The sequence below is a fragment of the Stenella coeruleoalba genome (assembly GCF_951394435.1).
Source record: "Stenella coeruleoalba genome assembly, contig: scaffold_156, whole genome shotgun sequence".
NCBI classification, from domain to species: Eukaryota; Metazoa; Chordata; class Mammalia; order Artiodactyla; family Delphinidae; genus Stenella; species Stenella coeruleoalba.
The window spans coordinates 372,125-444,213 of NW_027646422.1; the positions used below are offsets into that span (position 1 = coordinate 372,125).

Genomic DNA, 72,089 nt, shown 5'->3' on the forward strand with positions numbered 1-72,089 from the left:
AGAAGTTGTGGTATTTACTTACAAAGCAATATCACTCAGCAATGAAATCTGTGTCATCAGGCCCTTAGCAGCACAATGAGTGGATTCAGGTATGATGATTCTAACTGAAGTAAGTCACACAGAAAAAGAAACATCATAAGATATCAGTAATACACGGAATGTAAACTTGGCTACACAGGAACTGAATTACAGAACAGAACAGGGATTCAAATTTAGAAAACCAACTTATGCTTGCTTAAGGGTAAAGGTGAGTTGGGGTGCTGCATAAAACCAGAGATTGAAATGAGCACAGATAAAGTTCCTTAAGCCAAATATGGAATAGACAAGAGCTACTCCTTGCTCAACGAAATGGACTCAACACCGCATATTAAACGCCTAAGAATGTACCTGACTAGTAAGTATCTTAAAACCTATGGATTGCTATGTCTCCGAAAGAGAATCAAGCATGTGTACAGGGGCATAAACGCAGCAGTGATAGGATTGGAGAGGTTCGGTGAGCAAATGAAGACCCTTTGAAGTCATATTGCATGGTACCCATTCCACGGGTTTCAACTACCCAGGTTTTAGGTATTCTTCCTTCAGCTAAAACATGCATGTGGAACCCAGAGTATGATCAACCATGTGATCGGGAGACGTGTTCAAATATGTCTCAGTTTTCGTACCCTGGTACTCGGGTGCAACATTCCAGACGCTTTACTAACACTCTCCCGAGTTGGAGAGTCAGCGCCTTTAACCTCCTGTTTGGCCCAGTTTGCAATTTCTGCGGAAGATGAACAGGAATAGCGAGAACCAATGAGAGACTAGCTGGAGGTGTCTGGACGGGCAAATTTAACTCTCATTTCCCACCAGGAAGAGGAATTAACCAAAGGCTCAGCGTGCCGTGCCGGAACCAGATTAGGGCCTGAAGCCATCCTGCGGTGTTGCGGCCAGCTCACAAGAAAGCGAGTTGAAGAAAGGAGCTCAGGGGCACTGTAATTCACAAACCTGCAGAGTTATAAATGACAGCTATCGTCCAAAAATATACTGAAGTAAGCCTGCCAAGAGGACTTAAAAGCGGGGCAGCATTGCAGGAAACCGATTTCAGGAGGTAGACTGGAATTGCATTGAAAGCATAGGAAAAGAGGCAGAACGTCCACAATGATGCACTTGGCCAAAAAGGGCGTATGCGTTTTTTCCTGAATATATTCAGGAAAAACGCATACGCCCTTTTTGGCCAACCAAGCAAGCTTGCAAAGGAAATCTGCACTACAATGAAGTCTCACTTCCCCCCAGTCAAAAGGGCCATCTGAAAAAAGTGTAAACTCCAGAAAGGCAGGACAGGCCATGGAGAACTGGGAGCCTTGTTATGCTGATGGGCGGGATGTAAATTGCCAACAACCACTAGGGAGAAGTGTATGGTGTTTCCTGAAACATCTAAAAAACAAAGCAACAGAGCCTAGGGCACTTCCACTTATGGTCCTATAGCTTAGGGAAATTAAAATCAAAAAGACACAGCCACCCCAAAGTTTGGAACGGCTCTGTTTACAAGAACCTCGTTTACAGTACAAGTTCAACATCGCAGAAAGTGAAAAATGGATAAAGAAGTTGTGGTATTTACTTACAAAGCAATATCACTCAGCAATGAAATCTGTGTCATCAGGCCCTTAGCAGCACAATGAGTGGATTCAGGTATGATGATTCTAACTGAAATAAGTCACACAGAAAAAGAAACATCATAAGATATCAGTAATACACGGAATGTAAACTTGGCTACACAGGAACTGAATTACAGAACAGAACAGGGTCTCAAATTTAGAAAACCAACTTATGCTTGCTTAAGGGTAAAGGTGAGTTGGGGTGCTGCATAAAACCAGAGATTTAAATGAGCACAGATAAAGTTCCTTAAGCCAAATATGGAATAGACAAGAGCTACTCCTTGCTCAACGAAATGGACTCAACACCCCATATTAAACGCCTAAGAATGTTCCTGACTATTAAGTATCTTAAAACCTATGGATTGCTATGTCTCCGAAAGAGAATCAAGCATGTGTACAGGGGCATAAACGCAGCAGTGATAGGATTGGAGAGGTTCGTGAGCAAATGAAGACCCTTTGAAGTCATATTGCATGGTACCCATTCCACGGGTTTCAACTACCCAGGTTTAAGGTATTCTTCCTTCAGCTAAAACATGCATGTGGAACCAAGAGTATGATCATCCGTGTGAACGGGAGACGTGTTCAAATATGTCTCAGTTTTCGTACCCTGGTACTCGGGTGCAACATTCCAGACGCTTTACTAACACTCTCCCGACTTGGAGAGTCAGCGCCTTTAACCTCTTGTTTGGCCCAGTTTGCAATTTCTGCGGAAGATGAACAGGAATAGCGAGAACCAATGAGAGACTAGCTGGAGGTGTCTGGACGGGCAAATTTAACTCTCATTTCCCACCAGGAAGAGGAAATAACCAAACGCTCAGCGTGCCGTGCCGGAACCAGATAAGGGCCTGAAGCCATCCTGCGGTGTTGCGGCCAGCTCACAAGAAAGCGAGTTGAAGAAAGGAGCTCAGGGGCACTGTAATTCACAAACCTGCAGAGTTAGAAATGACAGCTATCGTCCAAAAATATACTGAAGTAAGGCTGCCAAGAGGACTTGAAAGCGGGGCATAATTGCAGGAAACCGATTTCAGGAGGTAGACTGGAATTGCATTGAAAGCATAGGAAAAGAGGCAGAACGTCCACAATGATGCACTTGGCCAAAAAGGGCGTATGCGTTTTTTTCCTGAATATATTCAGGAAAAAACGCATACGCCCTTTTTGGCCAACCAAGCAAACTTGCAAAGGAAATCTGCACTACAATGAAGTCTCACTTCCCTCTGGTCAAAAGGGCCATCTGAAAAAAGTGTAAAATCCAGAAAGGCAGGACAGGCCATGGAGAAACTGGGAGCCTTGTTATGCTGATGGGCGGGATGTAAATTGCCAACAGACACTCGGGAGAAGTGTATGGTGTTTCCTGAAACATCTAAAAAACAAAGCAACAGAGCCTAGGGCACTTCCACTTATTGTCCTATAGCTTAGGGAAATTAAAATCAAAAAGACACAGCCACCCCAAAATTTGGAACGGCTCTGTTTACAACAACCTCGTTTACAGTACAAGTTCAACATCGCAGAAAGTGAAAAATGGATAAAGAAGTTGTGGTATTTACTTACAAAGCAATATCACTCAGCAATGAAATCTGTGTCATCAGGCCCTTAGCAGCACAATGAGTGGATTCAGGTATGATGATTCTAACTGAAGTAAGTCACACAGAAAAAGAAACATCATAAGATATCAGTAATACACGGAATGTAAACTTGGCTACACAGGAACTGAATTACAGAACAGAACAGGGTCTCAAATTTAGAAAACCAACTTATGCTTGCTTAAGGGTAAAGGTGAGTTGGGGTGCTGCATAAAACAGAGATTGAAATGAGCACAGATAAAGTTCCTTAAGCCAAATATGGATAGACAAGAGCTACTCCTTGCTCAACGAAATGGACTCAACACCGCATATTAAACGCCTAAGAATGTACCTGACTAGTAAGTATCTTAAAACCTATGGATTGCTATGTCTCCGAAAGAGAATCAAGCATGTGTACAGGGGCATAAACGCAGCAGTGATAGGATTGGAGAGGTTCGGTGAGCAAATGAAGACCCTTTGAAGTCATATTGCATGGTACCCATTCCACGGGTTTCAACTACCCAGGTTTTAGGTATTCTTCCTTCAGCTAAAACATGCATGTGGAACCCAGAGTATGATCAACCATGTGATCGGGAGACGTGTTCAAATATGTCTCAGTTTTCGTACCCTGGTACTCGGGTGCAACATTCCAGACGCTTTACTAACACTCTCCCGAGTTGGAGAGTCAGCGCCTTTAACCTCCTGTTTGGCCCAGTTTGCAATTTCTGCGGAAGATGAACAGGAATAGCGAGAACCAATGAGAGACTAGCTGGAGGTGTCTGGACGGGCAAATTTAACTCTCATTTCCCACCAGGAAGAGGAATTAACCAAAGGCTCAGCATGCCGTGCCGGAACCAGATTAGGGCCTGAAGCCATCCTGCGGTGTTGCGGCCAGCTCACAAGAAAGCGAGTTGAGGAAAGGAGCTCAGGGGCACTGTAATTCACAAACCTGCAGAGTTATAAATGACAGCTATCGTCCAAAAATATACTGAAGTAAGCCTGCCAAGAGGACTTAAAAGCGGGGCAGCATTGCAGGAAACCGATTTCAGGAGGTAGACTGGAATTGCATTGAAAGCATAGGAAAAGAGGCAGAACGTCCACAATGATGCACTTGGCCAAAAAGGGCGTATGCGTTTTTTCCTGAATATATTCAGGAAAAAACGCATACGCCCTTTTTGGCCAACCAAGCAAGCTTGCAAAGGAAATCTGCACTACAATGAAGTCTCACTTCCCCCCAGTCAAAAGGGCCATCTGAAAAAAGTGTAAACTCCAGAAAGGCAGGACAGGCCATGGAGAACTGGGAGCCTTGTTATGCTGATGGGCGGGATGTAAATTGCCAACAACCACTAGGGAGAAGTGTATGGTGTTTCCTGAAACATCTAAAAAACAAAGCAACAGAGCCTAGGGCACTTCCACTTATGGTCCTATAGCTTAGGGAAATTAAAATCAAAAAGACACAGCCACCCCAAAGTTTGGAAAGGCTCTGTTTACAAGAACCTCGTTTACAGTACAAGTTCAACATCGCAGAAAGTGAAAAATGGAGAAAGAAGTTGTGGTATTTACTTACAAAGCAATATCACTCAGCAATGAAATCTGTGTCATCAGGCCCTTAGCAGCACAATGAGTGGATTCAGGTATGATGATTCTAACTGAAATAAGTCACACAGAAAAAGAAACATCATAAGATATCAGTAATACACGGAATGTAAACTTGGCTACACAGGAACTGAATTACAGAACAGAACAGGGTCTCAAATTTAGAAAACCAACTTATGCTTGCTTAAGGGTAAAGGTGAGTTGGGGTGCTGCATAAAACCAGAGATTGAAATGAGCACAGATAAAGTTCCTTAAGCCAAATATGGAATAGACAAGAGCTACTCCTTGCTCAATGAAATGGACTCAACACCCCATATTATACGCCTAAGAATGTATCTGACTAGTAAGTATCTTAAAACCTATGGATTGCTATGTCTCCGAAAGAGAATCAAGCATGTGTACAGGGGCATAAACGCAGCAGTGATAGGATTGGAGAGGTTCGGTGAGCAAATGAAGACCCTTTGAAGTCATATTGCATGGTACCCATTCCACGGGTTTCAACTACCCAGGTTTAAGGTATTCTTCCTTCAGCTAAAATATGCATGTGGAACCCAGAGTATGATCAACCATGTGATCGGGAGACGTGTTCAAATATGTCTCAGTTTTCGTACCCTGGTACTCGGGTGCAACATTCCAGACGCTTTACTAACACTCTCCCGACTTGGAGAGTCAGCGCCTTTAACCTCCTGTTTGGCCCAGTTTGCAATTTCTGCGGAAGATGAACAGGAATAGCGAGAACCAATGAGAGACTAGCTGGAGGTGTCTGGACGGGCAAATTTAACTCTCATTTCCCACCAGGAAGAGGAATTAACCAAAGGCTCAGCGTGCCGTACCGGAACCAGATTAGGGCCTGAAGCCATCCTGCGGTGTTGCGGCCAGCTCACAAGAAAGCGAGTTGAAGAAAGGAGCTCAGGGGCACTGTAATTCACAAACCTGCAGAGTTATAAATGACAGCTATCGTCCAAAAATAGACTGAAGTAAGGCTGCCAAGAGGACTTGAAAGCGGGGCAGCATTGCAGGAAACCGATTTCAGGAGGTAGACTGGAATTGCATTGAAAGCATAGGAAAAGAGGCAGAACGTCCACAATGATGCACTTGGCCAAAAAGGGCGTATGCGTTTTTTCCTGAATATATTCAGGAAAAACGCATACGCCCTTTTTGGCCAACCAAGCAAGCTTGCAAAGGAAATCTGCACTACAATGAAGTCTCACTTCCCCCCGGTCAAAAGGGCCATCTGAAAAAAGTGTAAACTCCAGAAAGGCAGGACAGGCCATGGAGAACTGGGAGCCTTGTTATGCTGATGGGTGGGATGTAAATTGCCAACAACCACTCGGGAGAAGTGTATGGTGTTTCCTGAAACATCTAAAAAACAAAGCAACAGAGCCTAGGGCACTTCCACTTATGGTCCTATAGCTTAGGGAAATTAAAATCAAAAAGACACAGCCACCCCAAAGTTTGGAAAGGCTCTGTTTACAAGAACCTCGTTTACAGTACAAGTTCAACATCGCAGAAAGTGAAAAATGGAGAAAGAAGTTGTGGTATTTACTTACAAAGCAATATCACTCAGCAATGAAATCTGTGTCATCAGGCCCTTAGCAGCACAATGAATGGATTCAGGTATGATGATTCTAACTGAAATAAGTCACACAGAAAAAGAAACATCATAAGATATCAGTAATACACGGAATGTAAACTTGGCTACACAGGAACTGAATTACAGAACAGAACAGGGTCTCAAATTTAGAAAACCAACTTATGCCTGCTTAAGGGTAAAGGTGAGTTGGGGTGCTGCATAAAACCAGAGATTGAAATGAGCACAGATAAAGTTCCTTAAGCCAAATATGGAATAGACAAGAGCTACTCCTTGCTCAACGAAATGGACTCAACACCGCATATTAAACGCCTAAGAATGTACCTGACTAGTAAGTATCTTAAAACCTATGGATTGCTATGTCTCCGAAAGAGAATCAAGCATGTGTACAGGGGCATAAACGCAGCAGTGATAGGATTGGAGAGGTTCGGTGAGCAAATGAAGACCCTTTGAAGTCATATTGCATGGTACCCATTCCACGGGTTTCAACTACCCAGGTTTTAGGTATTCTTCCTTCAGCTAAAACATGCATGTGGAACCCAGAGTATGATCAACCATGTGATCGGGAGACGTGTTCAAATATGTCTCAGTTTTCGTACCCTGGTACTCGGGTGCAACATTCCAGACGCTTTACTAACACTCTCCCGAGTTGGAGAGTCAGCGCCTTTAACCTCCTGTTTGGCCCAGTTTGCAATTTCTGCGGAAGATGAACAGGAATAGCGAGAACCAATGAGAGACTAGCTGGAGGTGTCTGGACGGGCAAATTTAACTCTCATTTCCCACCAGGAAGAGGAATTAACCAAAGGCTCAGCGTGCCGTGCCGGAACCAGATTAGGGCCTGAAGCCATCCTGCGGTGTTGCGGCCAGCTCACAAGAAAGCGAGTTGAAGAAAGGAGCTCAGGGGCACTGTAATTCACAAACCTGCAGAGTTATAAATGACAGCTATCGTCCAAAAATATACTGAAGTAAGCCTGCCAAGAGGACTTAAAAGCGGGGCAGCATTGCAGGAAACCGATTTCAGGAGGTAGACTGGAATTGCATTGAAAGCATAGGAAAAGAGGCAGAACGTCCACAATGATGCACTTGGCCAAAAAGGGCGTATGCGTTTTTTCCTGAATATATTCAGGAAAAAACGCATACGCCCTTTTTGGCCAACCAAGCAAGCTTGCAAAGGAAATCTGCACTACAATGAAGTCTCACTTCCCCCCAGTCAAAAGGGCCATCTGAAAAAAGTGTAAACTCCAGAAAGGCAGGACAGGCCATGGAGAACTGGGAGCCTTGTTATGCTGATGGGCGGGATGTAAATTGCCAACAACCACTAGGGAGAAGTGTATGGTGTTTCCTGAAACATCTAAAAAACAAAGCAACAGAGCCTAGGGCACTTCCACTTATGGTCCTATAGCTTAGGGAAATTAAAATCAAAAAGACACAGCCACCCCAAAGTTTGGAAAGGCTCTGTTTACAAGAACCTCGTTTACAGTACAAGTTCAACATCGCAGAAAGTGAAAAATGGAGAAAGAAGTTGTGGTATTTACTTACAAAGCAATATCACTCAGCAATGAAATCTGTGTCATCAGGCCCTTAGCAGCACAATGAGTGGATTCAGGTATGATGATTCTAACTGAAATAAGTCACACAGAAAAAGAAACATCATAAGATATCAGTAATACACGGAATGTAAACTTGGCTACACAGGAACTGAATTACAGAACAGAACAGGGTCTCAAATTTAGAAAACCAACTTATGCTTGCTTAAGGGTAAAGGTGAGTTGGGGTGCTGCATAAAACCAGAGATTGAAATGAGCACAGATAAAGTTCCTTAAGCCAAATATGGAATAGACAAGAGCTACTCCTTGCTCAATGAAATGGACTCAACACCCCATATTAAACGCCTAAGAATGTACCTGACTAGTAAGTATCTTAAAACCTATGGATTGCTATGTCTCCGAAAGAGAATCAAGCATGTGTACAGGGGCATAAACGCAGCAGTGATAGGATTGGAGAGGTTCGGTGAGCAAATGAAGACCCTTTGAAGTCATATTGCATGGTACCCATTCCACGGGTTTCAACTACCCAGGTTTAAGGTATTCTTCCTTCAGCTAAAATATGCATGTGGAACCCAGAGTATGATCAACCATGTGATCGGGAGACGTGTTCAAATATGTCTCAGTTTTCGTACCCTGGTACTCGGGTGCAACATTCCAGACGCTTTACTAACACTCTCCCGACTTGGAGAGTCAGCGCCTTTAACCTCCTGTTTGGCCCAGTTTGCAATTTCTGCGGAAGATGAACAGGAATAGCGAGAACCAATGAGAGACTAGCTGGAGGTGTCTGGACGGGCAAATTTAACTCTCATTTCCCACCAGGAAGAGGAATTAACCAAAGGCTCACCATGCCGGGCCGGAACCAGATTAGGGCCTGAAGCCATCCTGCGGTGTTGCGGCCAGCTCACAAGAAAGCGAGTTGAAGAAAGGAGCTCAGGGGCACTGTAATTCACAAACCTGCAGAGTTATAAATGACAGCTATCGTCCAAAAATAGACTGAAGTAAGGCTGCCAAGAGGACTTGAAAGCGGGGCAGCATTGCAGGAAACCGATTTCAGGAGGTAGACTGGAATTGCATTGAAAGCATAGGAAAAGAGGCAGAACGTCCACAATGATGCACTTGGCCAAAAAGGGCGTATGCGTTTTTTCCTGAATATATTCAGGAAAAACGCATACGCCCTTTTTGGCCAACCAAGCAAGCTTGCAAAGGAAATCTGCACTACAATGAAGTCTCACTTCCCCCCGGTCAAAAGGGCCATCTGAAAAAAGTGTAAACTCCAGAAAGGCAGGACAGGCCATGGAGAACTGGGAGCCTTGTTATGCTGATGGGCGGGATGTAAATTGCCAACAACCACTCAGGAGAAGTGTATGGTGTTTCCTGAAACATCTAAAAAACAAAGCAACAGAGCCTAGGGCACTTCCACTTATGGTCCTATAGCTTAGGGAAATTAAAATCAAAAAGACACAGCCACCCCAAAGTTTGGAAAGGCTCTGTTTACAAGAACCTCGTTTACAGTACAAGTTCAACATTGCAGAAAGTGAAAAATGGAGAAAGAAGTTGTGGTATTTACTTACAAAGCAATATCACTCAGCAATGAAATCTGTGTCATCAGGCCCTTAGCAGCACAATGAATGGATTCAGGTATGATGATCCTAACTGAAATAAGTCACACAGAAAAAGAAACATCATAAGATATCAGTAATACACGGAATGTAAACTTGGCTACACAGGAACTGAATTACAGAACAGAACAGGGTCTCAAATTTAGAAAACCAACTTATGCCTGCTTAAGGGTAAAGGTGAGTTGGGGTGCTGCATAAAACCAGAGATTGAAATGAGCACAGATAAAGTTCCTTAAGCCAAATATGGAATAGACAAGAGCTACTCCTTGCTCAATGAAATGGACTCAACACCCCATATTAAACGCCTAAGAATGTACCTGACTAGTAAGTATCTTAAAACCTATGGATTGCTATGTCTCCGAAAGAGAATCAAGCATGTGTACAGGGGCATAAACGCAGCAGTGATAGGATTGGAGAGGTTCGGTGAGCAAATGAAGACCCTTTGAAGTCATATTGCATGGTACCCATTCCACGGGTTTCAACTACCCAGGTTTAAGGTATTCTTCCTTCAGCTAAAATATGCATGTGGAACCCAGAGTATGATCAACCATGTGATCGGGAGACGTGTTCAAATATGTCTCAGTTTTCCTCCCCTGGTACTCGGGTGCAACATTCCAGACGCTTTACTAACACTCTCCCCACTTGGAGAGTCAGTCCCTTTAACCTCCTGTTTGGCCCAGTTTGCAATTTCTGCGGAAGATGAACAGGAATAGCGAGAACCAATGAGAGGCTAGCTGGAGGTGTCTGGACGGGCAAATTTAACTCTCATTTCCCAACAGGAAGAGGAAATAACCAAAGGCTCAGCGTGCCGTGCCGGAACCAGATAAGGGCCTGAAGCCATCCTGCGGTGTTGCGGCCAGCTCACAAGAAAGCGAGTTGAAGAAAGGAGCTCAGGGGCACTGTAATTCACAAACCTGCAGAGTTATAAATGACAGCTATCGTCCAAAAATAGACTGAAGTAAGGCTGCCAAGAGGACTTGAAAGCGGGGCATAATTGCAGGAAACCGATTTCAGGAGGTAGACTGGAATTGCATTGAAAGCATAGGAAAAGAGGCAGAACGTCCACAATGATGCACTTGGCCAAAAAGGGCGTATGCGTTTTTTCCTGAATATATTCAGGAAAAAACGCATACGCCCTTTTTGGCCAACCAAGCAAACTTGCAAAGGAAATCTGCACTACAATGAAGTCTCACTTCCCTCTGGTCAAAAGGGCCATCTGAAAAAAGTGTAAAATCCAGAAAGGCAGGACAGGCCATGGAGAACTGGGAGCCTTGTTATGGTGATGGGCGGGATGTAAATTGCCAACAGACACTCGGGAGAAGTGTATGGTGTTTCCTGAAACATCTAAAAAACAAAGCAACAGAGCCTAGGGCACTTCCACTTATGGTCCTATAGCTTAGGGAAATTAAAATCAAAAAGACACAGCCACCCCAAAATTTGGAACGGCTCTGTTTACAACAACCTCGTTTACAGTACAAGTTCAACATCGCAGAAAGTGAAAAATGGATAAAGAAGTTGTGGTATTTACTTACAAAGCAATATCACTCAGCAATGAAATCTGTGTCATCAGGCCCTTAGCAGCACAATGAGTGGATTCAGGTATGATGATTCTAACTGAAGTAAGTCACACAGAAAAAGAAACATCATAAGATATCAGTAATACACGGAATGTAAACTTGGCTACACAGGAACTGAATTACAGAACAGAACAGGGTCTCAAATTTAGAAAACCAACTTATGCTTGCTTAAGGGGAAAGGTGAGTTGGGGTGCTGCATAAAACCAGAGATTGAAATGAGCACAGATAAAGTTCCTTAAGCCAAATATGGAATAGACAAGAGCTACTCCTTGCTCAACGAAATGGACTCAACACCGCATATTAAACGCCTAAGAATGTACCTGACTAGTAAGTATCTTAAAACCTATGGATTGCTATGTCTCCGAAAGAGAATCAAGCATGTGTACAGGGGCATAAACGCAGCAGTGATAGGATTGGAGAGGTTCGGTGAGCAAATGAAGACCCTTTGAAGTCATATTGCATGGTACCCATTCCACGGGTTTCAACTACCCAGGTTTTAGGTATTCTTCCTTCAGCTAAAACATGCATGTGGAACCCAGAGTATGATCAACCATGTGATCGGGAGATGTGTTCAAATATGTCTCAGTTTTCGTACCCTGGTACTCGGGTGCAACATTCCAGACGCTTTACTAACACTCTCCCGACTTGGAGAGTCAGCGCCTTTAACCTCCTGTTTGGCCCAGTTTGCAATTTCTGCGGAAGATGAACAGGAATAGCGAGAACCAATGAGAGACTAGCTGGAGGTGTCTGGACGGGCAAATTTAACTCTCATTTCCCACCAGGAAGAGGAATTAACCAAAGGCTCAGCGTGCCGTGCCGGAACCAGATTAGGGCCTGAAGCCATCCTGCGGTGTTGCGGCCAGCTCACAAGAAAGCGAGTTGAAGAAAGGAGCTCAGGGGCACTGTAATTCACAAACCTGCAGAGTTATAAATGACAGCTATCGTCCAAAAATATACTGAAGTAAGCCTGCCAAGAGGACTTGAAAGCGGGGCAGCATTGCAGGAAACCGATTTCAGGAGGTAGACTGGAATTGCATTGAAAGCATAGGAAAAGAGGCAGAACGTCCACAATGATGCACTTGGCCAAAAAGGGCGTATGCGTTTTTTCCTGAATATATTCAGGAAAAACGCATACGCCCTTTTTGGCCAACCAAGCAAGCTTGCAAAGGAAATCTGCACTACAATGAAGTCTCACTTCCCCCCGGTCAAAAGGGCCATCTGAAAAAAGTGTAAACTCCAGAAAGGCAGGACAGGCCATGGAGAACTGGGAGCCTTGTTATGCTGATGGGCGGGATGTAAATTGCCAACAACCACTCGGGAGAAGTGTATGGTGTTTCCTGAAACATCTAAAAAACAAAGCAACAGAGCCTAGGGCACTTCCACTTATGGTCCTATAGCTTAGGGAAATTAAAATCAAAAAGACACAGCCACCCCAAAGTTTGGAAAGGCTCTGTTTACAAGAACCTCGTTTACAGTACAAGTTCAACATCGCAGAAAGTGAAAAATGGAGAAAGAAGTTGTGGTATTTACTTACAAAGCAATATCACTCAGCAATGAAATCTGTGTCATCAGGCCCTTAGCAGCACAATGAGTGGATTCAGGTATGATGATTCTAACTGAAATAAGTCACACAGAAAAAGAAACATCATAAGATATCAGTAATACACGGAATGTAAACTTGGCTACACAGGAACTGAATTACAGAACAGAACAGGGTCTCAAATTTAGAAAACCAACTTATGCTTGCTTAAGGGGAAAGGTGAGTTGGGGTGCTGCATAAAACCAGAGATTGAAATGAGCACAGATAAAGTTCCTTAAGCCAAATATGGAATAGACAAGAGCTACTCCTTGCTCAATGAAATGGACTCAACACCCCATATTAAACGCCTAAGAATGTACCTGACTAGTAAGTATCTTAAAACCTATGGATTGCTATGTCTCCGAAAGAGAATCAAGCATGTGTACAGGGGCATAAACGCAGCAGTGATAGGATTGGAGAGGTTCGGTGAGCAAATGAAGACCCTTTGAAGTCATATTGCATGGTACCCATTCCACGGGTTTCAACTACCCAGGTTTAAGGTATTCTTCCTTCAGCTAAAACATGCATGTGGAACCCAGAGTATGATCAACCATGTGATCGGGAGACGTGTTCAAATATGTCTCAGTTTTCCTCCCCTGGTACTCGGGTGCAACATTCCAGACGCTTTACTAACACTCTCCCCACTTGGAGAGTCAGTCCCTTTAACCTCCTGTTTGGCCCAGTTTGCAATTTCTGCGGAAGATGAACAGGAATAGCGAGAGCCAATGAGAGGCTAGCTGGAGGTGTCTGGACGGGCAAATTTAACTCTCATTTCCCAACAGGAAGAGGAAATAACCAAAGGCTCAGCGTGCCGTACCGGAACCAGATTAGGGCCTGAAGCCATCCTGCGGTGTTGCGGCCACCTCAAAAGAAACCGAGTTGAAGAAAGGAGCTCAGGGGCACTATAATTCACAAACCTGCAGAGTTATAAATGACAGCTATCGTCCAAAAATAGACTGAAGTAAGGCTGCCAAGAGGACTTGAAAGCGGGGCAGAATTGCAGGAAACCGATTTCAGGAGGTAGACTGGAATTGCATTGAAAGCATAGGAAAAGAGGCAGAACGTCCACAATGATGCACTTGGCCAAAAAGGGCATATGCGTTTTTTCCTGAATATATTCAGGAAAAAACGCATACGCCCTTTTTGGCCAACCAAGCAAGCTTGCAAAGGAAATCTGCACTACAATGAAGTCTCACTTCCCCCCGGTCAAAAGGGCCATCTGAAAAAAGTGTAAAATCCAGAAAGGCAGGACAGGCCATGGAGAACTGGGAGCCTTGTTATGCTGATGGGCGGGATGTAAATTGCCAACAACCACTCGGGAGAAGTGTATGGTGTTTCCTGAAACATCTAAAAAACAAAGCAACAGAACCTAGGGCACTTCCACTTATGGTCCTATAGCTTAGGGAAATTAAAATCAAAAAGACACAGCCACCCCAAAGTTTGGAACGGCTCTGTTTACAAGAACCTCGTTTACAGTACAAGTTCAACATCGCAGAAAGTGAAAAATGGATAAAGAACTTGTGGTACTTACGTACAATGCAGTATCACTCAGCAATGAAATCTATGTCATCAGGCCCGTAGCAGCATAATGAGTGGATTCAGGTACGATGATTCTAACTGAAATAAGTCACACAGAAAAAGAAACATCATAAGGTATCACTAATACACGGAATGTAAACTTGGCTACACAGGAACTGCATTCCAAAACAGAACAGGGTCTCAAATTTAGAAAACCAACTTATGCTTGCTTAAGGGGAAAGGTGAGTTGGGTTGCTGCATAAAACCAGAGATTGAAATGAGCACAGATAAAGTTCCTTAAGCCAAATATGGAATAGACAAGAGCTACTCCTTGCTCAACAAAATGGACACAACACCGCATATTAAACGTCTAAGAATGTACCTGACTAGTAAGTATCTTAAAACCTATGGATTGCTATGTCTCCGAAAGAGAATCAAGCATGTGTACAGGGGCATAAACGCAGCAGTGATAGGATTGGAGAGGTTCGGTGAGCAAATGAAGACCCTTTGAAGTCATATTGTATGGTACCCATTCCACGGGTTTCAACTACCCAGGTTTAAGGTATTCTTCCTTCAGCTAAAACATGCATGTGGAACCTAGAGTATGATCAACCATGTGATCGGGAGACGTGTTCAAATACGTCTCAGTTTTCCTCCCCTGGTACTCGGGTGCAAAATTCCAGACGCTTTACTAACACTCTCCCCACTTGGAGAGTCAGTCCCTTTAACCTCCTGTTTGGCCCAGTTTGCAATTTCTGCGGAAGATGAACAGGAATAGCGAGAACCAATGAGAGGCTAGCTGGAGGTGTCTGGACGGGCAAATTTAACTCTCATTTCCCACCAGGAAGAGGAATTAACCAAAGGCTCAGCATGCCGGGCCGGAACCAGATTAGGGCCTGAAGCCATCCTGCGGTGTTGCGGCCAGCTCACAAGAAAGCGAGTTGAAGAAAGGAGCTCAGGGGCACTGTAATTCACAAACCTGCAGAGTTATAAATGAGAGCTATCGTCCAAAAATAGACTGAAGTAAGGCTGCCAAGAGGACTTGAAAGCGGGGCAGAATTGCAGGAAACCGATTTCAGGAGGTAGACTGGAATTGCATTGAAAGCATAGGAAAAGAGGCAGAACGTCCACAATGATGCACTTGGCCAAAAAGGGCGTATGCGTTTTTTCCTGAATATATTCAGGAAAAAACACATACGCCCTTTTTGGCCAACCAAGCAAGCTTGCAAAGGAAATCTGCACTAAAATGAAGTCTCACTTCCCCCCGGTCAAAAGGGCCATCTGAATAAAGTGTAAAATCCAGAAAGGCAGGACAGGCCATGGAGAACTGGGAGCCTTGTTATGCTGATGGGCGGGATGTAAATTGCCAACAGACACTCGGGAGAAGTGTATGGTGTTTCCTGAAACATCTAAAAAACAAAGCAACAGAGCCTAGGGCACTGCCACTTATGGTCCTATAGCTTAGGGAAATTAAAATCAAAAAGACACAGCCACCCCAAAGTTTGGGACGCCTCTGTTTACAAGAACCTCGTTTACAGTACAAGTTCAACATCGCAGAAAGTGAAAAATGGATAAAGAAGTTGTGGTATTTACTTACAAAGCAATATCACTCAGCAATGAAATCTATGTCATCAGGCCCTTAGCATCACAATGAGTGGATTCAGGTATGATGATTCTAACTGAAATAAGTCACACAGAAAAAGAAACATCATAAGATATCATTAATACACGGAATGTAAACTTGGCTACACAGGAACTGAATTACAGAACAGAACAGGGTCTCAAATTTCGAAAACCAACTTATGCTTGCTTAAGGGTAAAGGTGAGTTGGGGTGCTGCATAAAACCAGAGATTGAAATGAGCACAGATAAAGTTCCTTAAGTCAAATATGGAATAGACAAGAGCTACTCCTTGCTCAACGAAATGGACTCAACACCGCATATTAAACGCCTAAGAATGTACCTGACTAGTAAGTATCTTAAAACCTATGGATTGCTATGTCTCCGAAAGAGAATCAAGCATGTGTACAGGGGCATAAACGCAGCAGTGATAGGATTGGAGAGGTTCGGTGAGCAAATGAAGACCCTTTGAAGTCATATTGCATGGTACCCATTACACGGGTCTCAACTCTCCAGGTTTAAGGTATTCTTCCTTCAGCTAAAACATGCATGTGGAACCCAAGTATGATCAACCATGTGAACGGGAGACGTGTTCAAATATGTCTCAGTTTTCCTCCCCTGGTACTCGGGTGCAACATTCCAGACGCTTTACTAACACTCTCCCCACTTGGAGAGTCAGCGCCTTTAACCTCCTGTTTGGCCCAGTTTGCAATTTCTGCGGAAGATGAACAGGAATAGCGACAACCAATGAGAGACTAGCTGGAGGTGTCTGGACGGGCAAATTTAACTCTCAATTCCCACCAGGAAGAGGAAATAACCAAAGGCTTAGCGTGCCGTACCGGAACCAGATTAGGGCCTGAAGCCATCCTGCGGTGTTGCGGCCAGCTCAAAAGAAAGCGAGTTGAAGAAAGGAGCTCAGGGGCACTGTAATTCACAAACCTGCAGAGTTATAAATGACAGCTATTGTCCAAAAATAGACTGAAGTAAGGCTGCCAAGAGGACTTGAAAGCGGGGCAGAATTGCAGGAAACCGATTTCAGGAGGTAGACTGGAATTACATTGAAAGCATAGGAAAAGAGGCAGAACGTCCACAATGATGCACTTGGCCAAAAAGGGCGTATGCGTTTTTTCCTGAATATATTCAGGAAAAAACGCATACGTCCTTTTTGGCCAACCAAGCAAGCTTGCAAAGGAAATCTGCACTACAATGAAGTCTCACTTCCCCCCGGTCAAAAGGGCCATCTGAAAAAAGTGTAAAATCCAGAAAGGCAGGACAGGCCATGGAGAACTGGGAGCCTTGTTATGCTGATGGGCGGGATGTAAATTGCCAACAACCACTGGGGAGAAGTGTATGGTGTTTCCTGAAACATCTAAAAAACAAAGCAACAGAACCTAGGGCACTTCCACTTATGGTCCTATAGCTTAGGGAATTTAAAATCAAAAAGACACAGCCACCCCAAAGTTTGGAATGGCTCTGTTTACAAGAACCTCGTTTACAGTACAAGTTCAACATCGCAGAAAGTGAAAAATGGATAAAGAAGTTGTGGTATTTACTTACAAAGCAATATCACTCAGCAATGAAATCTGTGTCATCAGGCCCTTAGCAGCACAATGAGTGGATTCAGGTATGATGATTCTAACTGAAGTAAGTCACACAGAAAAAGAAACATCATAAGATATCAGTAATACACGGAATGTAAACTTGGCTACACAGGAACTGAATTACAGAACAGAACAGGGACTCAAATTTAGAAAACCAACTTATGCTTGCTTAAGGGTAAAGGTGAGTTGGGGTGCTATAAAACCAGAGATTGAAATGAGCACAGATAAAGTTCCTTAAGCCAAATATGGAATAGACAAGAGCTACTCCTTGCTCAACGAAATGGACTCAACAACGCATATTAAACGCCTAAGAATGTACCTGACTTGTAAGTATCTTAAAACCTATGGATTGCTATGTCTCCAAAAGAGAATCAAGCATGTGTACAGGGGCATAAACGCAGCAGTGATAGGATTGGAGAGGTTGGGTGAGCAAATGAAGACCCTTTGAACTCATATTGCATGGTACCCATTCCACGTGTTTCAACTACCTAGGTTTAAGGTATTCTTCCTTCATCTAAAACATGCATGTGGAACCTAGAGTATGATCAACCATGTGATCGGGAGACGTGTTCAAATATGTCTCAGTTTTCGTACCCTGGTACTCGGGTGCAACATTCCAGACGCTTTACTAACACTCTCCCCACTTGGAGAGTCAGTCCCTTTAACCTCCTGTTTGGCCCAGTTTGCAATTTCTGCGGAAGATGAACAGGAATAGCGAGAACCAATGGAGACTAGCTGGAGGTGTCTGGACGGGCAAATTTAACTCTCATTTCCTACCAGGAAGAGGAATTAACCAAAGGCTCAGCGTGCCATGCCAGAATCAGATTAGGGCCTGAAGCCATCCTGCGGTGTTGCGACCAGGTCACAAGAAAGCGAGTTGAAGAAAGGAGCTCAGGGGCACTGTAATTCACAAACCTGCAGAGTTATAAATGACAGCTATCGTCCAAAAATAGACTGAAGTAAGGCTGCCAAGAGGACTTGAAAGCGGGGCAGAATTGCAGGAAACCGATTTCAGGAGGTAGACTGGAATTGCATTGAAAGCATAGGAAAAGAGGCAGAACGTCCACAATGATGCACTTGGCCAAAAAGGGCATATGCGTTTTTTCCTGAATATATTCAGGAAAAAACGCATACGCCCTTTTTGGCCAACCAAGAAAGCTTGCAAAGGAAATCTGCACTACAATGAAGTCTCACTTCCCCCCAGTCAAAAGGGCCATCTGAAAAAAGTGTAAAATCCAGAAAGGCAGGACAGGCCATGGAGAACTGGGAGCCTTGTTATGCTGATGGGCGGGATGTAAATTGCCAACAGACACTCGGGAAAAGTGTATGGTGTTTCCTGAAACATCTAAAAAACAAAGCAACAGAGCCTAGGGCACTGCCACTTATGGTCCTATAGCTTAGGGAAATTAAAATCAAAAAGACACAGCCACCCCAAAGTTTGGGACGCCTCTGTTTACAAGAACCTCGTTTACAGTACAAGTTCAACATCGCAGAAAGTGAGAAATGGATAAAGAAGTTGTGGTATTTACTTACAAAGCAATATCACTCAGCAATGAAATCTATGTCATCAGGCCCTTAACATCACAGTGAGTGGATGCAGGTATGATGATTCTAACTGAAATAAGTCACACAGAAAATGAAACATCATAAGATATCAGTAATACACGGAATGTAAACTTGGCTACACAGGAACTGAATTACAGAACAGAACAGGGTCTCAAATTTAGAAAACCAACTTATGCTTGCTTAAGGGTAAAGGTGAGTTGGGGTGCTGCATAAAACCAGAGATTGAAATGAGCACAGATAAAGTTCCTTAAGCCAAATATGGAATAGACAAGAGCTCCTCCTTGCTCAACGAAATGGACTCAACACCGCATATTAAACGCCTTAGAATGTACCTGACTAGTAAGTATCTTAAAACCTATGGATTGCTATGTCTCCGAAAGAGAATCAAGCATGTGTACAGGGGCATAAACGCAGCAGTGATAGGATTGGGGAGGTTCGGTGAGCAAATGAAGACCCTTTGAAGTCATATTGCATGGTACCCATTCCACGGGTTTCAACTACCCAGGTTTTAGGTATTCTTCCTTCAGCTAAAACATGCATGTGGAACGCAAGTATGATCAACCATGTGAACGGGAGACGTGTTCAAATATGTCTCAGTTTTCCTCCCCTGGTACTCGGGTGCAACATTCCAGACGCTTTACTAACACTCTCCCCACTTGGAGAGTCAGCGCCTTTAACCTCCTGTTTGGCACAGTTTGCAATTTCTGCGGAAGATGAACACTAATAGCGAGAACCAATGAGAGGCTAGCTGGAGGTGTCTGGACGGGCAAATTTAACTCTCATTTCCCACCAGGAAGAGGAAATAACCAAAGGCTCAGTGTGCCATACCGGAACCAGATTAGGGCCTGAAGCCATCCTGCGGTGTTGCGGCCAGCTCACAAGAAAGCGAGTTGAAGAAAGGAGCTCAGGGGCACTGTAATTCACAAACCTGCAGAGTTATAAATGACAGCTATCGTCCAAAAATAGACTGAAGTAAGGCTGCCAAGAGGACTTGAAAGCGGGGCAGAATTGCAGGAAACCGATTTTAGGAGGTAGACTGGAATTGCATTGAATGCATAGGAAAAGAGGCAGAACGTCCACAATGATGCACTTGGCCAAAAAGGGCGTATGCGTGTTTTCCTGAATATATTCAGGAAAAAACGCATACACACTTTTTGGCCAACCAAGCAAGCTTGCAAAGGAAATCTGCACTACAATGAAGTCTCACTTCCCCCCGGTCAAAAGGGCCATCTGAAAAAAGTGTAAAATCCAGAAAGGCAGGACAGGCCATGGAGAACTGGGAGCCTTGTTATGCTGATGGGCGGGATGTAAATTGCCAACAACCACTCGGGAGAAGTGTATGGTGTTTCCTGAAACATCTAAAAAACAAAGCAACAGAGCCTAGGGCACTTCCACTTATGATCCTATAGCTTAGGGAATTTAAAATCAAAAAGACACAGCCACCCCAAAGTTTCGAACGGCTCTGTTTACAAGAACCTCGTTTACAGTACAAGTTCAACATCGCAGAAAGTGAAAAATGGATAAAAAAGTTGTGGTATTTACTTACAAAGCAATATCACTCAGCAATGAAATCTGTGTCATCAGGCCCTTAGCAGCACAATGAGTGGATTCAGGTATGATGATTCTAACTGAAATAAGTCACACAGAAAAAGAAACATCATAAGATATCAGTAATACACGGAATGTAAACTTGGCTACACAGGAACTGAATTACAGAACAGAACAGGGTCTCAAATTTCGAAAACCAACTTATGCTTGCTTAAGGGGAAAGGTGAGTTGGGGTGCTGCATAAAACCAGAGATTGAAATGAGCACAGATAAAGTTCCTTAAGCCAAATATGGAATAGACAAGAGCTACTCCTTGCTCAACGAAATGGACTCAACACCGCATATTAAACGCCTAAGAATGTACCTGACTAGTAAGTATCTTAAAACCTATGGATTGCTATGTCTCCGAAAGAGAATCAAGCATGTGTACAGGGGCATAAACGCAGCAGTGATAGGATTGGAGAGGTTCGGTGAGCAAATGAAGACCCTTTGAAGTCATATTGCATGGTACCCATTCCACGGGTTTCAACTAACCAGGTTTTAGGTATTCTTCCTTCAGCTAAAACATGCATGTGGAACCCAAGTATGATCAATCATGTGAACGGGAGACGTGTTCAAATATGTCTCAGTTTTCCTCCCCTGGTACTCGGGTGCAACATTCCAGACGCTTTACTAAAACTCTCCCCACTTGGAGAGTCAGCGCCTTTAACCTCCTGTTTGGCCCAGTTTGCAATTTCTGCGGAAGATGAACAGGAATAGTGAGAACCAATGAGAGGCTAGCTGGAGGTGTCTGGACGGGCAAATTTAACTCTCATTTCCCACCAGGAAGAGGAAATAACCAAAGGCTCAGCGTGCCGTACCGGAACCAGATTAGGGCCTGAAGCCATCCTGCGGTATTGCGGCCAGCTCAAAAGAAAGCGAGTTGAAGAAAGGAGCTCAGGGGCACTGTAATTCACAAACCTGCAGAGTAATAAATGACAGCTATCGTCCAAAAATATACTGAAGTAAGGCTGCCAAGAGGAGGTGAAAGTGGGGCAGAATTGCAGGAAACCGATTTCAGGAGGTAGACTGGAATTGCATTGAAAGCATAGGAAAAGAGGCAGAACGTCCACAATGATGCACTTGGCCAAAAAGGGCGTATGCGTTTTTTCCTGAATATATTCAGGAAAAAACGCATACGCCCTTTTTGGCCAACCAAGCAAGCTTGCAAAGGAAATCTGCACTACAATGAAGTCTCACTTCCCCCCGGTCAAAAGGGCCATCTGCAAAAAGTGTAAAATCCAGAAAGGCAGGACAGGCCATGGAGAACTGGGAGCCTTGTTATGCTGATGGGCGGGATGTAAATTGCCAACAACCACTCGGGAGAAGTGTATGGTGTTTCCTGAAACATCTAAAAAACAAAGCAACAGAACCTAGGGCACTTCCACTTATGGTCCTATAGCTTAGGGAAATTAAAATCAAAAAGACACAGCCACCCCAAAGTTTGGAACGGCTCTGTTTACAAGAACCTCGTTTACAGTACAAGTTCAACATCGCAGAAAGTGAAAAATGGATAAAGAAGTTGTGGTGTTTACTTACAAAGCAATATCACTCAGCAATGAAATCTGTGTCATCAGGCCCTTAGCAGCACAATGAGTCTATTCAGGTATGATGATTCTAACTGAAGTAAGTCACACAGAAAAAGAAACATCATAAGATATCAGTAATACACGGAATGTAAACTTGGCTACACAGGAACTGAATTACAGAACAGAACAGGGTCTCAAATTTAGAAAACCAACTTATGCTTGCTTAAGGGTAAAGGTGAGTTGGGGTGCTGCATAAAACCAGAGATTGAAATGAGCACAGATAAAGTTCCTTAAGTCAAATATGGAATAGACAAGAGCTACTCCTTGCTCAACGAAATGGACTCAACACCGCATATTAAACGCCTAAGAATGTACCTGACTAGTAAGTATCTTAAAACCTATGGATTGCTATGTCTCCGAAAGAGAATCAAGCATGTGTACAGGGGCATAAACGCAGCAGTGATAGGATTGGAGAGGTTCGGTGAGCAAATGAAGACCCTTTGAAGTCATATTGCATGGTACCCATTACACGGGTTTCAACTACCCAGGTTTTAGGTATTCTTCCTTCAGCTAAAACATGCATGTGGAACCCAGAGTATGATCAACCATGTGATCGGGAGACGTGTTCAAATATGTTTCAGTTTTCGTACCCTGGTACTCGGGTGCAACATTCCAGACGCTTTACTAACACTCTCCCGACTTGGAGAGTCAGTGTCTTTAACCTCCTGTTTGGCCCAGTTTGCAATTTCTGCGGAAGATGAACAGGAATAGCGAGAACCAATGAGAGGCTAGCTGGAGGTGTCTGGACGGGCAAATTTAACTCTCATTTCCCACCAGGAAGAGGAATTAACCAAAGGCTCAACATGCCGGGCCGGAACCAGATTAGGGCCTGAAGCCATCCTGCGGTGTTGCGGCCAGGGCACAAGAAAGCGAGTTGAAGAAAGGAGCTCAGGGGCACTGTAATTCACAAACCTGCAGAGTTATAAATGACAGCTATCGTCCAAAAATAGACTGAAGTAAGGCTGCCAAGAGGACTTGAAAGCGGGGCAGAATTGCAGGAAACCGATTTCAGGAGGTTGACTGGAATTGCATTGAAAGCATAGGAAAAGAGGCAGAACGTCCACAATGATGCACTTGGCCAAAAAGGGCGTATGCGTTTTTTCCTGAATATATTCAGGAAAAAACGCATACGCCCTTTTTGGCCAACCAAGCAAGCTTGCAAAGGAAATCTGCACTACAATGAAGTCTCACTTCCCCCTGGTCAAAAGGGCCATCTGAAAAAAGTGTAAAATCCAGAAAGGCAGGACAGGCCATGGAGAACTGGGAGCCTTGTTATGCTGATGGGCGGAATGTAAATTGCCAACAGACACTCGGGAGAAGTTTATGGTGTTTCCTGAAACATCTAAAAAACAAAGCAACAGAGCCTAGGGCACTGCCACTTATGGTCCTATAGCTTAGGGAAATTAAAATCAAAAAGACACAGCCACCCCAAAGTTTGGGACGCCTCTGTTTACAAGAACCTCGTTTACAGTACAAGTTCAACATCGCAGAAAGTGAAAAATGGATAAAGAAGTTGTGGTATTTACTTACAAAGCAATATCACTCAGCAATGAAATCTATGTCATCAGGCCCTTAGCATAACAATGAGTGGATTCAGGTATGATGATTCTAACTGAAATAAGTCACACAGAAAAAGAAACATCATAAGTTATCAGTAATACACGGAATGTAAACTTGGCTACACAGGAACTGAATTACAGAACAGAACAGGGTCTCAAATTTAGAAAACCAACTTATGCTTGCTTAAGGGGAAAGGTGAGTTGGGGTGCTGCATAAAACCAGAGATTGAAATGAGCACAGATAAAGTTCCTTAAGCCAAATATGGAATAGACAAGATCTACTCCTTGCTCAACGAAATGGACTCAACACCGCATATTAAACGCCTAAGAATGTACCTGACTAGTAAGTATCTTAAAACCTATAGATTGCTATGTCTCCGAAAGAGAATCAAGCATGTGTACAGGGGCATAAACGCAGCAGTGATAGGATTGGAGAGGTTCAGTGAGCAAATGAAGACCCTTTGAAGTCATATTGCATGGTACCCATTCCACGGGTTTCAACTACCCAGATTTTAGGTATTTTTCCTTCAGCGAAAACATGCATGTGGAACCCAGAGTATGATCAACCATGTGATCGGGAGACGTGTTCAAATATGTCTCAGTTTTCCTCCCCTGGTACTCGGGTGCAACATTCCAGACGCTTTACTAACACTCTCCCCACTTGGAGAGTCAGCGCCTTTAATCTCCTGTTTGGCCCAGTTTGCAATTTCTGCGGAAGATGAACAGGAATAGTGAGAACCAATGAGAGGCTAGCTGGAGGTGTCTGGACGGGCAAATTTAACTCTCATTTCCCACCAGGAAGAGGAAATAACCAAAGGCTCAGCGTGCCGTACCGGAACCAGATTAGGGCCTGAAGCCATCCTGCGGTGTTGCGGCCAGGTCACAAGAAAGCGAGTTGAAGAAAGGAGCTCAGGGGCACTGTAATTCACAAACCTGCAGAGTTATAAATGACAGTTATCGTCCAAAAATAGACTGAAGTAAGCCTGCCAAGAGGACTTGAAAGCGGGGCAGAATTGCAGGAAGCCGATTTCAGGAGGTAGACTGAAATTGCATTGAAAGCATAGGAAAAGAGGCAGAACGTCCACAATGATGCACTTGGCCAAAAAGGGCGTATGCGTTTTTTCCTGAATATATTCAGGAAAAAACGCATACGCCCTTTTTGGCCAACCAAGCAAGCTTGCAAAGGAAATCTGCACTACAATGAAGTCTCACTTCCCCCCGGTCAAAAGGGCCATCTGAAAAAAGTGTAAAATCCAGAAAGGCAGGACAGGCCATGGAGAACTGGGAGCCTTGTTATGCTGATGGGCGGGATGTAAATTGCCAACAACCACTCGGGAGAAGTGTATGGTGTTTCCTGAAACATCTAAAAAACAAAGCAACAGAGCCTAGGGCACTGCCACTTATGGTCCTAAGGCTTAGGGAATTTAAAATCAAAAAGACACAGCCACCCCAAAGTTTGGAACGGCTCTGTTTACAAGAACCTCGTTTACAGTACAAGTTCAACATCGCAGAAAGTGAAAAATGGATAAAGAAGTTGTGGTATTTACTTACAAAGCAATATCACTCAGCAAGGAAATCTGTGTCATCAGGCCCTTAGCAGCACAATGAGTGGATTCAGGTATGATGATTCTAACTGAAGTAAGTCACACAGAAAAAGAAACATCATAAGATATCAGTAATACACGGAATGTAAACTTGGCTACACAGGAACTGAATTACAGAACAGAACAGGGTCTCAAATTTAGAAAACCAACTTATGCTTGCTTAAGGGGAAAGGTGAGTTGGGGTGCTGCATAAAACCAGAGATTGAAATGAGCACAGATAAAGTTCCTTAAGCCAAATATGGAATAGACAAGAGCTACTCCTTGCTCAACGAAATGGACTCAACACCGCATATTAAACGCCTAAGAATGTACCTGACTAGTAAGTATCTTAAAACCTAGGGATTGCTATGTCTCCGAAAGAGAATCAAGCATGTGTACAGGGGCATAAACGCAGCAGTGATAGGATTGGAGAGGTTCGGTGAGCAAATGAAGACCCTTTGAAGTCATATTGCATGGTACCCATTCCACGGGTTTCAACTACCCAGGTTTTAGGTATTCTTCCTTCAGCTAAAACATGCATGTGGAACCCAGAGTATGATCAACCATGTGATCGGGAGACGTGTTCAAATATGTCTCAGTTTTCCTCCCCTGGTACTCGGGTGCAACATTCCAGACGCTTTACTAACACTCTCCCCACTTGGAGAGTCAGTCCCTTTAACCTCCTGTTTGGCCCAGTTTGCAATTTCTGCGGAAGATGAACAGGAATAGCGAGAACCAATGAGAGACTAGCTGGAGGTGTCTGGACGGGCAAATTTAACTCTCATTTCCCACCAGGAAGAGGAAATAACCAAAGGCTCAGCGTGCCGTGCCGGAACCAGATTAGGGCCTGAAGCCATCCTGCGGTGTTGCGGCCAGGTCACAAGAAAGCGAGTTGAAGAAAGGAGCTCAGGGGCACTGTAATTCACAAAGCTGCAGAGTTATAAATGACAGCTATCGTCCAAAAATAGACTGAAGTAAGGCTGCCAAGAGGACTTGAAAGCGGGGCAGAATTGCAGGAAACCGATTTCAGGAGGTAGACTGGAATTGCATTGAAAGCATAGGAAAAGAGGCAGAACGTCCACAATGATGCACTTGGCCAAAAAGGGCGTATGCGTTTTTTCCTGAATATATTCAGGAAAAAACGCATACGCCCTTTTTGGCCAACCAAGCAAGCTTGCAAAGGAAATCTGCACTACAATGAACTCTCACTTCCCCCCGGTCAAAAGGGCCCTCTGAAAAAAGTGTAAAATCCAGAAAGGCAGGACAGGCCATGGAGAACTGGGAGCCTTGTTATGCTGATGGGCGGGTTGTAAATTGCCAACAACCACTCGGGAGAAGTGTATGGTGTTTCCTGAAACATCTAAAAAACAAAGCAACAGAGCCTAGGGCACTTCCACTTATGGTCCTATAGCTTAGGGAATTCAAAATCAAAAAGACACAGCCACCCCAAAGTTTGGAACGGCTCTGTTTACAAGAACCTCGTTTACAGTACAAGTTCAACATCGCAGAAAGTGAAAAATGGATAAAGAAGTTGTGGTATTTACTTACAAAGCAATATCACTCAGCAATGAAATCTGTGTCATCAGGCCCTTAGCAGCACAATGAATGGATTCAGGTATGATGATTCTAACTGAAATAAGTCACACAGAAAAGAAACATCATAAGATATCAGTAATACACGGAATGTAAACTTGGCTACACAGGAACTGAATTACAGAACAGAACAGGGTCTCAAATTTAGAAAACCAACTTATGCTTGCTTAAGGGGAAAGGTGAGTTGGGGTGCTGCATAAAACCAGAGATTGAAATGAGCACAGATAAAGTTCCTTAAGCCAAATATGAAATAGACAAGAGCTACTCCTTGCTCAACGAAATGGACTCAACACCGCATATTAAACGCCTAAGAATGTACCTGACTAGTAAGTATCTTAAAACCTATGGATTGCTATGTCTCCGAAAGAGAATCAAGCATGTGTACAGCGGCATACGCAGCTGTGATAGGATTGGAGAGGTTCGGTGAGCAAATAAAGTCCCTTTTAAGTCATACTGCATGGTACCCATTCCACGGGTTTCAACTACCCAGGTTTAAGGTATTCTTCCTTCAGCTAATACATGCATGTGGAACCTAGAGTATGATCAACCATGTGATCGGGAGATGTGTTCAAATATGTCTCAGTTTTCATACCCTGGTACTCGGGTGCAACATTCCAGATGCTTTACTAACACTCTCCCGACTTGGAGAGTCAGTCCCTTTAACCTCCTGTTTGGCCCAGTTTGCAATTTCTGCGGAAGATGAACAGGAATAGCGAGAACCAATGAGAGGCTAGCTGGAGGTGTCTGGACGGGCAAATTTAACTCTCATTTCCCACCAGGAAGAGGAATTAACCAAAGGCTCACCATGCTGGGCCGGAACCAGATTAGGGCCTGAAGCCATCCTGCGGTGTTGCGGCCAGGGCACAAGAAAGCGAGTTGAAGAAAGGAACTCAGGGGCACTGTAATTCACAAACCTGCAGAGTTATAAATGACAGCTATCGTCCAAAAATAGACTGAAGTAAGGCTGCCAAGAGGACTTGAAAGCGGGGCAGAATTGCAGGAAACCGATTTCAGGAGGTTGACTGGAATTGCATTGAAAGCATAGGAAAAGAGGCAGAACGTCCACAATGATGCACTTGGCCAAAAAGGGCGTATGCGTTTTTTCCTGAATATATTCAGGAAAAAACGCATACGCCCTTTTTGGCCAACCAAGCAAGCTTGCAAAGGAAATCTGCACTACAATGAAGTCTCACTTCCCCCTGGTCAAAAGGGCCATCTGAAAAAAGTGTAAAATCCAGAAAGGCAGGACAGGCCATGGAGAACTGGGAGCCTTGTTATGCTGATGGGCGGGATGTAAATTGCCAACAGACACTCAGGAGAAGTTTATGGTGTTTCCTGAAACATCTAAAAAACAAAGCAACAGAGCCTAGGGCACTGCCACTTATGGTCCTATAGCTTAGGGAAATTAAAATCAAAAAGACACAGCCACCCCAAAGTTTGGGACGCCTCTGTTTACAAGAACCTCGTTTACAGTACAAGTTCAACATCGCAGAAAGTGAAAAATGGATAAAGAAGTTGTGGTATTTACTTACAAAGCAATATCACTCAGCAATGAAATCTATGTCATCAGGCCCTTAGCAGCACAATGAGTGGATTCAGGTATGATGATTCTAACTGAAATAAGTCACACAGAAAAAGAAACATCGTAAGTTATCAGTAATACACGGAATGGAACCTTGGCTACACAGGAACTGAATTACAGAACAGAACAGGGTCTCAAATTTAGAAAACCAACTTATTCTTGCTTAAGGGGAAAGGTGAGTTGGGGTGCTGCATAAAACCAGAGATTGAAATGAGCACAGATAAAGTTCCTTAAGCCAAATATGGAATAGACAAGAGCTACTCCTTGCTCAACGAAATGGACTCAACACCGCATATTAAACGCCTAAGAATGTACCTGACTAGTAAGTATCGTAAAACCTATGGATTGCTATGTCTCCAAAAGAGAATCAAGCATGTGTACAGGGGCATAAACGCAGCAGTGATAGGATTGGAGAGGTTCGGTGAGCAAATGAAGACCCTTTGAAGTCATATTGCATGGTACCCATTACACGGGTCTCAACTCTCCAGGTTTAAGGTATTCTTCCTTCAGCTAAAACATGCATGTGGAACCCAAGTATGATCAACCATGTGAACGGGAGACGTGTTCAAATATGTCTCAGTTTTCCTCCCCTCGTACTCGGGTGCAACATTCCAGACGCTTTACTAACACTCTCCCCACTTGGAGAGTCAGTCCCTTTAACCTCCTGTTTGGCCCAGTTTGCAATTTCTGCGGAAGATGAACAGGAATAGCGAGAACCAATGAGAGGCTAGCTGGAGGTGTCTGGACGGGCCAATTGAACTCTCATTTCCCACCAGGAAGAGGAATTAACCAAAGGCTCAGTGTGCCGTGCCGAAACCAGATTAGGGCCTGAAGCCATCCTGCGGTGTTGCGGCCATGTCACAAGAAAGCGAGTTGAAGAAAGGAGCTCAGGGGCACTGCAATTCACAAAGCTGCAGAGTTATAAATGACAGCTATCGTCCAAAAATAGACTGAAGTAAGGCTGCCAAGAGGACTTGAAAGCGGGGCAGAATTGCAGGAAACCGATTTCAGGAGGTAGACTGGAATTGCATTGAAAGCATAGGAAAAGAGGCAGAACGTCCACAATGATGCACTTGGCCAAAAAGGGCGTATGCGTTTTTTCCTGAATATATTCAGGAAAAAACGCATACGCCCTTTTTGGCCAACCAAGCAAGCTTGCAAAGGAAATCTGCACTACAATGAAGTCTCACTTCCCCCCGGTCAAAAGGGCCATCTGAAAAAAGTGTAAAATCCAGAAAGGCAGGACAGGCCATGGAGAACTGGGAGCCTTGTTATGCTGAAGGGCGGGATGTAAATTGCCAACAACCACTCGGGAGAAGTGTATGGTGTTTCCTGAAACATCTAAAAAACAAAGCAACAGAGCCTAGGGCACTTCCACTTATGGTCTTATAGCTTAGGGAATTTAAAATCAAAAAGACACAGCCACCCCAAAGTTTGGAACGGCTCTGTTTACAAGAACCTCGTTTACAGTACAAGTTCAACATCGCAGAAAGTGCAAAATGGATAAAAAAGTTGTGGTATTTACTTACAAAGCAATATCACTCAGCAATGAAATCTGTGTCATCAGGCCCTTAGCAGCACAATGAGTGGATTCAGGTATGATGATTCTAACTGAAATAAGTCACACAGAAAAAGAAACATCATAAGATATCAGTAGGGCGGAGGTCGGGGCTGCGTAGTGGGAGGCGGACTGGCGAGGGGTGCCGGAAGAGCTGCAGGTGCGGCCCAGCGGCCGATTCCGCGGGCCCGCCGAGCCAGGAGGTACTGAGCCGCCGCCGCCGCCGCCGCCGCCCTCGGCCCGGCCTGCAGCGGGGTATGGGGGCAGTGCGGCCCCTCGGCCCCCTCCCCCTCTCTCCCTCCTCTCCACCCCTCCCCTTCCCATGGTCCTGGGCTCCCGGACCCTCCCCCAGGGCCGCATTCTCCTCTCCCCGTCTTCCTGTCCTCTTCCGCTGTCCTCTCGTTCCCCACCCCCTAGCATAAACACCCCTCCGCGTCCCAGGCGTCTCCCGTCGCCCCTCCCCCCTCCCCGGGGGTCCGCCCTCCAGCGTTCCGGGGGTTCCCAAGGTCTCTCCAGCGGCAGCTTTCTGTAAGCGCGGTCCCGAAGATGGGAGGCGCGGTGAGTGCTGGTGAAGACAACGACGAGCTGATAGACCATCTGAAGGCGGCGCAGTACATCCGCTCCGAGCTGGTGGAGCAGGCCTTCCGAGCTGTTGACCGCGCCGACTATTACCTCGAGGAGTTTAAGGAGAACGCATACAAGGACCTGGCGTGGAAGCACGGGAACATCCACCTCTCTGCTCCGTGCATCTATTCGGAGGTGATGGAGGCCCTGGACCTGCAGCCTGGCCTTTCCTTCCTGAACCTGGGCAGCGGCACCGGCTACCTCAGCTCCATGGTGGGGCTCATCCTCGGTCCTTTTGGTGTGAACCACGGGGTGGAACTCCATTCAGATGTGACAGAGTATGCGAAGCAGAAGCTGGACTTTTTCATCAGGACGAGTGACAGCTTCGACAAGTTTGACTTCTGCGAGCCCTCCTTCGTCACCGGCAATTGCCTGGAGATCTCTCCAGGCTGCTCTCAGTGTGACCGGGTGTACTGCGGGGCAGGCGTGCAGAAGCAGCACGAGGGGTACATGAAGAGCCTCCTCAAAGTCGGGGGCGTCCTGGTCATGCCGCTGGAAGAGAAGTTGACTAAGATAACTCGGACGGGTCCTTCCGCCTGGGAAACCAAAAAGATTCTGGCTGTGTCTTTTGCTCCACTCGTCCAGCCCTGCCAGTCGGAGTCAGGAGAATCACGACTTGTCCACACCCCTGGCGGTTCGCAGCCTCCAGGACCTGGCGCGCATTGCCATCCGGGGCACCATTAAGAAGGTCATCCACCAGGAAGCTGTGAACAAAAATGGGAACGGACTGAAGAACACTCCCAGGTTTAAACGGAGGAGAGTTCGCCGCCACCGAATGGAAACGATTGTCTTTTTGGACAAAGAGGTGTTTGCCAGTCGGCTCTCCAACCCCTCTGATGACACCAGCTGCGGAGACCTGGAAGACGAGCGGCAAGAAGAAGAGGTGACAACCCCGCCGGACACCAAGCCCGAGCCCCCGGTGAACTTCCTGCGTGAGAAGGTCCTGAGCCTCCCTCTGCCAGATCCCCTGAAGTACTACCTGCTTTATTACAGAGAAAAGTAAGTCTGTGGTCCAGGGGAGGAGGCCAAGCCTTCCTGGAGGGCTGCCCGCAGCAGGTGCACTGGAGGAGGAAGGGGCTCCCGCTCTGCATCTCGTCTTCTCGTCTGTCCTTGACTGTCCTGTAGAGTTTTCATCCAGTCATCTGATTTCTGTAAACATAGTCTGACAAACATAAGGTGCAAGGGGGAATGTCTCAAAAGGGCGAGAGTCTCCTGGAGGAGGGGTTGACTTCACACTCTCAGGAAATGCTGAGGTCTACACGTGGAGGTGGCCTGGAGACCGTTTCTTACACAAGGTACACGTGTCTGCATCAGAAAGGAAAACTGAAGTTGAAATTAATCTGTGTTTCTTATAAAAGGTGAGACAAAAAGCACAAGTTGCTAAGTGTATGAAATCTTTTCTGAGTGGGACACGCCTATGTGCAAGTTTGAATTTTACGGAATCAACCTCTTAATTACTGGCACCGAGTAATTAAAGATTTATTAAAAGATTAATTTAAAAGATTTAACTAAATGTTTTAGTTATTTGGAACGTGGATACTTGATTGAAAAGCCCTCTCTTATTTTAAGTAAATTAATTACATCTTACATGAGTTGTCAATTGTAATTTTAAAAAACAAAAATTGTGATGGGGAGAGGAATGAACGTATCAGATTGCCAGGTGTCTTTGTGGAATTGCAAAAGAATTCCAAGGCATTTTTTTCTGACACCTTTTGTTACCTTTAAAGTAACCAACATTGAGTAATCCCGTCAAAGAAAGTCCTGAAGAATGAAACAAGTGTTGTGTGTAAGTAATGAGCTGCATTACTTTTGCCCCAGAGACAGAGAGTACTGTTGACTCAACTTTAAATACAGTCAACGGTGTCTAAGGCTCAGTCCTCAGAGCAGGTGGGAAGTACTGGCTGCAGGAAATGGATTGGGGACGGTGTAGACGGCCTGTGGGTTGGTGTTTTGTTTTTTTTTTCAGTTGGCTATTGTTCTGTAATCACATAACAGTACTGATTCATAGATTTTATCTTTTATAATTCTGGAGAAAAATATTTGTTAGTTTTGTAATTTTTCCTAAGAACAAACGCGTGTTTGGTACATTGCATTAGAACAGTTTCACTCAAGTTTGACTTGTGGAATCCATCTTCTCCAGCGCTGTGTGTTGAGAGCTTCCTGTCTTATTAAGTCGTGGGTCTAGAAGAAGAGGCCGTCCTTTTAGTTAGGTGGCAGGATGTTTACAAGTGACACTGCTTCTTCCAAAACATTGGTTCTTTTCAGACTTTTCAGTTTTAACCAAAGTTAAACCCCAAATCAGAGTCATCCAGATTTTATGATTCATTTGATCTCTCAGCCTCTCAGGAGTTGCTGGATTTCAGTGTCTTTGTGGTTTTACCAGCTTCGCGGAGTTCTGGTTATTTTGTTTTGCCATTTATGCTTTTTTAAAGTAACTGAGTCATTTTATCACAGAAAACTGCGTGCACACATAGCTGGGAAAGCGGGTGTATTGCCCTAAATGGGTACCGTTAAGCTGTTGTAAAGAAGGGTTTCTTCATAGTCGTGTTTACCTGCCTTTAACTGAACGTCAAGCCTCATTGTCTCAGAGAGAAAAGCATGAGTCACGTTTACTTGCTAAGACTTCGGTTTGCAGATCTTGTTGACGTCATTCTAATTGATTTGTAGAGACCTCTGCAACACGTGGACGTTTTTGGACATGATATCTGAAATATTTTATATTAGGTGGCTTGACTAAATGTTTTTCTGTAATTGTATATGGATTTCCTTTTTTTTCAACCACATTTGCCTTTATGCTAGATTGTAGAAAGTCTTTGCGAGGCATAAGACATGTTTTCCCCTATGTATGTTAAACCTTTCCTAACATTTTGTATTTACATGTTGGTTTGTGACTTTTAAACCAGAATTTGGTTACAAGATATATATATATAGATATTGAATATAATATATGTGAAATAATTTGGTATTGATCTATCTAATAAACATAAAGGAGAATCATCAGTGAGTTTCCCTGTGTGTCAGCACCTTTCTCCGGAGTCAGTATGAGACACTACTTTCTGTTTTCAGACAGATGACTTATATATATAGTCTGTGTTGTCTGCAAGCTCTGTATTGTAAACCACATTCTAGACAATGGCTGACTTTTGTGTTTCGATTAGTCTGTATTTTTATATGTGACTTTCGTCTTCCAAGTAGTGCAGCCATAGACATGTGCAAAACAAGCAACAAATGTATAATATTAAGCACATAAGACAGAAGCCAGCTGCGTATTTAAAAGTATTTTAGCCCATCTGGAACTTTCAGGGGATTAAGGCGAGAAATATGAAACAAAGGTTTTGATGAACTGATACACAAGCGATACCAATAAAGGTAGTTACGGCAAAAAAAAAAAAAAGATATCAGTAATACACGGAATGTAAACTTGGCTACACAGGAACTGAATTACAGAACAGAACAGGGTCTCAAATTTAGAAAACCAACTTATGCTTGCTTAAGGGGAAAGGTGAGTTGGGGTGCTGCATAAAACCAGATTGAAATGAGCACAGATAAAGTTCCTTAAGCCAAATATGGAATAGACAAGAGCTACTCCTTGCTCAACGAAATGGACTCAACACCCCATATTAAACGCCTAAGAATGTACCTGACTAGTAAGTATCTTAAAACCTATGGATTGCTATGTCTCCGAAAGAGAATCAAGCATGTGTACAGGGGCATAAACGCAGCAGTGATAGGATTGGAGAGGTTCGGTGAGCAAATGAAGACCCTTTGAAGTCATATTGCATGGTACCCATTCCACGGGTTTCAACTACCCAGGTTTAAGGTATTCTTCCTTCAGCTAAAACATGCATGTGGAACCTAGAGTATGATCAACCATGTGATCGGGAGACGTGTTCAAATATGTCTCAGTTTTCGTACCCTGGTACTCGGGTGCAACATTCCAGACGCTTTACTAACACTCTCCCGACTTGGAGAGTCAGTCCCTTTAACCTCCTGTTTGGCCCAGTTTGCAATTTCTGCGGAAGATGAACAGGAATAGCGAGAACCAATGAGAGACTAGCTGGAGGTGTCTGGACGGGCAAATTTAACTCTCATTTCCCACCAGGAAGAGGAATTAACCAAAGGCTCAGCGTGCCGTGCCGGAACCAGATTAGGGCCTGAAGCCATCCTGCGGTGTTTCGGCCAGCTCACAAGAAAGCGAGTTGAAGAAAGGAGCTCAGGGGCACTGTAATTCACAAACCTGCAGAGTTATAAATGACAGCTATCGTCCAAAAATAGACTGAAGTAAGGCTGCCAAGAGGACTTGAAAGCGGGGCAGAATTGCAGGAAACCGATTTCAGGAGGTAGACTGGAATTGCATTGAAAGCATAGGAAAAGAGGCAGAACGTCCACAATGATGCACTTGGCCAAAGAGGGCGTATGCGTTTTTTCCTGAATATATTCAGGAAAAAACGCATACGCCCTTTTTGGCCAACCAAGCAAGCTTGCAAAGGAAATCTGCACTACAATGAAGTCTCACTTCCCCCCGGTCAAAAGGGCCATCTGAAAAAAGTGTAAAATCCAGAAAGGCAGGACAGGCCATGGAGAACTGGGAGCCTTGTTATGCTGATGGGCGGGATGTAAATTGCCAACAACCACTCGGGAGAAGTGTATGGTGTTTCCTGAAACATCTAAAAAACAAAGCAACAGAGCCTAGGGCACTTCCACTTATGGTCCTGTAGCTTAGGGAATTTAAAATCAAAAAGACACAGCCACCCCAAAGTTTGGAACGGCTCTGTTTACAAGAACCTCGTTTACAGTACAAGTTCAACATCGCAGAAAGTGAAAAATGGATAAAAAAGTTGTGGTATTTACTTACAAAGCAATATCACTCAGCAATGAAATCTGTGTCATCAGGCCCTTAGCAGCACAATGAGTGGATTCAGGTATGATGATTCTAACTGAAATAAGTCACACAGAAAAAGAAACATCATAAGATATCAGTAATACACGGAATGTAAACTTGGCTACACAGGAACTGAATTACAGAACAGAACAGGGTCTCAAATTTAGAAAACCAACTTATGCTTGCTTAAGGGTAAAGGTGAGTTGGGGTGCTGCATAAAACCAGAGATTGAAATGAGCACAGATAAAGTTCCTTAAGCCAAATATGGAATAGACAAGAGCTACTCCTTGCTCAACGAAATGGACTCAACACCCCATATTAAACGCCTAAGAATGTTCCTGACTAGTAAGTATCTTAAAACCTATGGATTGCTATGTCTCCGAAAGAGAATCAAGCATGTGTACAGGGGCATAAACGCAGCAGTGATAGGATTGGAGAGGTTCGTGAGCAAATGAAGACCCTTTGAAGTCATATTGCATGGTACCCATTCCACGGGTTTCAACTACCCAGGTTTAAGGTATTCTTCCTTCAGCTAAAACATGCATGTGGAACCTAGAGTATGATCAACCATGTGATCGGGAGACGTGTTAAAATATGTCTCAGTTTTCGTACGCTGGTACTCGGGTGCAACATTCCAGACGCTTTACTAACACTCTCCCGACTTGGAGAGTCAGTCCCTTTAACCTCCTGTTTGGCCCAGTTTGCAATTTCTGTGGAAGATGAACAGGAATAGCGAGAACCAATGAGAGACTAGGTGGAGGTGTCTGGATGGGCAAATTTAACTCTCATTTCCCACCAGGAAGAGGAATTAACCAAAGGCTCAGCGTGCCATGCCAGAACCAGATTAGGGCCTGAAGCCATCCTGCGGTGTTGAGGCCAGGTCACAAGAAAGCGAGATGAAGAAAGGAGCTCAGGGGCACTGTAATTCACAAACCTGCAGAGTTATAAATGACAGCTATCGTCCAAAAATAGACTGAAGTAAGGCTGCCAAGATGACTTGAAAGCGGGGCAGAATTGCAGGAAACTGATTTCAGGAGGTAGACTGGAATTGCATTTCAAGCATAGGAAAAGAGGCAGAACGTCCACAATGATGCACTTGGCCAAAAAGGGCGTATGCGTTTTTTCCTGAATATATTCAGGAAAAAACGCATACGCCCTTTTTGGCCAACCAAGCAAGCTTGCAAAGGAAATCTGCACTACAATGAAGTCTCACTTCCCCCTGGTCAAAAGGGCCATCTGAAAAAAGTGTAAAATCCAGAAAGGCAGGACAGGCCATGGAGAACTGGGAGCCTTGTTATGCTGAAGGGCGGGATGTAAATTGCCAACAACCACTCGGGAGAAGTGTATGGTGTTTCCTGAAACATCTAAAAAACAAAGCAACAGAACCTAGGGCACTTCCACTTATGGTCCTATAGCTTAGGGAAATGAAAATCAAAAACACACAGCCACCCCAAAGTTTGGAACGGCTCTGTTTACAAGAACCTCGTTTACAGTACAAGTTCAACATCGCAGAAAGTGAAAAATGGATAAAAAAGTTGTGGTATTTACTTACAAAGCAATATCACTCAGCAATGAAATCTGTGTCATCAGGCCCTTAGCAACACAATGAGTGGATTCAGGTATGATGATTCTAACTGAAATAAGTCACACAGAAAAAGAAACATCATAAGATATCAGTAATACACGGAATGTAAACTTGGCTACACAGGAACTGAATTACAGAACAGAACAGGGTCTCAAATTTAGAAAACCAACTTATGCTTGCTTAAGGGGAAAGGTGAGTTGGGGTGCTGCATAAAACCAGAGATTGAAATGAGCACAGATAAAGTTCCTTAAGCCAAATATGGAATAGACAAGAGCTACTCCTTGCTCAACGAAATGGACTCAACACCCCATATTAAACGCCTAAGAATGTTCCTGACTATTAAGTATCTTAAAACCTATGGATTGCTATGTCTCCGAAAGAGAATCAAGCATGTGTACAGGGGCATAAACGCAGCAGTGATAGGATTGGAGAGGTTCGTGAGCAAATGAAGACCCTTTGAAGTCATATTGCATGGTACCCATTCCACGGGTTTCAACTACCCAGGTTTAAGGTATTCTTCCTTCAGCTAAAACATGCATGTGGAACCTAGAGTATGATCAACCATGTGATCGGTAGACGTGTTAAAATATGTCTCAGTTTTCGTACGCTGGTACTCGGGTGCAACATTCCAGACGCTTTACTAACACTCTCCCGACTTGGAGAGTCAGTCCCTTTAACCTCCTGTTTGGCCCAGTTTGCAATTTCTGTGGAAGATGAACAGGAATAGCGAGAACCAATGAGAGACTAGGTGGAGGTGTCTGGATGGGCAAATTTAACTCTCATTTCCCACCAGGAAGAGGAATTAACCAAAGGCTCAGTGTGCCATGCCAGAACCAGATTAGGGCCTGAAGCCATCCTGCGGTGTTGAGGCCAGGTCACAAGAAAGCGAGTTGAAGAAAGGAGCTCAGGGGCACTGTAATTCACAAACCTGCAGAGTTATAAATGACAGCTATCGTCCAAAAATAGACTGAAGTAAGGCTGCCAAGAGGACTTGAAAGCGGGGCAGAATTGCAGGAAACCGATTTCAGGAGGTAGACTGGAATTGCATTGAAAGCATAGGAAAAGAGGCAGAACGTCCACAATGATGCACTTGGCCAAAAAGGACGTATGCGTTTTCTCCTGAATATATTCAGGAAAAAACGCATACGCACTTTTTGGCCAACCAAGCAAGCTTGCAAAGGAAATCTGCACTACAATGAAGTCTCACTTCCCCCCGGTCAAAAGGGCCATCTGAAAAAAGTGTAAAATCCAGAAAGGCAGGACAGGCCATGGAGAACTGGGAGCCTTGTTATGCTGAAGGGCGGGATGTAAATTGCCAACAACCACTCGGGAGAAGTGTATGGTGTTTCCTGAAACATCTAAAAAACAAAGCAACAGAGCCTAGGGCAGTTCCACTTATGGTCCTATAGCTTAGGGAATTTAAAATCAAAAAGACACAGCCACCCCAAAGTTTGGAACGGCTCTGTTTACAAGAACCTCGTTTACAGTACAAGTTCAACATCGCAGAAAGTGAAAAATGGATAAAGAAGTTGTGGTATTTACTTACAAAGCAATGTCACTCAGCAATGAAATCTGTGTCATCAGGCCCTTAGCAGCACAATGAGTGGATTCAGGTATGATGATTCTAACTGAAATAAGTCACACAGAAAAAGAAACATCATAAGATATCAGTAATACACGGAATGTAAACTTGGCTACACAGGAACTGAATTACAGAACAGAACAGGGTCTCAAATTTAGAAAACCAACTTATGCTTGCTTAAGGGTAAAGGTGAGTTGGGGTGCTGCATAAAACCAGAGATTGAAATGAGCACAGATAAAGTTCCTTAAGCCAAATATGGAATAGACAAGAGCTACTCCTTGCTCAACGAAATGGACTCAACACCCCATATTAAACGCCTAAGAATGTTCCTGACTAGTAAGTATCTTAAAACCTATGGATTGCTATGTCTCCGAAAGAGAATCAAGCATGTGTACAGGGGCATAAACGCAGCAGTGATAGGATTGGAGAGGTTCGTGAGCAAATGAAGACCCTTTGAAGTCATATTGCATGGTACCCATTCCACGGGTTTCAACTACCCAGGTTTAAGGTATTCTTCCTTCAGCTAAAACATGCATGTGGAACCTAGAGTATGATCAACCATGTGATCGGGAGACGTGTTCAAATATGTCTCAGTTTTCGTACGCTGGTACTCGGGTGCAACATTCCAGACGCTTTACTAACACTCTCCCGACTTGGAGAGTCAGTCCCTTTAACCTCCTGTTTGGCCCAGTTTGCAATTTCTGCGGAAGATGAACAGGAATAGCGAGAACCAATGAGAGGCTAGCTGCAGGTGTCTGGACGGGCAAATTTAACTCTCATTTCCCACCAGGAAGAGGAATTAACCAAAGGCTCAGCGTGCCGTACCGGAACCAGATTAGGGCCTGAAGACATCCTGCGGTGTTGCGGCCAGGTCACAAGAAAGCGAGTTGAAGAAAGGAGCTCAGGGGCACTGTAATTCACAAACCTGCAGAGTTATAAATGACAGCTATCGTCCAAAAATAGACTGAAGTAAGGCTGCCAAGAGGACTTGAAAGTGGGGCAGAATTGCAGGAAACCGATTTCAGGAGGTAGACTGGAATTGCATTGAAAGCATAGGAAAAGAGGCAGAACGTCCACAATGATGCACTTGGCCAAAGAGGGCGTATGCGTTTTTTCCTGAATATATTCAGGAAAAAACGCATACGCCCTTTTTGGCCAACCAAGCGAGCTTGCAAAGGAAATCTGCACTACAATGAAGTCTCACTTCCCCCCAGTCAAAAGGGCCATCTGAAAAAAGTGTAAAATCCAGAAAGGCAGGACAGGCCATGGAGAACTGGGAGCCTTGTTATGCTGATGGGCGGGATGTAAATTGCCAACAGACACTCGGGAGAAGTGTATGGTGTTTCCTGAAACATCTAAAATACAAAGCAAGAGAGCCTAGGGCACTTCCACTTATGGTCCTATAGCTTAGGGAAATTAAAATCAAAAAGACACAGCCACCCCAAAGTTTGGGACGCCTCCGTTTACAAGAACCTCGTATACCGTACAAGTTCAATATCACAGAAAGTGAAAAATGGATAAAGAACTTGTGGTACTTACGTACAATGCAGTATCACTCAGCAATGAAATCTATGTCATCAGGCCCGTAGCAGCATAATGAGTGGATTCAGGTACGATGATTCTAACTGAAATAAGTCACACAGAAAAAGAAACATCATAAGATATCACTAATACACGGAATGTAAACTTGGCTACACAGGAACTGCATTCCAAAACAGAACAGGGTCTCAAATTTAGAAAACCAACTTATGCTTGCTTAAGGGGAAAGGTGAGTTGGGGTGCTGCATAAAACCAGAGATTGAAATGAGCACAGATAAAGTTCCTTAAGCCAAATATGGAATAGACAAGAGCTACTCCTTGCTCAACGAAATGGACTCAACACCGCATATTAAACGCCTAAGAATGTACCTGACTAGTAAGTATCTTAAAACCTATGGATTGCTATGTCTCCAAAAGAGAATCAAGCGTGTGTACAGGGGCATAAACGCAGTAGTGATAGGATTGGAGAGGTTCGGTGAGCAAATGAAGACCCTTTGAAGTCATATTGCATGGTACCCATTCCACGGGTCTCAACTCTCCAGGTTTAAGGTATTCTTCCTTCAGCTAAAACATGCATGTGGAACCCAGAGTATGATCAACCATGTGAACGGGAGACGTGTTCAAATATGTCTCAGTTTTCCTACCCTGGTACTCGGGTGCAACATTCCAGACGCTTTACTAACACTCTCCCGACTTGGAGAGTCAGTCCCTTTAACCTCCTGTTTGGCCCAGTTTGCAATTTCTGCGGAAGATGAACAGGAATAGCGAGAACCAATGAGAGGCTAGCTGGAGGTGTCTGGACGGGCAAATTTAACTCTCATTTCCCACCAGGAAGAGGAATTAACCAAAGGCTCAGCGTGCCGTGCCGGAACCAGATTAGGGCCTGAAGCCATCCTGCGGTGTTGCAGCCAGGTCACAAAATAGCGAGTTGAAGAAAGGAGCTCAGGGGCACTGTAATTCACAAACCTGCAGAGTTATAAATGACAGCTATCGTCCAAAAATAGACTGAAGTAAGGCTGCCAAGAGGACTTGAAAGCGGGGCAGAATTGCAGGAAACCGATTTCAGGAGGTAGACTGGAATTGCATTGAAAGCATAGGAAAAGAGGCAGAACGTCCACAATGATGCACTTGGCCAAAAAGGACGTATGCGTTTTCTCCTGAATATATTCAGGAAAAAACGCATACGCCCTTTTTGGCCAACCAAGCAAGCTTGCAAAGGAAATCTGCACTACAATGAAGTCTCACTTCCCCCCGGTCAAAGGGCCATCTGAAAAAAGTGTAAAATCCAGAAAGGCAGGACAGGCCATGGAGAACTGGGAGCCTTGTTATGCTGAAGGGCGGGATGTAAATTGCCAACAACCACTCGGGAGAAGTGTATGGTGTTTCCTGAAACATCTAAAAAACAAAGCAACAGAGCCTAGGGCAGTTCCACTTATGGTCCTATAGCTTAGGGAATTTAAAATCAAAAAGACACAGCCACCCCAAAGTTTGGAACGGCTCTGTTTACAAGAACCTCGTTTACAGTACAAGTTCAACATCGCAGAAAGTGAAAAATGGATAAAGAAGTTGTGGTATTTACTTACAAAGCAATGTCACTCAGCAATGAAATCTGTGTCATCAGGCCCTTAGCAGCACAATGAGTGGATTCAGGTATGATGATTCTAACTGAAATAAGTCACACAGAAAAAGAAACATCATAAGATATCAGTAATACACGGAATGTAAACTTGGCTACACAGGAACTGAATTACAGAACAGAACAGGGTCTCAAATTTAGAAAACCAACTTATGCTTGCTTAAGGGTAAAGGTGAGTTGGGGTGCTGCATAAAACCAGAGATTGAAATGAGCACAGATAAAGTTCCTTAAGCCAAATATGGAATAGACAAGAGCTACTCCTTGCTCAACGAAATGGACTCAACACCCCATATTAAACGCCTAAGAATGTTCCTGACTAGTAAGTATCTTAAAACCTATGGATTGCTATGTCTCCGAAAGAGAATCAAGCATGTGTACAGGGGCATAAACGCAGCAGTGATAGGATTGGAGAGGTTCGTGAGCAAATGAAGACCCTTTGAAGTCATATTGCATGGTACCCATTCCACGGGTTTCAACTACCCAGGTTTAAGGTATTCTTCCTTCAGCTAAAACATGCATGTGGAACCTAGAGTATGATCAACCATGTGATCGGGAGACGTGTTCAAATATGTCTCAGTTTTCGTACGCTGGTACTCGGGTGCAACATTCCAGACGCTTTACTAACACTCTCCCGACTTGGAGAGTCAGTCCCTTTAACCTCCTGTTTGGCCCAGTTTGCAATTTCTGCGGAAGATGAACAGGAATAGCGAGAACCAATGAGAGGCTAGCTGCAGGTGTCTGGACGGGCAAATTTAACTCTCATTTCCCACCAGGAAGAGGAATTAACCAAAGGCTCAGCGTGCCGTACCGGAACCAGATTAGGGCCTGAAGACATCCTGCGGTGTTGCGGCCAGGTCACAAGAAAGCGAGTTGAAGAAAGGAGCTCAGGGGCACTGTAATTCACAAACCTGCAGAGTTATAAATGACAGCTATCGTCCAAAAATAGACTGAAGTAAGGCTGCCAAGAGGACTTGAAAGCGGGGCAGAATTGCAGGAAACCGATTTCAGGAGGTAGACTGGAATTGCATTGAAAGCATAGGAAAAGAGGCAGAACGTCCACAATGATGCACTTGGCCAAAAAGGGCGTATGCGTTTTTTCCTGAATATATTCAGGAAAAAACGCATACGCCCTTTTTGGCCAACCAAGCAAGCTTGCAAAGGAAATCTGCACTACAATGAAGTCTCACTTCCCCCCGGTCAAAAGGGCCATCTGAAAAAAGTGTAAAATCCAGAAAGGCAGGACAGGCCATGGAGAACTGGGAGCCTTGTTATGCTGATGGGCGGGATGTAAATTGCCAACAGACACTCGGGAGAAGTGTATGGTGTTTCCTGAAACATCTAAAATACAAAGCAAGAGAGCCTAGGGCACTTCCACTTATGGTCCTATAGCTTAGGGAAATTAAAATCAAAAAGACACAGCCACCCCAAAGTTTGGGACGCCTCCGTTTACAAGAACCTCGTATACCGTACAAGTTCAATATCACAGAAAGTGAAAAATGGATAAAGAACTTGTGGTACTTACGTACAATGCAGTATCACTCAGCAATGAAATCTATGTCATCAGGCCCGTAGCAGCATAATGAGTGGATTCAGGTACGATGATTCTAACTGAAATAAGTCACACAGAAAAAGAAACATCATAAGATATCACTAATACACGGAATGTAAACTTGGCTACACAGGAACTGCATTCCAAAACAGAACAGGGTCTCAAATTTAGAAAACCAACTTATGCTTGCTTAAGGGGAAAGGTGAGTTGGGGTGCTGCATAAAACCAGAGATTGAAATGAGCACAGATAAAGTTCCTTAAGCCAAATATGGAATAGACAAGAGCTACTCCTTGCTCAACGAAATGGACTCAACACCGCATATTAAACGCCTAAGAATGTACCTGACTAGTAAGTATCTTAAAACCTATGGATTGCTATGTCTCCAAAAGAGAATCAAGCGTGTGTACAGGGGCATAAACGCAGTAGTGATAGGATTGGAGAGGTTCGGTGAGCAAATGAAGACCCTTTGAAGTCATATTGCATGGTACCCATTCCACGGGTCTCAACTCTCCAGGTTTAAGGTATTCTTCCTTCAGCTAAAACATGCATGTGGAACCCAGAGTATGATCAACCATGTGAACGGGAGACGTGTTCAAATATGTCTCAGTTTTCCTACCCTGGTACTCGGGTGCAACATTCCAGACGCTTTACTAACACTCTCCCGACTTGGAGAGTCAGTCCCTTTAACCTCCTGTTTGGCCCAGTTTGCAATTTCTGCGGAAGATGAACAGGAATAGCGAGAACCAATGAGAGGCTAGCTGGAGGTGTCTGGACGGGCAAATTTAACTCTCATTTCCCACCAGGAAGAGGAATTAACCAAAGGCTCAGCGTGCCGTGCCGGAACCAGATTAGGGCCTGAAGCCATCCTGCGGTGTTGCAGCCAGGTCACAAAATAGCGAGTTGAAGAAAGGAGCTCAGGGGCACTGTAATTCACAAACCTGCAGAGTTATAAATGACAGCTATCGTCCAAAAATAGACTGAAGTAAGGCTGCCAAGAGGACTTGAAAGTGGGGCAGAATTGCAGGAAACCGATTTCAGGAGGTAGACTGGAATTGCATTGAAAGCATAGGAAAAGAGGCAGAACGTCCACAATGATGCACTTGGCCAAAAAGGGCGTATGCGTTTTTTCCTGAATATATTCAGGAAAAAACGCATACGCCCTTTTTGGCCAACCAAGCAAGCTTGCAAAGAAAATCTGCACTACAATGAAGTCTCACTTCCCCCCGGTCAAAAGGGCCATCTGAAAAAAGTGTAAAATCCAGAAAGGCAGGACAGGCCATGGAGAACTGGGAGCCTTGTTATGCTGATGGGCGGGATGTAAATTGCCAACAACCACTCGGGAGAAGTGTATGGTGTTTCCTGAAACATCTAAAAAACAAAGCAACAGAGCCTAGGGCACTTCCACTTATGGTCCTAGAGCTTAGGGAAATTAAAATCAAAAAGACACAGCCACCCCAAAGTTTGGAATGGCTCTGTTTACAAGAACCTCGTTTACAGTACAAGTTCAACATCGCAGAAAGTGAAAAATGGATAAAGAAGTTGTGGTATTCACTAACAAAGCAATATCACTCAGCAATGAAATCTATGTCATCAGGCCCTTAGCAGCACAATGAGTGGATTCAGGTATGATGATTCTAACTGAAATAAGTCACACAGAAAAAGAAACATCATAAGATATCAGTAATACATGGAATGTAAACTTGGCTACACAGGAACTGAATTACAGAACAGAACAGGGTCTCAAATTTAGAAAACCAACTTATGCTTGCTTAAGGGGAAAGGTGAGTTGGGGTGCTGCATAAAACCAGAGATTGAAATGAGCACAGATAAAGTTCCTTAAGCCAAATATGGAATAGACAAGAGCTACTCCTTGCTCAACGAAATGGACTCAACACCGCATATTAAACGCCTAAGAATGTACCTGACTAGTAAGTATCTTAAAACCTATGGATTGCTATGTCTCCGAAAGAGAATCAAGCATGTGTACAGGGGCATAAACGCAGCAGTGATAGGATTGGAGAGGTTCGTGAGCAAATGAAGACCCTTTGAAGTCATATTGCATGGTACCCATTCCACGGGTTTCAACTACCCAGGTTTAAGGTATTCTTCCTTCAGCTAAAACATGCATATGGAACCTACAGTATGATCAACCATGTGATCGGGAGACGTGTTCAAATATGTCTCAGTTTTCGTACCCTGGTACTCGGGTGCAACATTCCAGACGCTTTACTAACACTCTCCCCACTTGGAGAGTCAACGCCTTTAACCTCCTGTTTGGCCCAGTTTGCAATTCCTGCTGAAGATGAACAGGAATAGCGAGAACCAATGAGAGACTAGCTGGAGGTGTCTGGACGGGCAAATTTAACTCTCATTTCCCACCAGGAAGAGGAAATAACCAAAGGCTCAGCGTGCCGTGCCGGAACCAGATTAGGGCCTGAAGCCATCCTGCGGTGTTGCAGCCAGGTCACAAAATAGCGAGTTGAAGAAAGGAGCTCAGGGGCACTGTAATTCACAAACCTGCAGAGTTATAAATGACAGCTATCGTCTAAAAATAGACTGAAGTAAGGCTGCCAAGAGGACTTGAAAGCGGGGCAGAATTGCAGGGAACCGATTTCAGGAGGTAGACTGGAATTGCATTGAAAGCATAGGAAAAGAGGCAGAACGTCCACAATGATGCACTTGGCCAAAAAGGGCGTATGCGTTTTTTCCTGAATATATTCAGGAAAAAACGCATACGCCCTTTTTGGCCAACCAAGCAAGCTTGCAAAGGAAATCTGCACTACAATGAAGTCTCACTTCCCCCCGGTCAAAAGGGCCATCTGAAAAAAGTGTAAAATCCAGAAAGTCAGGACAGGCCATGGAGAACTGGGAGCCTTGTTATGCTGATGGGCGGGATGTAAATTGCCAACAGACACTCGGGAGAAGTGTATGGTGTTTCCTGAAACATCTAAAAAACAAAGCAACAGAGCCTAGGGCACTGCCACTTATGGTCCTATAGCTTAGGGAAATTAAAATCAAAAAGACACAGCCACCCCAAAGTTTGGGACGCCTCCGTTTACAAGAACCTCGTTTACCGTACAAGTTCAATATCACAGAAAGTGAAAAATGGATAAAGAAGTTGTGGTATTTACTTACAAAGCAATATCACTCAGCAATGAAATCTGTGTCATCAGGCCCTTAGCAGCACAATGAGTGGATTCAGGTATGATGATTCTAACTGAAATAAGTCACACAGAAAAAGAAACATCATAAGATATCAGTAATACACGGAATGTAAACTTGGCTACACAGGAACTGAATTACAGAACAGAACAGGGTCTCAAATTTAGAAAACCAACTTATGCTTGCTTAAGGGTAAAGGTGAGTTGGGGTGCTGCATAAAACCAGAGATTGAAATGAGCACAGATAAAGTTCCTTAAGCCAAATATGGAATAGACAAGAGCTACTCCTTGCTCAACGAAATGGACTCAACACCCCATATTAAACGCCTAAGAATGTACCTGACTAGTAAGTATCTTAAAACCTATGGATTGCTATGTCTCCGAAAGAGAATCAAGCATGTGTACAGGGGCATAAACGCAGCAGTGATAGGATTGGAGAGGTTCGGTGAGCAAATGAAGACCCTTTGAAGTCATATTGCATGGTACCCATTACACGGGTCTTAACTCTCCAGGTTTAAGGTATTCTTCCTTCAGCTAAAACATGCATGTGGAACCCAAGTATGATGAACCATGTGAACGGGAGACGTGTTAAAATATGTCTCAGTTTTCCTACCCTGGTACTCGGGTGCAACATTCCAGACGCTTTACTAACACTCTCCCCACTTGGAGAGTCAACGCCTTTAACCTCCTGTTTGGCCCAGTTTGCAATTCCTGCGGAAGATGAACAGGAATAGCGAGAACCAATGAGAGACTAGCTGGAGGTGTCTGGACGGGCAAATTTAACTCTCATTTCCCACCAGGAAGAGGAAATAACCAAAGGCTCAGCATGCCGTGCCGGAACCAGATTAGGGCCTGAAGCCATCCTGCGGTGTTGCAGCCAGGTCACAAAAAAGCGAGTTGAAGAAAGGAGCTCAGGGGCACTGTAATTCACAAACCTGCAGAGTTATAAATGACAGCTATCGTCCAAAAATAGACTGAAGTAAGGCTGCCAAGAGGACTTGAAAGCGGGGCAGAATTGCAGGGAACCGATTTCAGGAGGTAGACTGGAATTGCATTGAAAGCATAGGAAAAGAGGCAGAACGTCCACAATGATGCACTTGGCCAAAAAGGGCGTATGCGTTTTTTCCTGAATATATTCAGGAAAAAACGCATACGCCCTTTTTGGCCAACCAAGAAAGCTTGCAAAGGAAATCTGCACTACAATGAAGTCTCACTTCCCCCCGGTCAAAAGGGCCATCTGAAAAAAGTGTAAAATCCAGAAAGTCAAGACAGGCCATGGAGAACTGGGAGCCTTGTTATGCTGATGGGCGGGATGTAAATTGCCAACAGACACTCGGGAGAAGTGTATGGTGTTTCCTGAAACATCTAAAAAACAAAGCAACAGAGCCTAGGGCACTGCCACTTATGGTCCTATAGCTTAGGGAAATTAAAATCAAAAAGACACAGCCACCCCAAAGTTTGGGACGCCTCCGTTTACAAGAACCTCGTTTACCGTACAAGTTCAATATCACAGAAAGTGAAAAATGGATAAAGAACTTGTGGTACTTACGTACAATGCAGTATCACTCAGCAATGAAATCTATGTCATCAGGCCCGTAGCAGCATAATGAGTGGATTCAGGTATGATGATTCTAACTGAAATAAGTCACACAGAAAAAGAAACATCATAAGATATCACTAATACACGGAATGTAAACTTGGCTACACAGGAACTGAATTACAGAAGAGAACAGGGTCTCAAATTTAGAAAACCAACTTATGCTTGCTTAAGGGGAAAGGTGAGTTGGGGTGCTGCATAAAACCAGAGATTGAAATGAGCACAGATAAAGTTCCTTAAGCCAAATATGGAATAGACATGAGCTACTCCTTGCTCAACGAAATGGACTCAACACCGCATATTAAACGCCTAAGAATGTACCTGACTAGTAAGTATCTTAAAACCTATGGATTGCTATGTCTCCGAAAGAGAATCAAGCATGTGTACAGGGGCATAAACGCAGCAGTGATAGGATTGGAAAGCTTCGGTGAGCAAATGAAGACCCTTTGAAGTCATATTGCATGGTACCCATTCCACGGGTTTCAACTACCCAGGTTTTAGGTATTCTTCCTTCAGCTAAAACATGCATGTGGAACCCAAGTATGATCAACCATGTGAACGGGAGACGTGTTCAAATATGTCTCAGTTTTCCTCCCCTGGTACTCGGGTGCAACATTCCAGACGCTTTACTAACACTCTCCCCACTTGGAGAGTCAACGCCTTTAACCTCCTGTTTGGCCCAGTTTGCAATTCCTGCTGAAGATGAACAGGAATAGCGAGAACCAATGAGAGACTAGCTGGAGGTGTCTGGACGGGCAAATTTAACTCTCATTTCCCACCAGGAAGAGGAAATAACCAAAGGCTCAGCGTGCCGTGCCGGAACCAGATTAGGGCCTGAAGCCATCCTGCGGTGTTGCAGCCAGGTCACAAAATAGCGAGTTGAAGAAAGGAGCTCAGGGGCACTGTAATTCACAAACCTGCAGAGTTATAAATGACAGCTATCGTCCAAAAATAGACTGAAGTAAGGCTGCCAAGAGGACTTGAAAGCGGGGCAGAATTGCAGGGAACCGATTTCAGGAGGTAGACTGGAATTGCATTGAAAGCATAGGAAAAGAGGCAGAACGTCCACAATGATGCACTTGGCCAAAAAGGGCGTATGCGTTTTTTCCTGAATATATTCAGGAAAAAACGCAACGCCCTTTTTGGCCAACCAAGCAAGCTTGCAAAGGAAATCTGCACTACAATGAAGTCTCACTTCCCCCCAGTCAAAAGGGCCATCTGAAAAAAGTGTAAAATCCAGAAAGGCAGGACAGGCCATGGAGAACTGGGAGCCTTGTTATGCTGATGGGCGGGATGTAAATTGCCAACAGACACTCGGGAGAAGTGTATGGTGTTTCCTGAAACATCTAAAAAACAAAGCAACAGAGCCTAGGGCACTGCCACTTATGGTTCTATAGCTTAGGGAAATTAAAATCAAAAAGACACAGCCACCCCAAAGTTTGGGACGCCTCCGTTTACAAGAACCTCGTTTACCGTACAAGTTCAATATCACAGAAAGTGAAAAATGGATAAAGAAGTTGTGGTATTTACTTACAAAGCAATATCACTCAGCAATGAAATCTGTGTCATCAGGCCCTTAGCAGCACAATGAGTGGATTCAGGTATGATGATTCTAACTGAAATAAGTCACACAGAAAAAGAAACATCATAAGATATCAGTAATACACGGAATGTAAACTTGGCTACACAGGAACTGAATTACAGAACAGAACAGGGTCTCAAATTTAGAAAACCAACTTATGCTTGCTTAAGGGTAAAGGTGAGTTGGGGTGCTGCATAAAACCAGAGATTGAAATGAGCACAGATAAAGTTCCTTAAGCCAAATATGGAATAGACAAGAGCTACTCCTTGCTCAACGAAATGGACTCAACACCCCATATTAAACGCCTAAGAATGTACCTGACTAGTAAGTATCTTAAAACCTATGGATTGCTATGTCTCCGAAAGAGAATCAAGCATGTGTACAGGGGCATAAACGCAGCAGTGATAGGATTGGAGAGGTTCGGTGAGCAAATGAAGACCCTTTGAAGTCATATTGCATGGTACCCATTACACGGGTCTTAACTCTCCAGGTTTAAGGTATTCTTCCTTCAGCTAAAACATGCATGTGGAACCCAAGTATGATGAACCATGTGAACGGGAGACGTGTTAAAATATGTCTCAGTTTTCCTACCCTGGTACTCGGGTGCAACATTCCAGACGCTTTACTAACACTCTCCCCACTTGGAGAGTCAACGCCTTTAACCTCCTGTTTGGCCCAGTTTGCAATTCCTGCGGAAGATGAACAGGAATAGCGAGAACCAATGAGAGACTAGCTGGAGGTGTCTGGACGGGCAAATTTAACTCTCATTTCCCACCAGGAAGAGGAAATAACCAAAGGCTCAGCATGCCGTGCCGGAACCAGATTAGGGCCTGAAGCCATCCTGCGGTGTTGCAGCCAGGTCACAAAAAAGCGAGTTGAAGAAAGGAGCTCAGGGGCACTGTAATTCACAAACCTGCAGAGTTATAAATGACAGCTATCGTCCAAAAATAGACTGAAGTAAGGCTGCCAAGAGGACTTGAAAGCGGGGCAGAATTGCAGGAAACCGATTTCAGGAGGTAGACTGGAATTGCATTGAAAGCATAGGAAAAGAGGCAGAACGTCCACAATGATGCACTTGGCCAAAAAGGGCGTATGCGTTTTTTCCTGAATATATTCAGGAAAAAACGCATACGCCCTTTTTGGCCAACCAAGAAAGCTTGCAAAGGAAATCTGCACTACAATGAAGTCTCACTTCCCCCCGGTCAAAAGGGCCATCTGAAAAAAGTGTAAAATCCAGAAAGTCAAGACAGGCCATGGAGAACTGGGAGCCTTGTTATGCTGATGGGCGGGATGTAAATTGCCAACAGACACTCGGGAGAAGTGTATGGTGTTTCCTGAAACATCTAAAAAACAAAGCAACAGAGCCTAGGGCACTGCCACTTATGGTCCTATAGCTTAGGGAAATTAAAATCAAAAAGACACAGCCACCCCAAAGTTTGGGACGCCTCCGTTTACAAGAACCTCGTTTACCGTACAAGTTCAATATCACAGAAAGTGAAAAATGGATAAAGAACTTGTGGTACTTACGTACAATGCAGTATCACTCAGCAATGAAATCTATGTCATCAGGCCCGTAGCAGCATAATGAGTGGATTCAGGTATGATGATTCTAACTGAAATAAGTCACACAGAAAAAGAAACATCATAAGATATCACTAATACACGGAATGTAAACTTGGCTACACAGGAACTGAATTACAGAAGAGAACAGGGTCTCAAATTTAGAAAACCAACTTATGCTTGCTTAAGGGGAAAGGTGAGTTGGGGTGCTGCATAAAACCAGAGATTGAAATGAGCACAGATAAAGTTCCTTAAGCCAAATATGGAATAGACAAGAGCTACTCCTTGCTCAACGAAATGGACTCAACACCGCATATTAAACGCCTAAGAATGTACCTGACTAGTAAGTATCTTAAAACCTATGGATTGCTATGTCTCCGAAAGAGAATCAAGCATGTGTACAGGGGCATAAACGCAGCAGTGATAGGATTGGAGAGGTTCGGTGAGCATATGAAGACCCTTTGAAGTCATATTGCATGGTACCCATTCCACGGGTCTCAACTCTCCAGGTTTAAGGCATTCTTCCTTCAGCTAAAACATGCATGTGGAACCCAGAGTATGATCAACCATGTGAATGGGAGACGTGTTCAAATATGTCTCAGTTTTCCTCCCCTGGTACTCGGGTGCAACATTCCAGACGCTTTACTAACACTCTCCCCACTTGGAGAGTCAGTCCCTTTAACCTCCTGTTTGGCCCAGTTTGCAATTTCTGCGGAAGATGAACAGGAATAGCGAGAACCAATGAGAGGCTAGCTGGAGGTGTCTGGACGGGCAAATTTAACTCTCATTTCCCACCAGGAAGAGGAATTAACCAAAGGCTCAGCATGCCGGGGCGGAACCAGATTAGGGCCTGAAGCCATCCTGCGGTGTTGTGGCCAGGTCACAAGAAAGCGAGTTGAAGAAAGGAGCTCAGGGGCACTGTAATTCACAAACCTGCAGAGTTATAAATGACAGCTATCGTCCAAAAATAGACTGAAGTAAGGCTGCCAAGAGGACTTGAAAGCGGGGCAGAATTGCAGGGAACCGATTTCAGGAGGTAGACTGGAATTGCATTGAAAGCATAGGAAAAGAGGCAGAACGTCCACAATGATGCACTTGGCCAAAAAGGGCGTATGCGTTTTTTCCTGAATATATTCAGGAAAAAACGCATACGCCCTTTTTGGCCAACCAAGCAAGCTTGCAAAGGAAATCTGCACTACAATGAAGTCTCACTTCCCCCCAGTCAAAAGGGCCATCTGAAAAAAGTGTAAAATCCAGAAAGGCAGGACAGGCCATGGAGAACTGGGAGCCTTGTTATGCTGATGGGCGGGATGTAAATTGCCAACAGACACTCGGGAGAAGTGTATGGTGTTTCCTGAAACATCTAAAAAACAAAGCAACAGAGCCTAGGGCACTGCCACTTATGGTTCTATAGCTTAGGGAAATTAAAATCAAAAAGACACAGCCACCCCAAAGTTTGGGACGCCTCCGTTTACAAGAACCTCGTTTACCGTACAAGTTCAATATCACAGAAAGTGAAAAATGGATAAAGAAGTTGTGGTATTTACTTACAAAGCAATATCACTCAGCAATGAAATCTGTGTCATCAGGCCCTTAGCAGCACAATGAGTGGATTCAGGTATGATGATTCTAACTGAAATAAGTCACACAGAAAAAGAAACATCATAAGATATCAGTAATACACGGAATGTAAACTTGGCTACACAGGAACTGAATTACAGAACAGAACAGGGTCTCAAATTTAGAAAACCAACTTATGCTTGCTTAAGGGTAAAGGTGAGTTGGGGTGCTGCATAAAACCAGAGATTGAAATGAGCACAGATAAAGTTCCTTAAGCCAAATATGGAATAGACAAGAGCTACTCCTTGCTCAACGAAATGGACTCAACACCCCATATTAAACGCCTAAGAATGTACCTGACTAGTAAGTATCTTAAAACCTATGGATTGCTATGTCTCCGAAAGAGAATCAAGCATGTGTACAGGGGCATAAACGCAGCAGTGATAGGATTGGAGAGGTTCGGTGAGCAAATGAAGACCCTTTGAAGTCATATTGCATGGTACCCATTACACGGGTCTTAACTCTCCAGGTTTAAGGTATTCTTCCTTCAGCTAAAACATGCATGTGGAACCCAAGTATGATGAACCATGTGAACGGGAGACGTGTTAAAATATGTCTCAGTTTTCCTACCCTGGTACTCGGGTGCAACATTCCAGACGCTTTACTAACACTCTCCCCACTTGGAGAGTCAACGCCTTTAACCTCCTGTTTGGCCCAGTTTGCAATTCCTGCGGAAGATGAACAGGAATAGCGAGAACCAATGAGAGACTAGCTGGAGGTGTCTGGACGGGCAAATTTAACTCTCATTTCCCACCAGGAAGAGGAAATAACCAAAGGCTCAGCATGCCGTGCCGGAACCAGATTAGGGCCTGAAGCCATCCTGCGGTGTTGCAGCCAGGTCACAAAAAAGCGAGTTGAAGAAAGGAGCTCAGGGGCACTGTAATTCACAAACCTGCAGAGTTATAAATGACAGCTATCGTCCAAAAATAGACTGAAGTAAGGCTGCCAAGAGGACTTGAAAGCGGGGCAGAATTGCAGGAAACCGATTTCAGGAGGTAGACTGGAATTGCATTGAAAGCATAGGAAAAGAGGCAGAACGTCCACAATGATGCACTTGGCCAAAAAGGGCGTATGCGTTTTTTCCTGAATATATTCAGGAAAAAACGCATACGCCCTTTTTGGCCAACCAAGAAAGCTTGCAAAGGAAATCTGCACTACAATGAAGTCTCACTTCCCCCCGGTCAAAAGGGCCATCTGAAAAAAGTGTAAAATCCAGAAAGTCAAGACAGGCCATGGAGAACTGGGAGCCTTGTTATGCTGATGGGCGGGATGTAAATTGCCAACAGACACTCGGGAGAAGTGTATGGTGTTTCCTGAAACATCTAAAAAACAAAGCAACAGAGCCTAGGGCACTGCCACTTATGGTCCTATAGCTTAGGGAAATTAAAATCAAAAAGACACAGCCACCCCAAAGTTTGGGACGCCTCCGTTTACAAGAACCTCGTTTACCGTACAAGTTCAATATCACAGAAAGTGAAAAATGGATAAAGAACTTGTGGTACTTACGTACAATGCAGTATCACTCAGCAATGAAATCTATGTCATCAGGCCCGTAGCAGCATAATGAGTGGATTCAGGTATGATGATTCTAACTGAAATAAGTCACACAGAAAAAGAAACATCATAAGATATCACTAATACACGGAATGTAAACTTGGCTACACAGGAACTGAATTACAGAAGAGAACAGGGTCTCAAATTTAGAAAACCAACTTATGCTTGCTTAAGGGGAAAGGTGAGTTGGGGTGCTGCATAAAACCAGAGATTGAAATGAGCACAGATAAAGTTCCTTAAGCCAAATATGGAATAGACAAGAGCTACTCCTTGCTCAACGAAATGGACTCAACACCCCATATTAAACGCCTAAGAATGTACCTGACTAGTAAGTATCTTAAAACCTATGGATTGCTATGTCTCCGAAAGAGAATCAAGCATGTGTACAGGGGCATAAACGCAGCAGTGATAGGATTGGAGAGGTTCGGTGAGCATATGAAGACCCTTTGAAGTCATATTGCATGGTACCCATTCCACGGGTCTCAACTCTCCAGGTTTAAGGCATTCTTCCTTCAGCTAAAACATGCATGTGGAACCCAGAGTATGATCAACCATGTGATCGAGAGACGTGTTCAAATATGTCTCAGTTTTCCTCCCCTGGTACTCGGGTGCAACATTCCAGACGCTTTACTAACACTCTCCCCACTTGGAGAGTCAGTCCCTTTAACCTCCTGTTTGGCCCAGTTTGCAATTTCTGCGGAAGATGAACAGGAATAGCGAGAACCAATGAGAGGCTAGCTGGAGGTGTCTGGACGGGCAAATTTAACTCTCATTTCCCACCAGGAAGAGGAATTAACCAAAGGCTCAGCATGCCGGGGCGGAACCAGATTAGGGCCTGAAGCCATCCTGCGGTGTTGTGGCCAGGTCACAAGAAAGCGAGTTGAAGAAAGGAGCTCAGGGGCACTGTAATTCACAAACCTGCAGAGTTATAAATGACAGCTATCGTCCAAAAATAGACTGAAGTAAGGCTGCCAAGAGGACTTGAAAGCGGGGCAGAATTGCAGGAAACCGATTTCAGGAGGTAGACTGGAATTGCATTGAAAGCATAGGAAAAGAGGCAGAACGTCCACAATGATGCACTTGGCCAAAAAGGGCGTATGCGTTTTTTCCTGAATATATTCAGGAAAAAACGCATACGCCCTTTTTGGCCAACCAAGCAAGCTTGCAAAGGAAATCTGCACTACAATGAAGTCTCACTTCCCCCCGTTCAAAAGGGCCATCTGAAAAAAGTGTAAAATCCAGAAAGGCAATAGGCCATTGAGAACTGGGAGCCTTGTTATGCTGATGGGCGGGATGTAAATTGCCAACAGACACTTGGGAGAAGTGTATGGTGTTTCCTGAAACATCTAAAAAACAAAGCAACAGAGCCTAGGGCACTGCCACTTATGGTCCTATAGCTTAGGGAAATTAAAATCAAAAAGACACAGCCACCCCAAAGTTTGGGACGCCTCCGTTTACAAGAACCTCGTTTACCGTACAAGTTCAATATCACAGAAAGTGAAAAATGGATAAAGAACTTGTGGTACTTACGTACAATGCAGTATCACTCAGCAATGAAATCTATGTCATCAGGCCCGTAGCAGCATAATGAGTGGATTCAGGTACGATGATTCTAACTGAAATAAGTCACACAGAAAAAGAAACATCATAAGATATCACTAATACACGGAATGTAAACTTGGCTACACAGGAACTGCATTCCAAAACAGAACAGGGTCTCAAATTTAGAAAACCAACTTATGCTTGCTTAAGGGGAAAGGTGAGTTGGGGTGCTGCATAAAACCAGAGATTGAAATGAGCACAGATAAAGTTCCTTAAGCCAAATATGGAATAGACAAGAGCTACTCCTTGCTCAACGAAATGGACTCAACACCCCATATTAAACGCCTAAGAATGTTCCTGACTAGTAAGTATCTTAAAACCTATGGATTGCTATGTCTCCAAAAGAGAATCAAGCATGTGTACAGGGGCATAAACGCAGCAGTGATAGGATTGGAGAGGTTCGGTGAGCAAATGAAGACCCTTTGAAGTCATATTGCATGGTACCCATTACACGGGTTTCAACTACCCAGGTTTAAGGTATTCTTCCTTCAGCTAAAACATGCATGTGGAACCTAGAATATGATCAACCATGTGATCGGGAGACGTGTTCAAATATGTCTCAGTTTTCGTACCCTGGTACTCGGGTGCAATATTCCAGACGCTTTACTAACACTCTCCCGACTTGGAGAGCCAGTCCCTTTAACCTCCTGTTTGGCCCAGTTTGCAATTTCTGCGGAAGATGAACAGGAATAGCGAGAACCAATGAGAGACTAGCTGGAGGTGTCTGGACGGGCAAATTTAACTCTCATTTCCCACCAGGAAGAGGAATTAACCAAAGGCTCAGGGTGCCGTGCCGGAACCAGATTAGGGCCTGAAGCCATCCTGCGGTGTTGCGGCCAGGTCACAAGAAAGCGAGTTGAAGAAAGGAGCTCAGGGGCACTGTAATTCACAAACCTGCAGAGTTATAAATGACAACTATCGTCCAAAAATAGACTGAAGTAAGGCTGCCAAGAGGACTTGAAAGCAGGGCACAATTGCAGGAAACTGATTTCAGGAGGTAGACTGGAATTGCATTGAAAGCATAGGAAAAGAGGCCTAAGGTCCACAATGATGCACTTGGCCAAAAAGGGCGTATGCGTTTTTTCCTGAATATATTCAGGAAAAAACGCATACGCCCTTTTTGGACAACCAAGCAAGCTTGCAAAGGAAATCTGCACTACAATGAAGTCTCATTTCCCCCTGGTCAAAAGGGCCAACTGAAAAAAGTGTAAAATCCAGAAAGTCAGGACAGGCCATGGAGAACTGGGAGCCTTGTTATGCTGATGGGCGGGATGTAAATTGCCAACAACCACTTGGTAGAAGTGTATGGTGTTTCCTGAAACATCTAAAAAACAAAGCAACAGAACCTAGGGCACTTCCACTTATGGTCCTATAGCTTAGGGAAATTAAAATCAAAAAGACACAGCCACCCCAAAGTTTGGAACGGCTCTGTTTACAAGAACCTCGTTTACAGTACAAGTTCAACATCGCAGAAAGTGAAAAATGGATAAAGAAGTTGTGGTATTCACTTACAAAGCAATATCACTCAGCAATGAAATCTATGTCATCAGGCCCGTAGCAGCATAATGAGTGGATTCAGGTACGATGATTCTAACTGAAATAAGTCACACAGAAAAAGAAACATCATAAGATATCACTAATACACGGAATGTAACCTTGGCTACACAGGAACTGCATTCCAAAACAGAACAGGGTCTCAAATTTAGAAAACCAACTTATGCTTGCTTAAGGGTAAAGGTGAGTTGGGGTGCTGCATAACACCAGAGATTGAAATGAGCACAGATAAAGTTCCTTAAGCCAAATATGGAATAGACAAGAGCTACTCCTTGCTCAATGAAATGGACTCAACACCCCATATTAAACGCCTAAGAATGTACCTGACTAGTAAGTATCTTAAAACCTATGGATTGCTATGTCTCCAAAAGAGAATCAAGCGTGTGTACAGGGGCATAAACGCAGCAGTGATAGGGTTGTAGAGGTTCGGTGAGCAAATGAAGACTCTTTGAAGTCATATTGCATGGTACCCATTCCACGGGTTTCAACTACCCAGGTTTTAGGTATTCTTCCTTCAGCTAAAACATGCATGTGGAACCCAAGTATGATCAACCATGTGATCGGGAGATGTGTTCAAATATGTCTCAGTTTTCCTCCCCTGGTACTCGGGTGCAACATTCCAGACGCTTTACTAACACTCTCCCCACTTGGAGAGTCAGCGCCTTTAACCTCCTGTTTGGCCCAGTTTGCAATTTCTGCGGAAGATGAACAGGAATAGCGAGAACCAATGAGAGGCTAGCTGGAGGTGTCTGGACGGGCAAATTTAACTCTCATTTCCCACCAGGAAGAGGAAATAACCAAAGGCTCAGTGTGCCGTGCCGGAACCAGATTAGGGCCTGAAGCCATCCTGCGGTGTTGCGGCCAGCTCACAAGAAAGCGAGTTGAAGAAAGGAGCTCAGGGGCACTGTAATTCACAAACCTGCAGAGTTATAAATGACAGCTATCGTCCAAAAATAGACTGAAGTAAGGCTGCCAAGAGGACTTGAAAGCGGGGCAGAATTGCAGGAAACCGATTTCAGGAGGTAGACTGGAATTGCATTGAAAGCATAGGAAAAGAGGCAGAACGTCCACAATGATGCACTTGGCCAAAAAGGGCGTATGCGTTTTTTCCTGAATATATTCAGGAAAAAACGCATACGCCTTTTTTGGCCAACCAAGCAAGCTTGCAAAGGAAATCTGCACTACAATGAAGTCTCACTTCCCCCCGGTCAAAAGGGCCATCTGAAAAAAGTGTAAAATCTAGAAAGGCAGGACAGGCCATGGAGAACTGGGAGCCTTGTTATGCTGATGGGCGGGATGTAAATTGCCAACAACCACTCGGGAGAAGTGTATGGTGTTTCCTGAAACATCTAAAAAACAAAGCAGCAGAACCTAGGGCACTTCCACTTATGGTCCTATAGCTTAGGGAAATTAAAATCAAAAAGACACAGCCACCCCAAAGTTTGGAACGGCTCTGTTTACAAGAACCTCGTTTACAGTACAAGTTCAACATCGCAGAAAGTGAAAAATGGATAAAGAAGTTGTGGTATTTACTTACAAAGCAATATCACTCAGCAATGAAATCTGTGTCATCAGGCCCTTAGCAGCACAATGAGTGGATTCAGGTATGATGATTCTAACTGAAATAAGTCACACAGAAAAAGAAACATCATAAGATATCACTAATACACGGAATGGAAACTTGGCTACACAGGAACTGAATTACAGAACGGAACAGGGTCTCAAATTTAGAAAACCAACTTATGCTTGCTTAAGGGGAAAGGTGAGTTGGGGTGCTGCATAAAACCAGAGATTGAAATGAGCACAGATAAAGTTCCTTAAGCCAAATATGGAATAGACAAGAGCTACTCCTTGCTCAACGAAATGGACTCAACACCGCATATTAAACGCCTAAGAATGTACCTGACTAGTAAGTATCTTAAAACCTATGGATTGCTATGTCTCCGAAAGAGAATCAAGCATGTGTACAGGGGCATAAACGCAGCAGTGATAGGATTGGAGAGGTTCGGTGAGCAAATGAAGAGCCTTTGAAGTCATATTGCATGGTACCCATTCCACGGGTTTCAACTACCCAGGTTTTAGGTATTCTTCCTTCAGCTAAAACATGCATGGGGAACCCAAGTATGATCAACCATGTGAACGGCAGACGTATTCAAATATGTCTCAGTTTTCCTCCCCTGGTACTCGGGTGCAACATTCCAGACGCTTTACTAACACTCTCCCCACTTGGAGAGTCAGCGCCTTTACCTCCTGTTTGGCCCAGTTTGCAATTTCTGCGGAAGATGAACAGGAATAGCGAGAACCAATGAGAGGCTAGCTGGAGGTGTCTGGACGGGCAAATTTAACTCTCATTTCCCACCAGGAAGAGGAAATAACCAAAGGCTCAGTGTGCCGTGCCGGAACCAGATTAGGGCCTGAAGCCATCCTGCGGTGTTGCGGCCAGGTCACAAGAAAGCGAGTTGAAGAAAGGAGCTCAGGGGCACTGTAATTCACAAACCTGCAGAGTTATAAATGACAGCTATCGTCCAAAAATAGACTGAAGTAAGGCTGCCAAGAGGACTTGAAAGCAGGGCAGAATTGCAGGAAACCGATTTCAGGAGGTAGACTGGAATTGCATTGAAAGCATAGGAAAAGAGGCAGAACGTCCACAATGATGCACTTGGCCAAAAAGGGCGTATGCGTTTTTTCCTGAATATATTCAGGAAAAAACGCATACGCCCTTTTTGGCCAACCAAGCAAGCTTGCAAAGGAAATCTGCACTACAATGAAGTCTCACTTCCCCCCGGTCAAAAGGGCCATCTGAAAAAGTGTAAAATCCAGAAAGGCAGGACAGGCCATGGAGAACTGGGAGCCTTGTTATGCTGATGGGCGGGATGTAAATTGCCAACAACCACTCGGGAGAAGTGTATGGTATTTCCTGAAACATCTAAAAAACAAAGCAACAGAGCCTAGGTCACTTCCACTTATGGTCCTATAGCTTAGGGAATTTAAAATCAAAAAGACACAGCCACCCCAATGTTTCGAACGGCTCTGTTTACAAGAACCTCGTTTACAGTACAAGTTCAACATCGCAAAAAGTGAAAAATGGATTAAAAAGTTGTGGTATTTACTTACAAAGCAATATCACTCAGCAATGAAATCTGTGTCATCAGGCCCTTAGCAGCACAATGAGTGGATTCAGGTATGATGATTCTAACTGAAATAAGTCACACAGAAAAAGAAACATCATAAGATATCACTAATACACGGAATGGAAACTTGGCTACACAGGAACTGAATTACAGAACGGAACAGGGTCTCAAATTTAGAAAACCAACTTATGCTTGCTTAAGGGGAAAGGTGAGTTGGGGTGCTGCATAAAACCAGAGATTGAAATGAGCACAGATAAAGTTACTTAAGCCAAATATGGAATAGACAAGAGCTACTCCTTGCTCAACGAAATGGACTCAACACCGCATATTAAACGCCTAAGAATGTACCTGACTAGTAAGTATCTTAAAACCTATGGATTGCTATGTCTCCGAAAGAGAATCAAGCATGTGTACAGGGGCATAAACGCAGCTGTGATAAGATTGGAGAGGTTCAGTGAGCAAATGAAGACCCTTTGAAGTCATATTGCATGGTACCCATTCCACAGGTTTCAACTACCCAGGTTTAAGGTATTCTTCCTTCAGCTAAAACATGCATGTGGAACCCAAGTATGATCAACCATGTGAACGGGAGACGTGTTCAAATATGTCTCAGTTTTCCTCCCCTGGTACTCGGGTGCAACATTCCAGACGCTTTACTAACACTCTCCCCACTTGGAGAGTCAGCCCCTTTAACCTCCTGTTTGGCCCAGTTTGCAATTTCTGCGGAAGATGAACAGGAATAGCTAAAACCAATGAGAGACTACCTGGAGGTGTCTGGACGGGCAAATTTAACTCTCATTTCCCACCAGGAAGAGGAAATAACCAAAGGCTCAGCGTGCCGTGCCGGAACCAGATTAGGGCCTGAAGCCATCCTGCGGTGTTGCGGCCAGGTCACAAGAAAGCGAGTTGAAGAAACGAGCTCAGGGGCACTGAAATTCACAAACCTGCAGAGTTATAAATGACAGCTATCGTCCAAAAATAGACTGAAGTAAGGCTGCCAAGAGGACTTGAAAGCGGGGCAGAATTGCAGGAAACCGATTTCAGGAGGTAGACTGGAATTGCATTGAAAGCATAGGAAAAGAGGCAGAACGTCCACAATGATGCACTTGGCCAAAAAGGGCGTATGCGTTTTTTCCTGAATATATTCAGGAAAAAACGCATACGCCCTTTTTGGCCAACCAAGCAAGCTTGCAAAGGAAATCTGCACTACAATGAAGTCTCACTTCCCCCCGGTCAAAAGGGCCATCTGAAAAAAGTGTAAAATCCAGAAAGGCAGGACAGGCCATGGAGAACTGGGAGCCTTGTTATGCTGATGGGCGGGATGTAAATTGCCAACAACCACTCGGGAGAAGTGTATGGTGTTTCCTGAAACATCTAAAAAACAAAGCAACAGAGCCTAGGGCACTTCCACTTATGGTCCTATAGCTTAGGGAAATTAAAATCAAAAAGACACAGCCATCCCAATGTTTGGAACGCCTCTGTTTACAAGAACCTCGTTTACAGTACAAGTTCAACATCGCAGAAAGTGAAAAATGGATAAAGAAGTTGTGGTATTCACTTACAAAGCAATATCACTCAGCAGTGAAATCTATGTCATCAGGCCCTTAGCAGCACAATGAGTGGATTCAGGTATGATGATTCTAACTGAAATAAGTCACACAGAAAAAGAAACATCATAAGATATCAGTAATACACGGAATGGAAACTTGGCTACACAGGAACTGAATTACAGAACAGAACAGGGTCTCAAATTTAGAAAACCAACTTATGCTTGCTTAAGGGTAAAGGTGAGTTGGGGTGCTGCATAAAACCAGAGATTGAAATGAGCACAGATAAAGTTCCTTAAGCCAAATATGGAATAGACAAGAGCTACTCCTTGCTCAACGAAATGGACTCAACACCGCATATTAAACGCCTAAGAATGTACCTGACTAGTAAGTATCTTAAAACCTATGGATTGCTATGTCTCCGAAAGAGAATCAAACATGTGTACAGGGGCATAAACGCAGCAGTGATAGGATTGGAGAGGTTCGGTGAGCAAATGAAGACCCTTTGAAATCATATTGCATGGTACCCATTCCACGGGTTTCAACTACCCAGGTTTTCGGTATTCTTCCTTCAGCTAAAACATGCATGTGGAACCTAGAGTATGATCAACCATGTGATCGGGAGACGTGTTCAAATATGTCTCAGTTTTCCTCCCCTGGTACTCGGGTGCAACATTCCAGACGCTTTACTAACACTCTCCCCACTTGGAGAGTCAGCGCCTTTAACCTCCTGTTTGGCACAGTTTGCAATTTCTGCGGAAGATGAACAGGAATAGCGAGAACCAATGAGAGGCTACCTGGAGGTGTCTTGACGGGCAAATTTAACTCTCATTTCCCACCAGGAAGAGGAAATAACCAAAGGCTCAGTGTGCCGTGCCGGAACCAGATTAGGGCCTGAAGCCATCCTGCGGTGTTGCGGCCAGCTCACAAGAAAGCGAGTTGAAGAAAGGAGCTCAGGGGCACTGTAATTCACAAACCTGCAGAGTTATAAATGACAGCTATCGTCCAAAAATAGACTGAAGTAAGGCTGCCAAGAGGACTTGAAAGCAGGGCAGAATTGCAGGAAACCGATTTCAGGAGGTAGACTGGAATTGCATTGAAAGCATAGGAAAAGAGGCAGAACGTCCACAATGATGCACTTGGCCAAAAAGGGCGTATGCGTTTTTTCCTGAATATATTCAGGAAAAAACGCATACGCACTTTTTGGCCAACCAAGCAAGCTTGCAAAGGAAATCTGCACTACAATGAAGTCTCACTTCCCCCCGGTCAAAAGGGCCATCTGAAAAAGTGTAAAATCCAGAAAGGCAGGACAGGCCATGGAGAACTGGGAGCCTTGTTATGCTGATGGGCGGGATGTAAATTGCCAACAACCACTCGGGAGAAGTGTATGGTGTTTCCTGAAACATCTAAAAAACAAAGCAACAGAGCCTAGGTCACTTCCACTTATGGTCCTATAGCTTAGGGAATTTAAAATCAAAAAGACACAGCCACCCCAATGTTTCGAACGGCTCTGTTTACAAGAACCTCGTTTACAGTACAAGTTCAACATCGCAAAAAGTGAAAAATGGATTAAAAAGTTGTGGTATTTACTTACAAAGCAATATCACTCAGCAATGAAATCTGTGTCATCAGGCCCTTAGCAGCACAATGAGTGGATTCAGGTATGATGATTCTAACTGAAATAAGTCACACAGAAAAAGAAACATCATAAGATATCAGTAATACATGGAATGGAAACTTGGCTACACAGGAACTGAATTACAGAACAGAACAGGGTCTCAAATTTAGAAAACCAACTTATGCTTGCTTAAGGGGAAAGGTGAGTTGGGGTGCTGCATAAAACCAGAGATTGAAATGAGCACAGATAAAGTTACTTAAGCCAAATATGGAATAGACAAGAGCTACTCCTTGCTCAACGAAATGGACTCAACACCGCATATTAAACGCCTAAGAATGTACCTGACTAGTAAGTATCTTAAAACCTATGGATTGCTATGTCTCCGAAAGAGAATCAAGCATGTGTACAGGGGCATAAACGCAGCTGTGATAAGATTGGAGAGGTTCAGTGAGCAAATGAAGACCCTTTGAAGTCATATTGCATGGTACCCATTCCACAGGTTTCAACTACCCAGGTTTAAGGTATTCTTCCTTCAGCTAAAACATGCATGTGGAACCCAAGTATGATCAACCATGTGAACGGGAGACGTGTTCAAATATGTCTCAGTTTTCCTCCCCTGGTACTCGGGTGCAACATTCCAGACGCTTTACTAACACTCTCCCCACTTGGAGAGTCAGCCCCTTTAACCTCCTGTTTGGCCCAGTTTGCAATTTCTGCGGAAGATGAACAGGAATAGCTAAAACCAATGAGAGACTACCTGGAGGTGTCTGGACGGGCAAATTTAACTCTCATTTCCCACCAGGAAGAGGAAATAACCAAAGGCTCAGCGTGCCGTGCCGGAACCAGATTAGGGCCTGAAGCCATCCTGCGGTGTTGCGGCCAGGTCACAAGAAAGCGAGTTGAAGAAACGAGCTCAGGGGCACTGAAATTCACAAACCTGCAGAGTTATAAATGACAGCTATCGTCCAAAAATAGACTGAAGTAAGGCTGCCAAGAGGACTTGAAAGCGGGGCAGAATTGCAGGAAACCGATTTCAGGAGGTAGACTGGAATTGCATTGAAAGCATAGGAAAAGAGGCAGAACGTCCACAATGATGCACTTGGCCAAAAAGGGCGTATGCGTTTTTTCCTGAATATATTCAGGAAAAAACGCATACGCCCTTTTTGGCCAACCAAGCAAGCTTGCAAAGGAAATCTGCACTACAATGAAGTCTCACTTCCCCCCGGTCAAAAGGGCCATCTGAAAAAAGTGTAAAATCCAGAAAGGCAGGACAGGCCATGGAGAACTGGGAGCCTTGTTATGCTGATGGGCGGGATGTAAATTGCCAACAACCACTCGGGAGAAGTGTATGGTGTTTCCTGAAACATCTAAAAAACAAAGCAACAGAGCCTAGGGCACTTCCACTTATGGTCCTATAGCTTAGGGAAATTAAAATCAAAAAGACACAGCCATCCCAATGTTTGGAACGCCTCTGTTTACAAGAACCTCGTTTACAGTACAAGTTCAACATCGCAGAAAGTGAAAAATGGATAAAGAAGTTGTGGTATTCACTTACAAAGCAATAACACTCAGCAGTGAAATCTATGTCATCAGGCCCTTAGCAGCACAATGAGTGGATTCAGGTATGATGATTCTAACTGAAATAAGTCACACAGAAAAAGAAACATCATAAGATATCAGTAATACACGGAATGGAAACTTGGCTACACAGGAACTGAATTACAGAACAGAACAGGGTCTCAAATTTAGAAAACCAACTTATGCTTGCTTAAGGGTAAAGGTGAGTTGGGGTGCTGCATAAAACCAGAGATTGAAATGAGCACAGATAAAGTTCCTTAAGCCAAATATGGAATAGACAAGAGCTACTCCTTGCTCAACGAAATGGACTCAACACCGCATATTAAACGCCTAAGAATGTACCTGACTAGTAAGTATCTTAAAACCTATGGATTGCTATGTCTCCGAAAGAGAATCAAGCATGTGTACAGGGGCATAAACGCAGCTGTGATAAGATTGGAGAGGTTCAGTGAGCAAATGAAGACCCTTTGAAGTCATATTGCATGGTACCCATTCCACAGGTTTCAACTACCCAGGTTTAAGGTATTCTTCCTTCAGCTAAAACATGCATGTGGAACCCAAGTATGATCAACCATGTGAACGGGAGACGTGTTCAAATATGTCTCAGTTTTCCTCCCCTGGTACTCGGGTGCAACATTCCAGACGCTTTACTAACACTCTCCCCACTTGGAGAGTCAGCCCCTTTAACCTCCTGTTTGGCCCAGTTTGCAATTTCTGCGGAAGATGAACAGGAATAGCTAAAACCAATGAGAGACTACCTGGAGGTGTCTGGACGGGCAAATTTAACTCTCATTTCCCACCAGGAAGAGGAAATAACCAAAGGCTCAGCGTGCCGTGCCGGAACCAGATTAGGGCCTGAAGCCATCCTGCGGTGTTGCGGCCAGGTCACAAGAAAGCGAGTTGAAGAAACGAGCTCAGGGGCACTGAAATTCACAAACCTGCAGAGTTATAAATGACAGCTATCGTCCAAAAATAGACTGAAGTAAGGCTGCCAAGAGGACTTGAAAGCGGGGCAGAATTGCAGGAAACCGATTTCAGGAGGTAGACTGGAATTGCATTGAAAGCATAGGAAAAGAGGCAGAACGTCCACAATGATGCACTTGGCCAAAAAGGGCGTATGCGTTTTTTCCTGAATATATTCAGGAAAAAACGCATACGCCCTTTTTGGCCAACCAAGCAAGCTTGCAAAGGAAATCTGCACTACAATGAAGTCTCACTTCCCCCCGGTCAAAAGGGCCATCTGAAAAAAGTGTAAAATCCAGAAAGGCAGGACAGGCCATGGAGAACTGGGAGCCTTGTTATGCTGATGGGCGGGATGTAAATTGCCAACAACCACTCGGGAGAAGTGTATGGTGTTTCCTGAAACATCTAAAAAACAAAGCAACAGAGCCTAGGGCACTTCCACTTATGGTCCTATAGCTTAGGGAAATTAAAATCAAAAAGACACAGCCATCCCAATGTTTGGAACGCCTCTGTTTACAAGAACCTCGTTTACAGTACAAGTTCAACATCGCAGAAAGTGAAAAATGGATAAAGAAGTTGTGGTATTCACTTACAAAGCAATAACACTCAGCAGTGAAATCTATGTCATCAGGCCCTTAGCAGCACAATGAGTGGATTCAGGTATGATGATTCTAACTGAAATAAGTCACACAGAAAAAGAAACATCATAAGATATCAGTAATACACGGAATGGAAACTTGGCTACACAGGAACTGAATTACAGAACAGAACAGGGTCTCAAATTTAGAAAACCAACTTATGCTTGCTTAAGGGTAAAGGTGAGTTGGGGTGCTGCATAAAACCAGAGATTGAAATGAGCACAGATAAAGTTCCTTAAGCCAAATATGGAATAGACAAGAGCTACTCCTTGCTCAACGAAATGGACTCAACACCGCATATTAAACGCCTAAGAATGTACCTGACTAGTAAGTATCTTAAAACCTATGGATTGCTATGTCTCCGAAAGAGAATCAAACATGTGTACAGGGGCATAAACGCAGCAGTGATAGGATTGGAGAGGTTCGGTGAGCAAATGAAGACCCTTTGAAATCATATTGCATGGTACCCATTCCACGGGTTTCAACTACCCAGGTTTTCGGTATTCTTCCTTCAGCTAAAACATGCATGTGGAACCTAGAGTATGATCAACCATGTGATCGGGAGACGTGTTCAAATATGTCTCAGTTTTCCTCCCCTGGTACTCGGGTGCAACATTCCAGACGCTTTACTAACACTCTCCCCACTTGGAGAGTCAGCGCCTTTAACCTCCTGTTTGGCACAGTTTGCAATTTCTGCGGAAGATGAACAGGAATAGCGAGAACCAATGAGAGGCTACCTGGAGGTGTCTTGACGGGCAAATTTAACTCTCATTTCCCACCAGGAAGAGGAGATAAGCAAAGGCTCAGCGTGCCGTGCCGGAACCCGATTAGCGCCTGAAGCCATCCTGCGGTGTTGCGGCAGGTCACAAGAAAGCGAGTTGAAGAAACGAGCTCAGGGGCACTGTAATTCACAAACCTGCAGAGTTATAAATGACAGCTATCGTCCAAAAATAGACTGAAGTAAGGCTGCCAAGAGGACTTGAAAGCGGGGCAGAATTGCAGGAAACCGATTTCAGGAGGTAGACTGGAATTGCATTGAAAGCATAGGAAAAGAGGCAGAACGTCCACAATGATGCACTTGGCCAAAAAGGGCATATGCGTTTTTTCCTGAATATATTCAGGAAAAAACTCATACGCACTTTTTGGCCAACCAAGCAAGCTTGCAAAGGAAATCTGCACTACAATGAAGTCTCACTTCCCCCCGGTCAAAAGGGCCATCTGAAAAAAGTGTAAAATCCAGAAAGGCAGGACAGGCCATGGAGAACTGGGAGCCTTGTTATGCTGATGGGCGGGATGTAAATTGCCAACAACCACTCGGGAGAAGTGTATGGTGTTTCCTGAAACATCTAAAAAACAAAGCAACAGAGCCTAGTGCACTTCCACTTATGGTCCTATAGCTTAGGGAAATTAAAATCAAAAAGACACATCCACCCCAAAGTTTGGGACGCCTCCGTTTACAAGAACCTCGTTTACAGTACAAGTTCAACATCGCAGAAGGTGAAAAATGGATAAAGAACTTGTGGTACTTACGTACAATGCAGTATCACTCAGCAATGAAATCTGTGTCATCAGGCCCTTAGCAGCACAATGAGTGGATTCAGGTATGATGATTCTAACTGAAATAAGTCACACAGAAAAAGAAACATCATAAGATATCACTAATACACGGAATGTAAACTTGGCTACACAGGAACTGAATTACAGAACAGAACAGGGTCTCAAATTTAGAAAACCAACTTATGCTTGCTTAAGGGGAAAGGTGAGTTGGGGTGCTGCATAAAACCAGAGATTGAAATGAGCACAGATAAAGTTCCTTAAGCCAAATATGGAATAGACAAGAGCTACTCCTTGCTCAACGAAATGGACTCAACACCCCATATTAAACGCCTAAGAATGTACCTGACTAGTAAGTATCTTAAAACCTATGGATTGCTATGTCTCCAAAAGACAATCAAGCGTATGTACAGGGGCATAAACGCAGCAGTGATAGGATTGGAGAGGTTCGGTGAGCAAATGAAGACCCTTTGAAGTCATATTGCATGGTACCCATTCCACGGGTTTCAACTACCCAGGTTTAAGGTATTCTTCCTTCATCTAAAAGGTGCATGTGGAACCTAGAGTATGATCAACCATGTGATCGGGAGACGTGTTCAAATATGTCTCAGTTTTCGTACCCTGATACTCGGGTGCAACATTCCAGACGCTTTACTAACACTCTCCCCACTTGGAGAGTCAGTCCCTTTAACCTCCTGTTTGGCCCAGTTTGCAATTTCTGTGGAAGATGAACAGGAATATTGAGAACCAATGAGAGACTAGCTGGAGGTGTCTGGATGGGCAAATTTAACTAGCATTTCCCACCAGGAAGAGGAATTAACCAAAGGCTCAGCGTGCCGTGCCAGAACCAGATTAGGGCCTGAAGCCATCCTGCGGTGTTGCTGCCAGGTCACAAGAAAGCGAGTTGAAGAAAGGAGCTCAGGGGCACTGTAATTCACAAACCTGCAGAGTTATAAATGACAGCTATCGTCCAAAAATAGACTGAAGTAAGGCTGCCAAGAGGACTTGAAAGTGGGGCAGAATTGCAGGAAACCGATTTCAGGAGGTAGACTGGAATTGCATTGAAAGCATAGGAAAAGAGGCAGAACGTCCACAATGATGCACTTGGCCAAAAAGGGCGTATGCGTTTTTTCCTGAATATATTCAGGAAAAAACTCATACGCACTTTTTGGCCAACCAAGCAAGCTTGCAAAGGAAATCTGCACTACAATGAAGTCTCACTTCCCCCCGGTCAAAAGGGCCATCTGAAAAAAGTGTAAAATCCAGAAAGGCAGGATAGGCCATGGAGAACTGGGAGCCTTGTTATGCTGATGGGCGGGATGTAAATTGCCAACAGACACTCAGGAGAAGTGTATGGTGTTTCCTGAAACATCTAAAAAACAAAGCAACAGAGCCTAGGGCACTGCCACTTATGGTCCTATAGCTTAGGGAAATTAAAATCAAAAAGACACAGCCACCCCAAAGTTTGGGACGCCTCCATTTACAAGAACCTCGGTTACTGTACAAGTTCAATATCACAGAAAGTGAAAAATGGATAAAGAACTTTTGGTACTTACGTACAATGCAGTATCACTCAGCAATGAAATCTATGTCATCAGGCCCGTAGCAGCATAATGAGTGGATTCAGGTACGATGATTCTAACTGAAATAAGTCACACTGAAAAAGAAACATCATAAGATATCAGTAATACACGGAATGTAAACTTGGCTACACAGGAACTGCATTCCAAAACAGAACAGGGTCTCAAATTTAGAAAACCAACTTATGCTTGCTTAAGGGGAAAGGTGAGTTGGGGTGCTGCATAAAACCAGAGATTGAAATGAGCACAGATAAAGTTCCTTAAGCCAAATATGGAATAGACAAGAGCTACTCCTGCTCAACGAAATGGACTCAACACCCCATATTAAACGCCTAAGAATGTACCTGACTAGTAAGTATCTTAAAACCTATGGATTGCTAAGTCTCCAAAAGAGAATCAAGCGTGTGTACAGGGGCATAAATGCAGCAGTGATAGGATTGGAGAGGTTCGGTGAGCAAATGAAGACCCTTTGAAGTCATATTGCATGGTACCCATTACACGGGTCTCAACTCTCCAGGTTTAAGGTATTCTTCCTTCAGCTAAATCATGCATGTGGAACCCAGAGTATGATCAACCATGTGAACGGGAGACGTGTTCAAATATGTCTCAGTTTTCCTCCCCTGGTACTCGGGTGCAACATTCCAGACGCTTTACTAACACTCTCCCGACTTGGAGAGTCAGTCCCTTTAACCCCCGGTTTGGCCCAGTTTGCAATTTCTGCGGAAGATGAACAGGAATAGCGAGAACCAATGAGAGACTACCTGGAGGTGTCTGGACGGGCAAATTTAACTCTCATTTCCCACCAGGAAGAGGAAATAACCAAAGGCTCAGCGTGCCGTGCCGGAACCAGATTAGGGCCTGCAGCCATCCTGCGGTGTTGCGGCCAGCTCAAAAGAAAGCGAGTTGAAGAAAGGAGCTCAGGGGCACTGTAATTCACAAACCTGCAGAGTTATAAATGACAGCTATCGTCCAAAAATAGACTGAAGTAAGGCTGCCAAGAGGACTTGAAAGCGGGGCAGAATTGCAGGAAACCGATTTCAGGAGGTAGACTGGAATTGCATTGAAAGCATAGGAAAAGAGGCAGAACGTCCACAATGATGCACTTGGCCAAAAAGGGCGTATGCGTTTTTTCCTGAATATATTCAGGAAAAAACGCATACGCCCTTTTTGGCCAACCAAGCAAGCTTGCAAAGGAAATCTGCACTACAATGAAGTCTCACTTCCCCCCGGTCAAAAGGGCCATCTGAAAAAAGTGTAAAATCCAGAAAGGCAGGACAGGCCATGGAGAACTGGGAGCCTTGTTATGCTGATGGGCGGGATGTAAATTGCCAACAACCACTCGGGAGAAGTGTATGGTGTTTCCTGAAACATCTAAAAAACAAAGCAACAGAACCTCGGGCACTTCCACTTATGGTCCTATAGCTTAGGGAATTTAAAATCAAAAAGACACAGCCACCCCAAAGTTTGGAACGGCTCTGTTTACAAGAACCTCGTTTACAGTACAAGTTCAACATCGCAGAAAGTGAAAAATGGATAAAAAAGTTGTGGTATTTACTTACAAAGCAATATCACTCAGCAATGAAATCTGTGTCATCAGGCCCTTAGCAGCACAATGAGTGGATTCAGGTATGATGATTCTAACTGAAATAAGTCACACAGAAAAAGAAACATCATAAGATATCAGTAATACACGGAATGTAAACTTGGCTACACAGGAACCCAGTTACAGAACAGAACAGGGTCTCAAATTTAGAAAACCAACTTATGCTTGCTTAAGGGTAAAGGTGAGTTGGGGT

General features: G+C 44.1%; 1 pseudogene across 1 annotated transcript; it reads left to right on the forward strand.

Moving 5' to 3' along the window:
• Positions 1-30,576: 30,576 nt before the first annotated feature.
• LOC307181119 (protein-L-isoaspartate O-methyltransferase domain-containing protein 2-like) lies at positions 30,577-31,861 on the forward strand (annotated as a pseudogene). Its single transcript has one exon. The product of its transcript is annotated as a protein-L-isoaspartate O-methyltransferase domain-containing protein 2-like (transcript).
• Positions 31,862-72,089: the final 40,228 nt, after the last annotated feature.